We start from the raw sequence: 72,089 nt of genomic DNA, 5'->3' as shown, positions 1-72,089 counted from the left end.
TGAGGCTTCCGAGCCTCGTAAAAGGAGGCTTCTAAAAATCTAGATATAACGCTTCTCTGCCTAATGAAGGAGGCTTTCAAGCCTCCTAAACAGAATTCCGAGCCTGTTAAAAGAAAGAATCTGAGCGTCTCAAAAGCACGCTTTTAGCTTCTTGAAAGGGCGTTCCTCAGCCTTGTAAAAGGAAGCTTCCAAGCCTCCCGAAAGACGGCTTCTGAGGAGGCTTTCTAGCCTCTTGAAAGGAAGCTTCCGAGTCTTTTAAAAGGAGGCTTCTGAGCGTCTTGAAAGGACGCATTTCAGCCTCTTGAAAGGATGTTTCTCAGCATTTGGAAAGGGGGCTCCTAAGCCTTTTGAAACGATCTCCCGAGTCTCTTGAAAGGAAGCTTCCGAGCGTTTTTAAAGGAGGCTTCCGACCCTTTGGAAAGGAGGCTTCCGAGCCTTTTTCAAGGAGGCTCCCGAACCTCCTAAATGTAGGCCTCTTTTTGCCTCTTGAAAGAACGCTTCTCAGCCTCTTGAAAGACGAATTCCAAGCCTTTTGGAGGGAGGCTTTATATCCTCTTAAGAGTAGGCTTCCGAGCATCGTGTAAGAAAGGCTTCTGAGCGTCTTAGAAAGACGCATTTCTGTCTCTTGAATGATGCTTCTCAACCTCTTGAAATACGAATTCCGAGCCTCTTAAAGGGAGGCTTCCGATTCTCTTAGAAGGAGGATTCCAAGCCTCTTAAAAAGGATTCCGAGCGTCTTGAAACAACGCATTTTTGCCTCTTTGAACGAGTTCTCGAGCCTCTCGAAAGGAGGCTTCCGAGCCTCTCAAAAGAAAGCTTTTGAGCCTCTTGGAAGTAAGTCACCGAGCTTCTTAAAAAGAGGCCTCGGAGCGTCTTGAAAAGACGCTTCTCAGCCTTTTGAGCCTACGGGGCCTCATTAAAAGAGGCTTCGGAGTCTTTTGAAAAAAGGCTCTTGGAAGATGGCTTTGGAATCTCTTTTTTTCGGTAGTTCTAATCAATCCCAATAAAATTTTTATTCACTTTTTACGGACACATTACTTAAAACACTATATTTTAAAGTAATATAATCCACAGCGAATTCGAGAGTTCCTCCAGTGGATTTGTTTTTTCCTCTTTTACGATCATGAACGTTCCTTCTTCTCCTTGTACTGGGCCAGCAGCGAAACGTTGGCCACCTACTCTACTTTGAAGCGAACTCCGGGAATGTCACCGACAGACGGCGTGGTACGAAGGCGGCGATTTTCTTGCTGGCCTGCAGTCGGACACACTTACGGATGGCGAATTTCGGCTGCTTGCCTTCAACGCCAACCTTTCCGAGCACAATTCCCTTGGCGTGAAAGGCTCTAGCGAACGAGTTTGACTTTCAGCGGATGCCCATATAAGTCTTCGTGTAGTCCTTTTCGGCCCATCGTTGGCCTCGGCGGTGACGGATATGCTTCCGAGCGGTACGGATTCCACGTGGGGTACTGATACTGTGTCAAGGCTTATGAGACTCTTGTAATTAAGCTACTAAACGTCTCGGAAATAGGCTTTTATATCTCTCCAATGGAGGCTTTCAAATCTTGAGATTCTAGATTGTTGGTTCAAAAGCATATTCTTAACATATCATTCAACATTTTGTCTCAATCAGGTAGATTACATTGAAGATTTTAAAACTCTATTCATAAGACGTTTTCTTTTTTTGATCTTGTGTTACTATGCTGGTCACTAAACTTTGATTTACTGATCGCTATGCATATTGTGTACAATGCAAAGTTTTAGAATATCAAATTATTCAAACTTCATCAGTAAATTTTCTTTGGAATTGTACTCCCTGGGGCCAGTAAAGGTACCCCCAGGTTGAGAGCCGCTATACTTTTCTGAACAAAAAACTGTTTTTGAACAAATTGGCACCAAATCTTTCGATTTATTCGATACAGATCAAATTTTTTGGCAAAACTCAACACTGTGGGACACTTCCAGTGCGAAAACTGTAAGCAGTACTTCATAATTGCTCTTCAAAGTGCGTGCACATATGTAGTTTCTCAAACAAACGAAAAAAAATTCATACATTCCCGAACAAATTTTTTTTTTTTCGTATTTTTTGCCAGGATACATATTTTTGGGCGAGGATTCAGAATATATAAAAATCTCATTTTGGCCAAAAATGTTCAATATGCAGTTTCTCAAACAAACGGTTCATTTAATGGTTTGATGTGATAAAGGATGGATGCATCAGAAACAATAATCACGGTTGTAACTTTTGAAACAGCGCAGTAATTGAAGAAATACAAAATCGTTGATTTATCGACTTCAAAGCCGTTTATGATACAATCGATCGGGACCAGCTATGGCAGCTAATGCACGAAAACGGATTTCCGGATAAACTGATGCGTAGTTAGAGTTTCAGGGGCATTTTTGAGTCCCTTCGCAAAGGGAGCGCAGAGGGTTACGGCAAGGTGATGGTTTTTCGTGTCTGCTATTCAACATCGCTTTGGAGGGCAGGGATTTACACGAGTGGTACGATTTTCGCGAAGTTCGTCCAGTTCTTTTTGGTTTCACCGACGACATTGATATCATGGCACGTAACTTTGAGAGGATGGATGAAGTCTACATCAGACTGAAAAGCGAAGCTTAACAGATTGGACTAGTCATCAACACGTCGAAGACGAAGTACACGATAGGAAGAGGCTCAAGAGAGGACAGCGTAAGCCACCCACTACGAGTTTGTATTGGTGGTATCGAAATCGAGGTGGTTGAAGAATGCATGTACTTGGACTCACTGGCGACCTCCGATAGCGATACCAGCAGATTTGGAGAGTTCTGAGACGCATCATGACAGGAAATCGTACGTTCTTTTGACTCCGCAAAATATCTACGAATATCTACAAAACGCTTATTAGACCAGTAGTTCTCTGCGGATACGAAATCTGGACGACGCTCGTGTAGAAGAGGACCAACGCGCAGTTTTCGAAAGGAAAGTGATACGTATCATCTATGGTGGGGTACAGATAACGAACGGATGGGAGAACCATCATTCGTTAACACCGCGAAAATCGGACGACTGCGGTGGGCCGGGCATGTAGCGAGAATGTCGGACAGTATTCCGGCGAAAATGGTTCTCGAAAACGATCCAACGGGAACAAGAAGACGAGGTGCACAGCAAGCAAGGTGGATCTATCAGGTGGAGCATGATTTTGTGGACCCTCCGCAGACTGCGTGGTTGGCGACGTGCAGCCATGGACCGAGCTGAATGTAGAAGACTTTTATGCACTGCACAGGCCACTCCGGTCTTAGTCTGATAATAAATAAATAAATAAAATAGATGAAGAAATACAGCGATGATAGCTGCATTGCGCTGCACAATCAGGTGCGCTTTTATTGCATCTGACGTCGACTGACAACCATATGATGTCTAGAATTCGTTGCAGTTATCGAACGGCATTCGCTAACTGAAACGTAAAAATTTGGCAATTTTACCAAAAAAGTCGTTTTCTCTAACAGTTCATTTGGCCGAAATGGACATCAGCCCCAAAATGCCGTTTTGCCGAAATGGTCGTTTGACAGAATCGGCCATTAGGTCGAACATGTTGTTTGGCCCAACGGGTCATACGACCAAATGTATATTACTGAACGGATAATATGGTCAAAAATTTCCACCCACTTGGCCAACTTGCGGCGAAATGGTCTTATTGTCAAAAGATCATTGAACGAAATTTCGTAACCTCTCTACCTTGTAAGTTAATTCCAGCGAAAAGTCCTCTTACCAAATCACATTAAGCCGAATTGAACTTTATATCCGAAACTGTTATCAGGTCCAGTGTTGGTAAAATCATTCATAAATTTCACTCATCGAGCTCTCCCGCACGAGCGAACTCGTTTGCGAATTTAAAGATTTGCATCACGTCTGAGTTTTTCATGTCAAAACGCATCATTTCACACATTTGCCAAAAAAATCATTTCGCTCTAAAAAGCGTTTAAAACCAATTTACTGGCAACTTATTGTTTACACAAGCAAAAGTATTCATTGTTCTATGCGACGAACGTCAAATAAATGATTTTAACATAGGTGAATAAAAGAAAACTTTCGATGATTCAAAGGGATGATGCGTTTTAAGTCACGGTTGATTTGAATAATCCATAAGTTTTGAGATTTTGAGTTTTTCCCAACACTGATCAGGTCGAAAATGGTTTGTCCCCAAATGTACTTTGACCGAAAGGGACATATAGCCAAAAGGTCCCGAACTGGAAATTTGGCCGAAAGAATCGTCAGACCGAATAGTTCATTTGACCGAAAATGCCGTTTGGTAGGAATGGTCATTTGGCTATTCGGCCCGAAAATGTCCTTTCTGAGAAACAACCCTTTCGGCCAAACAGCATTTTCAGCCAAATGGCCTATTAAACGACTTCTTAGCAACATGATCAATTTAGCTGAACGACACGTTTTGCAGAAAATGCCATTTGGCCAAAATGATTGTTTTGCAGAAAGAACATTTTTGGGCCAAGTGGCTCTTTTCTACCAAATGATCACTCTTACCAAATTGTATTTTTGGTCAAGTGATCACTCGGTCAAACGACTTTTGCGGCCGAACGGCATTTTCAGTCAAAAAACCAGTTAGGGCAAACAACTTTTTCTGTCTAACTACCAGTTAGTATTCCTTTCGGCTGTATGTCGCTTTTGGCCGAACCTACATTTTCGGTCAAACCATTTTTAACCTGATAACAGTTTCAGCTAAACGTTCGGTCCGGCTCGGCTAAATGGAATTTGACTAGATGATTTTTGACTTGAAGGCCAGTATCGTCTTAAAAAAAGAAAGGTTACGGAATTTTGTTGAATTGTCATTTGATTAAAAGGCCATTTTACCAAATAAGTGGCCATTTTTGACCATATTATCCATTCAGGCCTAACGATCGTTTCAGCCAGACGACTTTTTACGGCTAACTGCTTTTTCGGCCAAATTACCAGTCTGGTGCTTTCGGCCAATCAAATTTTCCAAGAATTTCTTTTGGGCAATACTCATAATTTCCTGTAGAAATCCAAAGGAAATCCTTAAAAATTTCAAGCAATTTTCCGTTGAAGACCAAAAAAAAATTGTTTTTGTCAACATTTTGAACAATCTTCGGCGAAAACTTTAAAGAACTTTCCGCATAAATTCCACTTTGTTACTTTGTTCTGCCTCCGAACCTCTCGAAGGGAGGCTTGAGAGCATCTTTTAGGAAGGCTTCAGAGCTTCTTGAAAGGCACCTGACGAGCCACTTAAAAGGAGGCTCCAGAGCATCTTGAAAGTACGATTCCAAGTTTATTGAAAAAAGAGTTCCGAGCTTCAGAACCTCTTGAAAGAAGGCTTCCAAATTACTTGAAAGCAGCCCTTCCAAGTAACACCGAAAACATATATTTATCAGAAAAATAAAAAAACATGTTGTATTCAAGTTCTAATAGTGACAAGCAATACCTTTTTTGTTATAACAAAGGTTTAAAAATGTTTTAAACAAACATTCCTTTAGGGGGGTCCCGTAGCGTAGTTGGCTACACGTTCGCCTCATAAGCGAATGGTCATGGGTTCGATTCCCAGCCCCTCCACCAAACACTTGCATGTCGCCAGAAGCGCAGTCCGTACGGTGGCGTTTTGGGGAACGCGCCTCACCGACACGGCTGCCTAATGACGACTGCCAAATCTGTTCTTCTCGGAGGCATTCCTCCAACGTACTTTGATTAATGGCAACCGAACAAAGCAACGATCACTGGATTCACCACATGGACAAATTAACACAATGGACTCACGATGATATGGACTGGCAACGACAACAATAACGAATTATGGACATCTAAAAATAGATTCTGTGTGGACTCTGTACAGCAGAGTACCACAGTAGATCACGGCACAGTAGCGGTTAAGAACACATGGTGCCTACCAAATAAATATACGAATAAAAAAAAACATTCCTCAGCACAATTATTCTTTGTTGTATTTTGGTCAATAAGAAATATATAAGCATGAGCATGAGCATGAGCATGAGATGACCGTACAATTCGTAGTTGCTACTCCGTGATTGACCTGAACTAGCGGAATTGCACAGGGAACCAACAGATGGGACTTGGGATTAGAACTCCATCCTCAATGTGCACGTTCCGAAAGCTCAACTTTTAATGGGTCAATAACGGCGCCGGCCACGTCCTTACGATCATCTAGGGAAGGGAAGGAATGTTAGTGTAACAACCGTTGTTTTAGAGACCGACGAATCGTCTGCATCTCTACGGTTGTTACGGGAAGGAGTATTGTAAGTAGGGAAAGGAAGTGTCACTACTTAGATCAGGATTCACCTTGGTAAGTGATGTAATCCAAGTAACTAGCATGTTAATGTTGACGCGAGAACAAAGTATAGATCGGTTACAACGTATTTTGTTGGTTCTTGTTCACCCAACGTAAGGGCAGACAATCAATCGCTCCGGTAGCGCTATTGCTAATTAATCTTAAGTGTTCGCGATAATCAGTTATCGTATATTCATCTAACGCGAGGAAAAAATATCAATATCTTAGCGATAATTAAATCTATACTAGAACAATTATTTCACGAAGCTCGTAATTTTTTTTATTTCGAACGTCAGAAAATTTGCCTTTCGGACCTTGGACGGTTTTTGCATATTAACACGAACCATTTGCATTTCAGTACCGTCATATGGGGGGAAGATGATCATTGGGGCGAAGATGATCATTTGATGTGTCAGTCAAAAGTGGCTAACCTTTTCATGAAATGGTGGTCTAGTAGATCAAAAATTATAATCTGCTTAAATAATGTTAGAGCCAGGTAGAAAATCCGAGTTTTTCGATTATAATCATGAAAGTGTAGTTCGTGAAAGAAAGACAGAGATAGTCATAAATGACGCTATCTTCGCTTCAAATATTGACTTGGTAGACTTCTTTACGTGGAAATATTAGATGCAATTGGAATGTAATAATTGAAAAACATATTAACGAATAAGGATGATTGTGTAGGTAGATACATGAAAGACCTAGTTTATTAGACAAAGGCCATCATGGAACACCGCAAAACACTAGTATTGCATCATGTACAACAAAAATATAAATAAGGCTAAAATGGCTTGACCTCACCAAGTTTGCATAACGACGTCCGTTTCCTGCGAATGCTTGAGGACATCGATTTTTTTTATGTTGTAGAGATCTGCAGTCACTAACAGCCAACTGTGCCAACTCCAAGACCTTTTTTCACAAACATTTTCTTTTTATTTTCACAGAAATAGATTCAAAAAACTTTTTCATTTTACTAGGTCCCCTTCGACCGGCCGAATCATGCCTTTTAGTCGATGGTTAGCGAGATTTTGACACCGGATATCACTATCGCGAGCACATTTTCACACAATTCACAATTCAAAGATTATTTTTCAACTTTACACTAGTACATTTTACAAATTAAATGGATTCTAATTATGTACAATTGAAAGAATGTACAAAAAAAAATTGGAGTCGACATGTCAGAGACACATGTACACGCGTCGATTGCTTCGATCGAACTCTATTTTGGTCAATAAGAAATATATAAGACTATAAAACTCACCGTGACTAACATTGTAAATGTTTTATATAGGTTATATAAATGTGGTGGCACACATGATATGCAAGCATAGACGAATATATAACAAGCTAATCACACTCTTGCAGGAATCAGTGTGCTAATTAACATGCTAACGAAAACTACAAAAAACAACTGATATGAAAGTAAGAAATTGCCATGCCAGCCCCTCCTGAAAGGAGCCTCCCGAGCCTCTAGAAAGAAGTTTCCTAGCCTCTTGATATGACCTTTTCAAGCCTCTTGAAAGTAAGCTACCACACCTTTTGAAAAGAAGCTTCCGAGCCTCTTGAAAGGCGGATTTCGATCCGGACGCCTCTGAACCTGTTGAAAGTGGGCTTCCAAGCCTCTTCAAGGGAGGCTTCCGAATCTCTTGATAGGGGACTGTCGAGCTTCTTGGAAGGAGGCTTCTAAGCTTCTCGAAAGTAGGCTTCCGAGCTTCTGAGAAGATGCTTCCGAACAACTCGAAGGGAAGCTTCCGAGCCTCTTGTAAGGCGGTTTTCGAGCCACTTAGAAGGAGGCTTCTGAGGCTCTTGGAAGAACGCTTACGAGCCTCTTGAAGGATGCTTCCGAACCTCTTGAAAGTAGGCTTCGGAGCTCTTGAAAGGAGGGGCCGAGGATGCTTCCGAGAAGCGTAGAAGGATGCTTCCAATTCTCTTGCAACGAAGCAACTAAGCTATTCGGAAAAAAAACCTGCATGCCTCGTACCTTCAACCTCTAGATTTTAGTTCAGAAGCATGTTGTTAACATATTATTCAATATTTTGTTTCTAATAGGTAGATTGCATTGAAGGTTTTTTTTTTAATTTGTTCATTCAACGTTGTAGAGTAGGTGGTTCTACTTGTTTGAAGAAACTTCGGAGGATTTAAGAAAAGACGTCCAAAGTTAGCGATTGCAAATTAACGAATGAATATTTATTTTCAATCAACAAATTATGTTACTAAGGGGTTTCTAGGATAACGTTGAGTATAACTGATTGGCTACTTGATTACACCCCCTTTCAATCAGTCAGTCCAAGGCTAGTTCGTAGAGTTTTGAATCTTGAGAAATCCAATGCTTTGGTGAACATATCTGCTAGTTGGTCCTGGGTTTTGATAGGTTCTATTTTTAGAGATCCAGAAGCCACATGGTCACGTAAGAAATGATATTTAATATCTATGTGTTTCGTCCGCTTTGTTTCTAAGTTCTTCGCCATACAGATACAGCCTCTGTTGTCCTCATAGATGGTAGTTGGTTTGATAGCTTCTTGCAGATCCTCTAGAATCCTTGAAGCCAAATTGCTTCAGTGACCGCCATGCTTAAAGCAACATATTCAGCTTCACTGGATGACGTTGCTACGGTACGTTGTTTCTTGCTGCTCCAGGAAACCGAACAACCAAACACCTTGAACAGGTAACCGCTCACCGATTTTCGATCGTTTGTGTCCGAAGCCCAATCCGCATCTGCATATCCAATCAATGATGAACTCGATTCGTCCCGTTGGAATAATAGTTTTATGTCTCTTGTTCCCTGTATATACCGAACCACTCGCTTTAGTGCTTGCCAATGTTGAGATTTAGGACTTTGCTGGAAACGACCCAAGTATCCAATCGGAAAACAAATATCTGGTCGCGCGCACAGCATGAGATACATCAGCGATCCCAACATTTCCCGATATGGTTCATCGATGTGTTGTCCCGTCAAGTCCAGTGACAATCCCTTTTCCATCGGAACTCTGACCGAATTGCAGTCACTCATCCCAAAACGTTTCATCAATCGGTCGATACTTGCACCTTGTGAAAGCTGCATCACTCCGTATTCATAGTTGTAATCTACTTTGATTCCTAAAAAATGACGAAGTTCTCCACAGTCCGACATTTCAAAAAGCTTGGCCAAGTCTAGCTTCAGTTTCCGAATCGATGAAAGATTTCGTCCTGCAACCAACAGATCATCCACATACAGAATGATGATTAGTTCATCGTCTGGAATCAGCTTCGTATATAGACAATAATCGTGCTTCGATCTGGAAAATTCCATTTTGAGGAGTTCGTCGTTAAAACGTTCATTCCAGCATCGAGGTGATTGTTTGAGACCACATAGCGATTTGATTAAACGACATGTTTCATCAGGCTTCGCTTTAACACCAGCCGGAGGTTTCATATAGATGATTTCCTTGAGACGACCATGCAGGAAAGCAGTCCTTACGTCCATTTGGTGGAAGTGGAACTTGCGATGAACTCCAACAGCTAACACTACACGGATTGTGGCCAACCTTGCCACTGGTGCGTAAGTTTCTTCAAAATCTCGTCCTGGTTTCTGGAGATAACCTTTCGCAACTAACCTTGCCTTGTATCGGATGGGCCTGCCGTTTTCATCCTCTTTTAGCCGGAATACCCATTTTGATGCCAGGGGTTTTACACCGTCTGGGCACGTCGTTAGCTCCCACACGTTGTTTGCTTTGAGGGATTGAAGTTCGCTGTGCACCGCTTAAAACCATTCTTTGCTATCGTCTCGTCCAGCAATCTCGTCATATGTTTGTGGGACATCTGCATGAAATGAATCGCCAGAAGTTGCTCCGTAGCCAACAAAGTAATCCATAAACTTACCGGGGAGCGTGCGCTCCCTTTCGCTGCGCCTCATTCGCGTTTGTCCGCTGGACTCGCAATGTTCTAAGTGCGAAGGGAGCGCTGACAGTGGTGGATCATCTTGTTGAATTTCATTACGGTACAATTGGTCATCTGCATCTTCAAAAGCATCATCGGTCTCTACATCAATAGGTTGAGAACGTTCAGCACCGATATCGACATTAACAGGTTGAACACGTTCAGCTTCCTCCTCTTGTTCAGCCGGGAATATTACCGCCAATGGAGCTTGTGACGTCTCATCTGGTTTGGTGGTATAAGGAAATCTCGTCTCGTCAAACTTAACATCACGGGCTACGATGATTTTTCGATATTTACGGTCCCAGAGTCTGTAGCCATTGGATGCATATCCCATCATGACCACTTTTACGCTTTTCGGATCGAGCTTCTTCCTTGATTGGCTTGGTATCCACGCAAAAGCTTTACAGCCGAAGATACGTACCTTCTTCAAGTTTGGCTTCATACCAAACCAAAGCTCCGCTGGCGTCGTATTGCACGGGAGACTTGTTGTAGGGCTACGATTCAGAAGATACACACCGGTGTAGGCTGCTTCAGACCACATATCTTTCGGCACTTGGGAGTCCAGTAGCATAGCACGCACCTTCTCAATAAGCGTCCTATTGAAGCGTTCGGCCACACCATTTTGCTGCGGCGTATATGCAATTGTTGGTTCCATTTGAATACCCTTTGATTTGTACCACAATTTCTGCTCGTTGGAACAATATTCTCTTCCTTGATCCACTGTAAGCTTCTGAAATTGCCTTTCCTGTCGCAGCAGTTGCCATAGCTTCAAATTCGCGAAACTTTTCAAAAACCTGGGATTTTTCTTCATAGTGTAAATGACCGAGAAGTGAGTATGGTCATCAATGAATGATACAAAGTATCGCGAACCATCCCACGCCGGTGGGTCAATTGGACCACAGACGTCCGAGTGTATTCGCTCCAATACCCGCGTTGCACGTTGCCTGGTTCCGCTGAAAGGTTCACGGCATTGTTTACCTTGTATGCAGGGATCGCAGAATCCGAGAGGTTTTGGCTTAAAGTTGATTCCTTCCACCATGTTGTGTTGCACCAATTTCGCTATTCCCTGTTCGTTCAGATGGCCAAGTCGACGATGCCACAATCCGGTTGTTTCTACTTGGCATACATTAGCAGAAAATGAGTCGACGCTAACCTCCAGCTCGTATAAACTGCCTTTCAAATGAGCTATAGCAATCACTTGATTTTCCTTTCGCAGCACTGCTTGACGTCCATCGAATAACACCGAAATTCCAGCACTTGCCAACCGTTTGACCGACATCAGATTGTCTCTCAAATCAGGGATGTACAGAACGTCATTGATATTAACCGGAACTCCTTTGTTGCTGTATCCATTTATCACGCCCTTAGTCTTCGCCACCAGACTTTCACCATCCTTTGCTACTTGAATGACGATTTGATTAGGTAATTTTGATGACGACGAAAACACCTTGGCATCATTCACCAAATGGTCACTTGAACCAGAATCGAGCTTGAAAATTAGCTTGCCACTTTCACATGGGTAAGTTTCTTCACGTTTAACCATAAAACTCACTGCCTTGCTTCCTGCTGCAACGTTAGCCTCACCAAAGCTTTTCTGGCGACAGTCCTTCTTCATATGGCCCTTCCGGCCGCATTTATGGCACTTTCCACTGAAAATCTTGAACTTTATTTTGCTTTTCTCACCGGCAAACGCTGTCGACTTCTCCAATACATCTAGCTGCCGGTCTCGCTGCTTCACTTCCTCTGCTAGAAGACGTTGCTTCGCCGTATCCAATGTTAGCTCATCCTCACCTAGATTCTCAAGCGCCGTGATCAACGGATCATATGATTCCGGAAGTGTTCCGAACAGCGTCACGATTAAGTCCGCTTCCGCCAATACCGCACCCGCCAGTTTGAGTTGCCGAATTAAATCCACAGATAAAAATATGTTGTGATTTTAAATGTATTTTCATGCACATATTTGGAGCATGTAAATAAACGTAACATTCAATCGATCTCACTATTCTTTTAAATCGAAATAAATTTAAACGGTGCTTGCTTGTAAAGTTCAATCAAATTTAATTGAATATCGAATGTTAATTCGTTTGATGGGGTAACCTGTAGTTTTACACGTCGTTGAATTTTCAAAATTATTTGCTGTGTCTTCAAACGCCACCAAATGACTGCGCATGGAATCACATTCCTTCATTCTTAACCGTCCCAGCTGCTTCCGCACTAGGTTTTGTGTTACAAGAGACTTCTTAGCAAAGGAATTCTCCAGAGCTCGCCACATTTGCTTCGCCGTGACTTTATCCCGTACCATCTCCAAGCACTCATCACCCAGGAAACTGATCAACAAGGATTTCGCCTTTCGGTCCGCCTCGTCGAATTTGACTTTATCGGCAGCCTCCGCCGGAGAATCTTCTGTTAACGTGTTGACCACTCCACTAGCGTCCAGGAACATCCGCACCCGAAAACTCCAGTTGTGGAATCCAGAACCTCCGCTGAACTGAGGTATTCCGTGCGCCGAATCCTTGCTGGGCCCATAACCTGTAGAGTAGGTGGTTCTACTTGTTTGAAGAAACTTCGGAGGATTTAAGAAAAGACGTCCAAAGTTAGCGATTGCAAATTAACGAATGAATATTTATTTTCAATCAACAAATTATGTTACTAAGGGGTTTCTAGGATAACGTTGAGTATAACTGATTGGCTACTTGATTACAAACGTTTTGTCCTTTTGATCTTTTGTCGCAAAGCCCTTCATACACTGTGCAGGTTTTGGAGGGCAGGATTAAAAAGGCTTTACACAATTATCAAAACTTTATCAATAAGTTTAGATTGGAATTGTATCACATCCGCCATTACGCATTCTTGTCCGAGGTACCCCCTGGGACCAGCAAAAGTACCCCCAGGGGTACATGTACCCCGCTGAGAACCGCTTATGTAGACGAAGAATCAGAAGGAATAAGTTTTGGCTGTTACGCCTTTTCGAATGTTGGTCTAGATTTGTTGTCTTTATCAATATTTACAATTGACAAACTCACCAAACTGACTTAGGTATGATTTTTATATGGCTTGAAACCGTCTATTTTCAAGAATGATCCCTCTCATTCAGAACCTTTCAAGAATTCACGTACAGGTTGCAGACTCTTTTTTTAATACCAAAGAAGGAAAAACTAATAGCATGAGCAAAACCTTGGGTAGTTAGTATTCTAATCAAATTATAGTTCGAGTAATTTTTTTTTTCGTTATTTGAATGTGATAAAAAGTATTTGAGCATTCAAAGTAAAGATCAAACGTGGAGTACGAAAGAAATTGGTGGAAAGAGACCGTCGAAGTAGTGTAGTTTTTGGACCTTCGTCTGACGCCGTAGCAATTGGACGAAGCTTTTCCATGACTTTGTCTGGTATTACCCCGCAAACGTATCATCCAGCTGGTAATGAATCCAAGGATGGCGGTATGGAAAATCTTTTTATTAGCTTCCTTTTACGTCAAAATATCATATCTCGAAATATCATGTTTCAGAATTCTGTAAAGGCACTAGAAGAGATTTTGGCTTACATAACAAAAATGCTTTTTCAAGTTCATTAGAATTTTGACGAGATTTGGCAACGGTTTAGAGCGCCTAAATCATTTCAGATTTACAAAGATCGGTTAAAAAGTGCTGTGGTCGAGTGTAACAGCGATCACATGTTTTAGCTACTACTATCATTCTACGTGAACTATAATCTTACTTCTCTCCAATATGAGCATAAACACTAAATTAAAGTTCGATTTTACCTTTCGTTCAATTAAAGATGCAAAGCGACACATAAACTAAACTCGAATCAGTTAGCCATCAACCGACCCCCACCCCCCTCCAGACACAAAATTTTGAGAAGAAATTTTTTTCGAGCCCGCTCAAATAAAAAAAATGTCCAGATATGCAGAATTAGCACAAGAATCGAGCCCTGTACTTGGTTTTGATGGACATTTTTATTTTATAATAACGGTCTACCGGCGCACCGTGGAGCAGTGTATTCTTCTTCAAGATTGAACAACTTTGGCGTTTTTCTATTTATGTTGTTCTTCTTATTTGCATTATATGCCCAACCCGAAAATTACCGCCTCGCAGCTTAAGCACCTTAAGCACTTCCACATTTGTTAGCTGCGAGATTTCTAAGCCAATTTGCCATTTATGCATTTATTTGTAAACTGTTTAATTATGTTCCACAAATAGGTAAAATCAGTCTCCGTTTTAATTACCTTCACACGGAAGTTCCTCCCTGAAGAAAAAAAAACTCTGTCTATTGCAATTCCCAACAATAACATCTGCTAGCTTCGTTACGGTAGGCATGGATAGCAAATTAGTTACTAGTTACTAGTTCAATGTTCCTCTTAAATTCCAATCCAAAACAATCCTATTGCATAATCTAAAGAAAACGTTAGTTTGGTTTTGTGATAAACAAAAGACGAATTAACAGCTACTTGAACTCGTCAAAACAAAAAGGATGTTTGATTTCAAATGTGGTCGCTGGGGTAGATTCTCGCTGGTGAACCGACACTTAGCTGTGAAAACAACTCGTCCCGCAAGAACGAAATCAACACCCGACTCGACTAAGGCGTGAGTATATTACCATACTTGCTTGCATGCATTGATGCTATGCCATGTTGCCTCTTCTGTAGAAACGGCAGTAGCGAGATCTCGATATAAAAAAAAATCCACACAACAAGAACATAACGAACAAAGCACGCCGACAACGCTAGGCACAAGCAGAAAAACTGAAAAGTTGCTGAGGGATTGCTCGCCCGTGGTAGCATCGAACCCTGCACGTATGTTTGTTCCTCGATGAGACGTGATTTGGTGAAAACCATGCTGAGGAATCGTTGGTCGGGAAAGTGAATAAAACGTAAAAGCATTCATGCAAGTCACAATGCAACGGTCTTCTATACATTCAACGAGTGAATGACTGTGGCGAGGGTGGATTGCTTTCAACAATTGTGCGCTCTTACAAAATTATTTCGGAAATCCATCGCCCGTAAGAGCTGGTGATCCCCAAAGCACTAACTGGAATGTAAACATGTTCCAAGTGGGTCTTAAACCCCACCCCGTCCAAGCAGATCGAACTGCACTATTTCTTTTCATCGAGCAAATAGTCACCTTATCTACTCAACGGTAGCAAATCGTCCCACCCGCCACATAAACAGGGACAACGCACTGGAACAGGATCTTCACAAAGCAACAAAGGAAAGCGATTCCTGTTTAAGTTCCTATCAAGCAAGCAGTATTCTCATTCCAACTTTTAGTAGAAAACAGTAAAGAAAGCGCACGGACCGAGAAAAATCGTAATAATACCGTTGCAGAGAACTCTCTGAAATCCCAAAACGCATAGCAATATTGAGTGGAAGGTGGTATGAATATATTTATGATTCGCTTTATTTATGTTCATTTTTCTTCCAGTCTCCTTACTCTTCGGCGCAGCACTCTCTAGCTCTTTCCGCCGAGATTTCGGGATTCTGCAGAAACACAACAACTTCTAACAAACATATCTATACGATAAGAAGTGGGACGAGCAGAGAGGGGCGAGCTGCTTCTGTTTTGCGAACTTCTGCTCGTCATGTACGACGCATTCACCTTATCTGGCTGCAGGAAAATATATGATATCCATTTTCTGCACATTTTCGAATCTTCTTTTGTTTGGTGAATCTACACAAACTCATGTTCCCCAGCATTCCGTCCCCATCGCACGCTTGTCCGTGTCCAGACGATGATGATCATTGCTAGCAATTGTGTCCAATTTATGTTTTATTTATTCAAATTTAGTCAATTTTGGAGAACGAAACCTTGCTGAAACTTTTCTTATGTGTATTCTTTGAGTCGGTTTTCGGTACATGTGCGAGAGTATATTTCTCTTGTAACTACCTTGTCGGGAAGTTGCGATGAATAACGTGAAGAACAATCCAGATCGAGGTAATGGTATCATCTGGATAAACAGGTCGTTCGTCAGCATATAATTGAGATGAGATTAATGTTTGGTAGCTGATGTATTGAGTTGAATCAATCGATGATGTTTCTATAATAAATATATGCAATTGACAACGTTTACGGTTTATGCTTTGTCAAACAGAGGCGCTGCAATGTTGGAGGACGATAAAGAAATGATTTAACTCGAATTACTATCAATGAAATAATCAATAAATGAAATAATCAATAAATAGTCAAATAATCTACCTTCCATCGGGATCCTATATACATTATGCCACCTGCTATGAAATATTAAAAATTGAAATTGCTAAATATACCCGAGTACGCTGTCGTCCATGGAGTCAGGATTCATGGAGCACTTACACAAAACGAATGAGGATTGGCGAATAAATCGAGGATCAAGCCCACACTCCGCAACACCATGCGATTGAATGCCTTTTGACACTAACAACACGGGCATATAACCCACAAATAGAATTGAAGCTCTTAAAAATCAAACTTTGGACTATCTTCCATTTGGCCGGGGTTCTGGCAAAACGCACCAAGCGCCCTATTTGTATGCCCAAAATTGATTCAATTAATCACAAATCGAATCGGATATCCCCCAAATCTATAACTAAAGATACTCTCAGTCAAAAAGCCGCTTGGTGCAGTTTGTAAAAACTTTTCAGCTGAGTATGTAATAGTTGGATATGTGCTGCTTCGAGCAAGACTGTTTAAATGACGGACGTCAGTACTGACTTCAGAATTCTTTTTTTTTCAACTGTTCACAAATGTTTAATTTGTGGAGAATTTTTATTTGTCTCTTGATAGGAACTTAAACTGGAATCACTTTCCTTTGTTGCTTTGTGAAGTTCCTGTTCCAGTGCGTTGTCCCTGTTTATGTGGCGGGTGGGATGATTTGCTACCGTTGAGTATATAGGGTGACTATTTGCTCGATGAAAAGAAATAGTGCAGTTCGATCTGCTTGGACGAGGTGGGGTATAAGACCCACTCAATATATGTTACAAATAACAATATCTCGCTTAAATTTTGAAAAGGACCTGAGTAACATGTTTTTCATGAATTAATTTGAGTACTGCAATCAAAAGCTTTCCCGGAGGAACTTCCGGAGGAATTCCCGGAGGAACTTCCGGAGGAACTTCCGGAGGAATTCCCGGAGAAACTTCCTGAGGAATTCCGGGAGGAACTTCCTGAGGAATTCCGGGAGGAACTTCTTGAGGAATTCCCGAAGGAACTTCCGGAAAAATTCCCGGAGAAACTTCCGGAGGAATTCCCGGAGGAACTTCCAAAGGAATTCCCGGAGGAACTTCCGGAGGAATTCACAGAGAAACTTCCGGAGAAATTCATGGAGGAACTTCCGGAGGAATTCTCGGAGGAACTTACGGAAGAATTCCCGGAGGAACTTCCGGAGGAATACCCGGAGCAACTTCCAGAGGAATTCCCGTAGGAACTTCCGGAGGAATTCCCGGAGGAACTTCCTGAGGAATTCCCGGAGGAACTTCCGGAGGAATTCCCGGAGGAACTTCCGGAGGAATTCCCGGAGGAACTTCCGGAGGAATTCCCGGAGGAACTTCCGGAGGAATTCCCGGAGGAACTTCCGGAGGAATTCCCGGAGGAACTTCCGGAGGAATTCCGGAGGAACTTCGGAGGAATTCCGGAGGAACTTCGGAGGAATTCGGAGGAACTTCCGGAGGAATTCCGGAGGAACTTCCGGAGGAATTCCCGGAGGAACTTCCGGAGGAATTCCTGAGGAACTTCGGAGGAATTCCCGGAGGAACTTCCGGAGGAATTCGGAGGAACTTCCGGAGGAATTCCGGAGGAACTTCCGGAGGAATTCCCGGAGGAACTTCCGGAGGAATTCCCGGAGGAACTTCCGGAGGAATTCCCGGAGGAACTTCCGGAGGAATTCCGGAGGAACTTCCGGAGGAATTCGGAGGAACTTCGGAGGAATTCCCGGAGGAACTTCCGGAGGAATTCGGAGGAACTTCCGGAGGAATTCGGAGGAACTTCCGGAGGAATTCCGGAGGAACTTCGGAGGAATTCCGGAGGAACTTCGGAGGAATTCCCGGAGGAACTTCCGGAGGAATTCGGAGGAACTTCCGGAGGAATTCCGGGAACTTCCGGAGGAATTCCCGGAGGAACTTCGGAGGAATTCCCGGAGGAACTTCTGGAGGAATTCCCGGAGGAACTTCGGAGGAATTCCCAGAGGAACTTCCGGAGGAATTCAGGAGGAACTTCCGGAGGAATTCGGAGGAACTTCGGAGGAATTCCGGAGGAACTTCCGGAGGAATTCGGAGGAACTTCCGGAGGAATTCCGGAGGAACTTCGGAGGAATTCCCGGAGGAACTTCCGGAGGAATTCGGAGGAACTTCCGAAAGAATTCGGAGGAACTTCCGGAGGAATTCCGGAGGAACTTCCGGAGGAATTCCCGGAGGAACTTCCGGAGGAATTCCGGAGGAACTTCCGGAGGAATTCGGAGGAACTTCCGGAGGAATTCCCGGAGGAACTTCCGGAGGAATTCCCGGAGGAACTTCCGGAGGAATTCGGAGGAACTTCGGAGGAATTCCGGAGGAACTTCCGGAGGAACTTCGGAGGAATTCCGGAGGAACTTCGGAGGAATTCCCGGAGGAACTTCCGGAGGAATTCCCGGAGGAACTTCCGGAGGAATTCGGAGGAACTTCCGGAGGAATTCCCGGAGGAACTTCCGGAGGAATTCCGGAGGAACTTCGGAGGAATTCCCGGAGGAACTTCCGGAGGAATTCCCGGAGGAACTTCCGGAGGAATTCCGGAGGAACTTCCGGAGGAATTCCCGGAGGAACTTCCGGAGGAATTCCCGGAGGAACTTCCGGAGGAATTCCGGAGGAACTTCCGGAGGAATTCCGGAGGAACTTCCGGAGGAATTCCCGGAGGAACTTCCGGAGGAATTCCCGGAGGAACTTCCGGAGGAATTCCCGGAGGAACTTCCGGAGGAATTCCCGGAGGAACTTCCGGAGGAATTCCCGGAGGAACTTCCGGAGGAATTCCCGGAGGAACTGCCGGAGGAATTCCCGGAGGAACTTCCGGAGGAATTCCCGGAGGAATTCCCGGAGGAACTTCCGGAGGAATTCCCGGAGGAACTTCCGGAGGAATTCCCGGAGGAACTTCCGGAGGAATTCCCGGAGGAACTTCCGGAGGAATTCCCGGAGGAACTTCCGGAGGAATTCCCGGAGGAACTTCCGGAGGAATTCCCGGAGGAACTTCCCGGAGGAATTCCCGGAGGAACTTCCGGAGGAATTCCCGGAGGAACTTCCGGAGGAATTCCCGGAGGAACTTCCGGAGGAATTCCCGGAGGAACTTCCTGAGGCACTTCCGGAGGAGTTCCCGGAGGAACTTCCGGAGGAGTTCCCGGAGGAACTTCCGGAGGAATACCTTGAGGAACTTCCGGAGGAATTCCCGGAGGAACTTCCGGAGGAACTTCCGGAGGAATTCCCGGAGGAACTTCCGGAGGAATTCCCGGAGGAACTTCCGGAGGAATTTCCGGAGGAATTCCCGGAGGAACTTCCGGAGGAACTTCCGGAGGAATTCCCGGAGGAACTTCCCGGAGGAACTTCCGGAGGAACTTCCGGAGGAATTCCCGGAGGAACTTCCGGAGGAATTCCCGAAGGAACTTCCGGAGGAATTCGGAGGAACTTCGGAGGAATTCCCGGAGGAACTTCCCGGAGGAATTCGGAGGAACTTCCGGAGGAATTCCGGAGGAACTTCCGGAGGAATTCCCGGAGGAACTTCCGGAGGAATTCCGGAGGAACTTCGGAGGAATTCCCGGAGGAACTTCCGGAGGAATTCGGAGGAACTTCCGGAGGAATTCCCGGAGGAACTGCCGGGAGGAACTTCCGGAGGAACTTCCGGAGGAATTCCGGAGGAACTTCCGGAGGAACTTCCGGAGGAACTTCCGGAGGAACTTCCGGAGGAACTTCGGAGGAACTTCCGGAGGAACTTCCGGAGGAACTTCGGAGGAACTTCCGGAGGAATTCCGGAGGAACTGTCGGAGGAACTTCCGGAGGAACTTCCGGAGGAATTCCGAGAGGAACTTCCGGAGGAATTCCCGGAGGAACTTCCGGAGGAATTCCCGGAGGAACTTCCGGAGGAATTCCGGAGGAACTTCCGGAGGAATTCGGAGGAACTTCCGGAGGAATTCCGGAGGAACTTCCGGAGGAATTCCCGGAGGAACTTCGGAGGAATTCCCGGAGGAACTTCCGGAGGAATTCCGGAGGAACTTCGGAGGAATTCCGGAGGAACTTCGGAGGAATTCCCGGAGGAACTTCGGAGGAATTCTGGAGGAACTTCCGGAGGAATTCGGAGGAACTTCCGGAGGAATTCCCGGAGGAACTTCCGAGGAATTCCCGGAGGAACTTCTGGAGGAATTCCTGGAGGAACTTCGGAGGAATTCCTGGAGGAACTTCCGGAGGAATTCCGGAGGAACTTCCGGAGGAATTCGCGGAGGAACTTCCGGAGGAATTCCCGGAGGAACTTCCGGAGGAATTCCCGGAGGAACTTCCGGAGGAATTCCCGGAGGAACTTCCGGAGGAATTCCCGGAGGAACTTCCGGAGGAATTCCCGGAGGAATTCCCGGAGGAATTCCCGGAGGAACTTCCGGAGGAATTCTCGGAGGAACTTCCGGAGGAACTATCGGAGGAATTCCCGGAGGAACTTTCGGAGGAATTCTCGGAGGAACTTCCGAAAGAACTTCCGGAGGAATTCCCGGAGGAACTTCCAGAGGAATTCCCGGAGGAACTTCCGGAGGAATTCCCGGAGGAACTTCCGGAGGAATTCCCGGAGGAACTTCCGGAGGAATTCCCGGAGGAACTTCCGGAGGAATTCCCGGAGGAACTTCCGGAGGAATTCCCGGAGGAACTTCCGGAGGAATTCCCGGAGGAACTTCCGGAGGAATACCTTGAGGAACTTCCGGAGGAATACCTTGAGGAACTTCCGGAGGAATTCCTGGAGGAATTTTCGGAGGAATTCCCGGAGGAACTTCCGGAGGAATTCCCGGAGGAACTTCCGGAGGAATTCCCGGATTAACTTCCCCGGAGGAACTTCCCCGGAGGAATTCCCGGATGAACTTCCCCGGAGGAATTCCCGGATGAATTCCCGGATAAACTTCCCCGGAGGAATTCCCGGAGGAACTTCCCCGGAGGAACTTCCACGGAGGAATTCCCGGAGGAACTTCCCCGGAGGAATTCCCGGAGGAATTCCCAGAGGAAATTCCCCGGAGGGATTCCCGGAGGAACTTCCCCGGAGGAATTCCCGGAGGAACTTCCGGAGGAATTCCCGGAGAAACTTCCGGAGGAATTGCCGGAGGAATTGCCGGAGGAATTCCCGGAGGAACTTCCGGAGGAACTTCCGGAGGAATTCCCGGAGGAACTTCCGGAGGAATTCCCAGAGGAACTTCCAGAGGAATTCCCGGAGGAACTTCCGGAGGAACTTCCGGAGGAACTTCCGGAGGAACTTCCGGAGGAACTTCCGTAGGAACTTCCGGAGGAACTTCCGGAGGAACTTCCGGAGGAACTTCCGGAGGAACTTCCGGAGGAACTTCCGGAGGAACTTCCGGAGGAACTTCCGGAGGAACTTCCGCAGGAACTTCCGGAGGAACTTCCGGAGGAACTTCCCGAGGAATTCCTGGAGGAACTTCCGGAGGAATTCCTGGAGGAACTTCCGGAGGAATTCTTGGAGGAACTTCCGGAGGAATTCCGGAGGAACTTCCGGAGGAACTTCCGGAGGAACTTCCGGAGGAATTCCGGAGGAACTTCCGGAGGAATTCCCGGAGGAACTTCCGGAGGAATTCCGGAGGAACTTCCGGAGGAATTCCCGGAGGAACTTCCGGAGGAATTCCCGGAGGAACTTCCGGAGGAATTCCGGAGGAACTTCCGGAGGAATTCCCGGAGGAACTTCCGGAGGAATTCGGAGGAACTTCCGGAGGAATTCCCGGAGGAACTTCCGGAGGAATTCGGAGGAACTTCCGGAGGAATTCCTGGAGGAACTTCCGGAGGAATTCCTGGAGGAACTTCCGGAGGAATTCCCGGAGGAACTTCCGGAGGAATTCCCGGAGGAACTTCCGGAGGAACTTCCGGAGGAACTTCCGGAGGAATTCCCGGAGGAACTTCCGGAGGAATTTTCGGAGGAACTTCCGGAGGAACTTCCGGAGGAATTCCCGGAGGAACTTCCGGAGGAATTCCCGGAGGAACTTCCGGAGGAATTCCCGGAGGAACTTCGGAGGAATTCCGGAGGAACTTCCGGAGGAATTCGGAGGAACTTCCGGAGGAATCCCGGAGGAACTTCCGGAGGAATTCCGGAGGAATTCCCGGAGGAACTTCCGGAGGAATTCCCGGAGGAACTTCCAGAGGAATTCCCGGAGGAACTTCCGGAGGAATTCCCGGAGGAACTTCCGGAGGAATTCCCGGTGGAACTTCCGGAGGAATTCCCGGAGGAACTTCCGGAGGAATTCCCGGAGGAACTTCCGGAAGAATACCTTGAGGAACTTCCGGAGGAATTCCTGGAGGAACTTTCGGAGGAATTCCCGGAGGAATTCCCGGAGGAACTTCCGGAGGAATTCCCGGATTAACTTCCCCGGAGGAACTTCCCCGGAGGAATTCCCGGATGAACTTCCCCGGAGGAATTCCCGGATGAATTCCCGGATAAACTTCCCCGGAGGAATTCCCGGAGGAACTTCCCCGGAGGAACTTCCCCGGAGGAACTTCCACGGAGGAATTCCCGGAGGAACTACCCCGGAGGAATTCCCGGAGGAAATTCCCCGGAGGGATTCCCGGAGGAACTTCCCCGGAGGAATTCCCGGAGGAACTTCCGGAGGAATTCCCGGAGGAACTTCCGGAGGAATTGCCGGAGGAATTCCCCGGAGGAACTTCCCCGGAGGAATTCCCGGAGGAACTTCCCCGGAGGAATTCCCGGAGGAACTTCCCCGGAGGAATTCCCGGATGAATTCACGGATGAACTTCCCCGGAGGAATTCCCGGAGGAACTTCCCCGGAGGAACTTCCCCGGAGGAACTCCCGGAGGAACTTCCCCGGAGGAATTCCCGGAGGAACTTCCCCGGAGGAACTTCCCCGAGGAATTCCCGGAGGAACTTCCCCGGAGGGATTCCCGGAGGAACTTCCCCGAAGGAATTCCCGGAGGAACTTCCGGAGGAATTCCCGGAGGAACTTCCGGAGGAATTTCCGGAGGAACTTCCGGAGGAATTTCCGGAGGAACTTCCGGAGGAACTTCCCCGGAGGAACTTCCCCGGAGGAATTCCCGGAGGAATTCCCGAAGGAACTTCCCCGGAGGGATTCCCGGAGGAACTTCCCCGGAGGAATTCCCGGAGGAACTTCCCCGGAGGAATTCCCGGAGGAACTTCCGGAGGAACTTCCGGAGGAACTTCCGGAGGAACTTCCGGAGGAACTTCCGGAGGAACTTCCGGAGGAACTTCCGGAGGAACTTCCGGAGGAACTTCCGGAGGAACTTCCGGAGGAACTTCCGGAGGAACTCGAGGAACTTCCGGAGGAACTTCCGGAGGAACTTCCGGAGGAACTTCGGAGGAACTTCCGGAGGAACTTCCGGAGGAATTTCGGAGGAACTTCGGAGGAACTTCCGGAGGAATTCCCGGAGGAATTCCGGAGGAACTTCCGGAGGAATTCCTGGAGGAACTTCGGAGGAATTCCGGAGGAACTTCCGGAGGAATTCCCGGAGGAACTTCCGAGGAATTTCGAGGAACTTCGGAGGAATTCCGGAGGAACTTCCGGAGGAATTCCGGAGGAACTTCCGGAGGAATTCCGGAGGAACTTCCGGAGGAATTCTGGAGGAACTTCCGGAGGAATTCCCGGAGGAACTTCCGGAGGAATTCCGGAGGAACTTCCGGAGGAATTCCTGGAGGAACTTCCGGAGGAATTCCGGAGGAACTTCCGGAGGAATTCCGGAGGAACTTCCGGAGGAATTCCCGGAGGAACTTCCGGAGGAATTCCCGGAGGAACTTCCGGAGGAATTCCCGGAGGAACTTCCGGAGGAATTCCCGGAGGAACTTCCGGAGGAATTCCGGAGGAACTTCCGGAGGAATTCCGGAGGAACTTCCGAGGAATTCCCGGAGGAACTTCGGAGGAATTCCGGAGGAACTTCCGAAGGAATTCCGAAGGAACTTCCGAAGGAATTCCCGAAGGAATTTCCGAAGGAATTCCCGAAGGAACTTCTGAAGGAATTCCCGAAAGAACTTCCGGAGGAATTCCCGAAGGAACTTCCGGAGGAATTCCCGAAAGAACTTCCGAAGGAACTTCCGAAGGAATTCCCGAAACAACTTCCGGAGGAATTCCCAAAGGAACTTCCAGAGGAATTCCCGGAGGAACTTCCGGAGGAATTCCCGGAGGAACTTCCGGAGGAATTCCCGGAGGAACTTCCGGAGGAATTCCCGGAGGAACTTCCGGAGGAATTCCCGGAGGAACTTCCGGAGGAATTCCTGGAGGAACTTCCGGAGGAATTCCCGGGGGAACTTCCGGAGGAATTCCCGGAGGAACTTCCGGAGGAATTCCCGGAGGAACTTCCGGAGGAATTCCCGGAGGAACTTCCGGAGGAATTCCCGGAGAAACTTCCAGAGGAATTATATTGTTTGTGCTAATCACCGCGCGTTTATTAATTAATTAATCCGCTAGATTGGCCTTTACCGGTGATATCCTCCGTATTTTTGTGAAATTTCGTTTCCGGAGGAACTTCTGGAGGAATTCCCGGAGGAACTTCCGGAGGAATTCCCGAAGGAACTTCCGAAAGAATTCCCGGAGGAACTTCCGGAGGAATTCCCGAAGGAACTTCCGGAGGAATTCCCGAAGGAACTTCCGGAGGAATTCCCGGAGGAACTTCCGGAGGAATTCCCGGAGGAACTTCCGGAGGAATTCCCGGAGGAATTTCCGGAGGAATTCCCGGAGGAACTTCCGGAGGAATTCCCGGAGGAACTTCCGGAGGAATTCCCGGAGGAACTTCCGGAGGAATTCCCGGAGGAACTTCCGGAGGAACTTCCCCGGAGGAATTCCCGGAGGAACTTCCCCGGAGGAATTCCCGGAGGAACTTCCCCGGAGGAATTCCCAGAGGAACTTCCCCGGAGGAATTCCCGGATGAATTCACGGATGAACTTCCCCGGAGGAATTCCCGGAGGAACTTCCCCGGAGGAACTCCCGGAGGAACTTCCCCGGAGGAATTCCCGGAGGAACTTCCCCGGAGGAATTCCCGGAGGAACTTCCCCGGAGGGATTCCCGGAGGAACTTCCCCGAAGGAATTCCCGGAGGAACTTCCGGAGGAATTCCCGGAGGAACTTCCGGAGGAATTCCCGGAGGAACTTCCGGAGGAATTCCCGGAGGAACTTCCGGAGGAATTCCCGGAGGAACTTCCGGAGGAATTCCCGGAGGAACTTCGGAGGAATTCTGGAGGAACTTCCGGAGGAATTCCCGGAGGAACTTCCGGAGGAATTCTGGAGGAACTTCCGGAGGAATTCCGGAGGAACTTCCGGAGGAATTTCGGAGGAATTCCTGGAGGAACTTTCGGAGGAATTCCGGAGGAACTTCCGGAGGAATTCCCGGAGGAACTTCCGGAGGAATTCGGAGGAACTTCCGGAGGAATTCCGGAGGAACTTCCGGAGGAATTCCGGAGGAACTTCGGAGGAATTCCCGGAGGAACTTCCGGAGGAACTTCCGGAGGAATTCCCGGAGGAACTTCCGGAGGAATTCCCGGAGGAACTTCCGGAGGAATTCCCGTAGGAACTTCCTGAGGAATACCTGGAGGAACTTCCGGAGGAATTCCTGGAGGAACTTCCGGAGGAATTCCTGGAGGAACTTCCGGAGGAATTCCCGGAGGAACTTCCGGAGGAATTCCCGGAGGAACTTCCGGAGGAATTCCCGGAGGAACTTCCGGAGGAATTCCCGGAGGAACTTCCGGAGGAATTCCCGGAGGAACTTCGGAGGAATTCGGAGGAATTCCCGGAGGAACTTCCGGAGGAATTCCGGAGGAACTTCCGGAGGAATTCCCGAGGAACTTCCGGAGGAATTCGGAGGAACTTCGGAGGAATTCCCGGAGGAACTTCCGGAGGAATTCGGAGGAACTTCGGAGGAATTCCCGGAGGAACTTCCGGAGGAATTCCGGAGGAACTTCCGGAGGAATTCCCGGAGGAACTTCCGGAGGAATTCCGGAGGAACTTCCGAGGAATTCCGGAGGAACTTCCGGAGGAATTCCGGAGGAACTTCCGGAGGAATTCCCGGAGGAACTTCCGAGGAATTCCGGAGGAACTTCCGGAGGAATTCAGGAGGAACTTCCGAGGAATTCCCGGAGGAACTTCCGGAGGAATTCCCGGAGGAACTTCCGGAGGAATTCCGGAGGAACTTCCGGAGGAATTCCCGGAGGAACTTCCGGAGGAATTCCCGGAGGAACTTCGGAGGAATTCAGGAGGAACTTCCGGAGGAATTCCCGGAGGAACTTCCGGAGGAATTCCGGAGGAACTTCGGAGGAATTCGGAGGAACTTCCGGAGGAATTCCCGGAGGAACTTCTGGAGGAATTCCGGAGGAACTTCCGGAGGAATTCCCGGAGGAACTTCGGAGGAATTCCGGAGGAACTTCCGGAGGAATTCCCGGAGGAACTTCCGGAGGAATTCCCGGAGGAACTTCCGGAGGAATTCCCGGAGGAACTTCCGGAGGAACTTCCGGAGGAATTCCCGGAGGAACTTCCGGAGGAATTCCTGGAGGAACTTCCGGAGGAATTCCCGGAGAAACTTCCGGAGGAATTCCCGGAGGAACTTCCGGAGGAATTCCCGGAGGAACTTCCGGAGGAATTCCCGGAGGAACTTTCGGAGAAATTCCCGAAGGACCTTCCGAAGGAGTTCCCGGAGGAGCTTCCGGAGGAATTCGGAGGAACTTCCGGAGGAATTCCGGAGGAACTTCCGGAGGAATTCCCGGAGGAACTTCCGGAGGAATTCCGGAGGAACTTCCGAGGAATTCCCGGAGGAACTTCCGGAGGAATTCCCGAAGGAACTTCCGGAGGAATTCCGGAGGAACTTCGGAGGAATTCCCGGAGGAACTTCCGGAGGAATTCCCGGAGGAACTTCCGGAGGAATTCGAGGAACTTCGGAGGAACTTCGGAGGAATTCCGGAGGAACTTCCGGAGGAATTCCCGGAGGAACTTCCGAAGGAATTCCCGGAGGAACTTCCGGAGGAATTCCCGGAGGAACTTCCGGAGGAATTCCGGAGGAACTTCCGGAGGAATTCCGGAGGAACTTCCGGAGGAATTCCGGAGGAACTTCCGGAGGAATTCCGGAGGAACTTCCGGAGGAACTTCCGGAGGAATTCCCGGAGGAACTTCCGGAGGAATTCCCGGAGGAACTTCCGGAGGAACTTCCGGAGGAATTCCCGGAGGAACTTCCGGAGGAATTCCCGAGGAGGAATTCCCGGAGGAACTTCCGGAGGAATTCGGAGGAACTTCCGAGGAATTCCCGGAGGAACATCCGGAGGAATTCCCGGAGGAACTTCCGGAGGAATTCCCGGAGGAACTTCCGGAGGAATTCCCGGAGGAACTTCCGGAGGAATTCCCGGAGGAACTTCCGGAGGAATTCCCGGAGGAACTTCGGGAGGAATTCCCGGAGGAACTTCCGGAGGAACTTCCGGAGGAATCCCCGGAGGAACTTCCGGAGGAATTTCCGGAGGAGTTCCCAGAGGAATTTCCGGAGGAGCTCCCGGAGGAACTTCTGGAGGAACATTCGAAGGGGTTTAAGGAGGAACATACGAAGAGATTCAAGGAGGAACTCCTGGAAGTTTCCGAAGAAATCTCCAGATTTTTTTCATGTAAAATTTCAGATCATGCTGTCGCTGTCACGCCGCCGCCGATCAAATTTCAATTGACGCACAGGTCTTATTATACCTACACTGCAGCACATTTGACCTACAAAATATCCCAATTTTCTTCACTGAAATTGTTAAAATCTTCAGCACAAGATTAGTATAAGTCCTATTTCTCACGTTGGTTGATTTTGCAGTCTGATGTTGATAAGTAGGGATTTTTAAACATATAAAAACAAAATAAAAGAACGCTGAAATTGCATCAGAAAGAGCATAAAACATTTCATTTATATTATTTTAGACATATTTTGACCGAGTTCTTCTTTGTGGGGGCTAACAAATATGTATTGACTTCAGCATTGTCCAACAAAATATAGGTTCACAACTAAAAAAATGAGGTGCCGGACCCTGCTGCTACGAGATATCAAAAGTAACGACAGAGTTACATCAACGAGTCCCTGTAGACTGGTGAAATCGTTAAACTTTGCTTGCAATTAAAAGTAAAATGCAAAACCAAGAAACCTGCGCCCACGCTTTCCGCTTCGATTGCGATGAAATGTTTTTTATCCTTTTGTTTAAAAAATGTAGTCGTGTCATGGAAACTATTACAGACAATCATCTAGTCGGGGTTCTGTAAAACCGCACCAAGCGCCTTTTTACTGACATGGAATATTTTGTTTGTAGAAGGAAAACGAAAATTAATTCATATCATATTCATTGTTGAAGGATATCCTCAGTTATGGGGTTGGGGTGCGATTTGTGATCAATTGGATCTGCTACAAGAAAAAAATTGGATAAATTTTAACTGGCACTTGTTGTGTTTTGGCAGAGCCCCGACATTTGTGAGTCTGACGCTGAAAAGATGAAGTATAAGCGTTCCTATAAAGTAATTATTGACTGACGGTTATATTTTACAGGATATAATTCCACCGTTGACGGTCGACAGACAAATTGAATATAGAATCAATACATATTGCCAATGATAGTGAAACCATAGTAAAAGATCTCGTTGCAATTATATAGGACTAATATGAGAACAAAAACTAGCTATCACAGCCTTTATTTCAAGAACGTAGGTTGATGGGCATCATCCAAAAGATAGGGTAGATTATTGCTATTTAAAGTATCAAGCCATGTCCTGGACGATACATTGAAGTGGAAGTGGTCGAATTGCGTATCTGTGGAGTTACAATCAAGAAGTGGAATTGACTGAAATAATAACTCCACATGCTTTTTTATATAATTTTGCTTATTGTTTTATTTGATTGAAACGCCTAAAATGATTGAACAGATAGATATACAAAATTTCTTTAAATTCTTTTGCTTACCTTAAACTGCATGTTACCTTACCCTCATGGGTAACGAAGTTTATGTTCCCCTCGTGCTATTTATAATGAATTGCTATAAGGTCTTATTTCACCCAACAGTAATCTACCTTACAATGCGAGCTATTAAATCCACCATGCTTGACTCACTTTATCGTTCACTGCTGACTCATCATTATTCGTCATCGTCATTCGATATATATGAATTGATTCGTTCCACTAGGAACGAGTGCTAGGACATCGTTCTCGTTCATCGTCTGCATCGTTGCACTTTGCACAGTCGATAAATTGCAAACGACAACCACCATATCCATGTTGTACCTTTGTTTACAAGTCACTATGTCTTGTTTTTCTGTCTGTTTTGTGAACGATGGGAACTTGAACCTATGTGTCCCTATAGCCACAATCGTTCGAGGAAAGCGGCTGATGAAGCATGGTTGCTCGATGACAGGGTATAGAGTAACTAAATATGACGGATACATGTTTAGTAAACTCTGTAAAAGTGATTCACCGGACTAAGCAGCCAGCATAAGATCAATTATTAGTTACAGTTACGTACATCTAATTTGGAAGTCAGTTGTTTTATTCCTCAGTGCTTCAATCATTCGTTATGAAATATTTCGTTTGGGAAGGTCAGGTTTTTTCTTTTAGTGAAATGAGAAGAAATTTTTATAATGAAATCGAAAGTATTACAGTTTTCCGAACTGATTTGAAAATATTAGAAAAAATAAGAATACGCTGGAGTGATATTCATTATACATGAATAATGTAATATCAATCTAGTTTCTCTATAAAATAAATACATAATAAGTGCATAGGATGGCACCAGTCGTGCAATAGATTTTGATTTCGAACAACGTGCAATACAATTGAGGGACCGCTTCTCGGAGGGATTTAAACAAATATATTTGTGACTACAGCGAAGCCCACCCAGGGATCATTTTACCTCAGCGATTTTGGATTCCTTCCAGCTCGAAAGACAAATCGTTCCTAAGAAAGCAGTCAGAAGCGAACGATGCACAAAGCTCAGACGAAGGGGAAGCATATTTTGCCCGAGGTGTCGTCTGATAGCAGCAGCTGCATCGTTGCCTTATAACTGTTGTATGTTTACCTAGATATGGAGCATTGAACATTAGATAAACAACTTATGAAACTTAAACAAGCTGGAATGGAAGGGAAAATACCGTTTGATCATTACACATATCCACACATAATCTCAGGTGGGTGGATGGGTATGGAAGCTGCTCGGTGCCTTCCTTGAAAGGCCTCGCCCTCGACGTCATTTGACGTGTATCGTCTCGGGAAGAGCCACATACGACGGAGATGTTATTCAATCGGATGTATACCGGAAAACTGATGAAAATTGAATTTGAAATTCTCCGGATAAAAGTTTTGAGGCGGTTTGAATAGCCAATAAGTTTGGTTTTATGAAATTATAATCAACGATACGGAAACTCGTCAAGCGCCACATTATGGGAAAATTGAATCGAACTGAAATATGATCAAGAACGGGAAAAAGCCCTTTTTGATACTCTCAAAATGTTGGTTAAACTTTCATAGCAATTAATCACATACTCCTATCTTATAATTGCTTTTAGTGATTATTTAAATTAGAACGGGTGCATTTCGATTGGGATTTGCTTCAAATGAAAAGATCTCGGGGCGCATAGCCTCGACTCTCAATATGAGTTCTTCCCCCCCTCCCACAACAGTCTAGCTGATACGTCACCTGGATCGCCGTTACATCCCACTGGAATAGAACTTCCAGCGGCTTTCTCGGCCTCCACACTTCCCCTGGAGGTTGAACTTTACATCCAGTTGGAATAACCTTCTGAACCTAGAGTTGTTGATCAACGATAGTTCCCCCTGGATTATCGGTCTCCAAAATGTGAATGTTTCCCCTCAGCTGCTGAGGGACGTTCCCGTGGAGTGTCGCATGAAGAGGTTAATGGGAATTTCGAAATGCTAAGTTAGAATAAAAACATTATATGTGATTCAATCAAATTCAAAAAGACTTTGTATATAAGTATCGATTAATATGCAAACCAATCCTTTAACATATGCATAAGACTGAAAAAGTTCTGACTTTTTGGCTTCCACATATTTAAAGGATGACATTTGTAATTATAAAAGTTATCCTGAATTATGATCTTTTTTGGTTGTAATTTGATGTCTTGGCTGTAACAATTTTCACGGGTATTTTTGCCTCATACAACAGTTAAACATTATAGCTAGCTGATGCCATTCAAAAATTGTCAAAAATCTAAATCATATTGATAATATTTATATTTCAAAAAAGTGGTGATATTCTGTTGCCGGAAAACTCATGAGGCAAAACGCCTTTTAGCTGGCAGCTCCCAGGGAACAAAGCACCACGCGTCGGCGAATCAGCATTCTGGTATGGATAGTGCGTGGAGACGCAAGTGCATTGTAGGTTAGTGACACTAGGGCGTTTTGCCTCGCCAAAATGATAGATGTTTCTTCAAAATGTGGAAATTTACGGTTTTTCCGACCTTCCCATGCACTATTTTGAAACTTTCTTCGGCTATCCTACATAATTTTAGATCTAGTTTAGTTACGGACATCTTAATGACGCTAAATATGAGGGAAACCACAAAGGGCGTTGTTGCGGGAAGATAGGGTGCTTTTGAGCGTATTTAAATATGTTTGCCCTTTGCACCTCCCATCATGATTCTATGTGTTGTGATAATAATCCCTGTGATAATAATGATAAGTAATTTTAAGTAGCAATTCTATCTTCCTCTCACTGCGTAACTTTTGAAAACTATGACACCTAAAACTACTCCATCTCTTCATCATTTAATCAAACTCCTACCTTCATAAAGCGATCTGTCGCGACGTCACTCTCTGGCAGTGCTGGCAGCTACAGGCGTTTTGCCTCGGGGGGCGTTTTGGGGCCTCTTCCCCTATGGAAAGTGAGTGGAGACGCGTAGTACATTGTAGGTTAGTCCCAGTAGGGCGTTTTGCCTCGCCAAAATGTTAGATGTTTCATCAAATGTGGAAAATTTCGGTTTTTCCTGCCTTCCTATCGATTATTTTGACACTTTTTTCGCTAAACCTGCATAATTTTATGTCTAGTTTTGTTGCAAACATTTCAAACACGGTACATATTAAAATAATACTCAAAAGGCGCTATGCATCAGGGGGCATATTTTAAATCGCCAGTAGAAAAACGTTGTAATTAAGACCACCGGCTACTTCTACTCCAATAATGTCGTGACCCGGTGGAGCAGCTGATCGCCAAAGCAAGGAAAGAGCTGTAGAGCATGCCGACATCTTTTTATCGGCCAAGGCAAGATTACGGCCAACTAATCTAGTGTATAGCCACCACTGGCGGCGCCTGAGTTCTGATAATGGTGGGGCACCGGCATTTTGGCGTAATTGGTTAATTTAAACTTTGGCGTCAATAGTAAGAATTATAGTTCTATATAAGTTGGAGGCGTTAATCAGTCAAGCGATAAATTACAAAAAATTCAGGCAGTTTCAAATATTACGAAATGTTTTTGCATTTTATCGTCTGTAATTGAAAAGGTCACTTAGAATTTTTTGGGATTACTTTCCAATAATTTCCAATTCCTGTTTGATAATGGATAGACTGTTAATTGTGACAGTTTAGGGGGTTTTCCAGCAAAATTGGGTTTTACCAGACAAGAATTCTTCGGATGTTCTCAAAAATTCTTTAGGAACCAACTTCTGACCTTTCTGTAAATATCTTAAATAATTCTTTCGGAAATATGCCCAGGATTTTTCGAAAACAATTCAAGAGTAGTTCCAGAACTCTTTCAAAAATTATTTCAGGAATTATTACGGATACCATCGTAAATTCCATTCCCTCGGATTTTTTCCAGTAGCTCCTCCGGATTTGCCAGTTTCAAAGGAACTTCTCAAGGTATTTCCGATATTCTTAAATTCCCCCCAGATTTTCATTGTACTTTCCTCCAAGAACTCTATCGGAATTTCATCTATGGATTTCCCCAGAAAATCCTTCGGAGATATGTCCAAAAATTCCTTTGGAAATTCAACCAAGGAATTCCAAGAAAATTTCGAAAATTTCTTCGGAAAACCCTCTACGAAATCTTTTAGGACTTTTAAACTTTTTTTTTAATTCCTTTATAAATTCCTTTGAAAATTACTTCGGAAATACCTGAGGAAAATCTTCGTATATTCCTCAAGAAATATCTACAGAAATTGATTTAGGAATACCTTCGAAAATTCCTTTAAGAGAAAACCTTCGGATATTTCTTTAGCAATTTCTTTGGAAATTCCTTTAAAAATTTGTTCGGAATTTTATTTAGAAAGTTCTGTGGGATATGTTTTAGGAAATCCTTCAAAAATTCTTTTGAGAACTCCACCAGGAATAATTAAGAAAATTACGCCAGGAATTCTTTTTGACATTCGTCCAGGAATTCGTTCATAAAATTCTCAGGAAATGCCTTTGAAAATTTCTTCGTAAATTCCTTAGAAACTTCCTCCAGGAATTCCTTCGGAAATCCTTTTAGTAAAACCACACCGAATTTCTTCCGAAATTCCTGCAGAAGTTATTCCGAAGAGTTCCTAATGGAAATTTCAAAGAAATTTCTAGATGAAATTTCATATTAACTCTTATAGTAATTTACGAATTATTCTTAAAAGAATTTCTGAATGAATTTCTGAAGTGATTTCCGGAATTTTTTCAAAAGAATATCCGAAGATTTTTTCCGGAGAAAGGTCCGAAGCAATTCCTAAAAAAAATTGAAAAAAATTCTGGGTGATGTGGGTGACTCTAAAAAATGTTCCAAAGGGATTTCTTAAAGAATTACTGGAAGAAATTCTTTGAGAAATTCCTGAAACAATTGCTGAAGTAAATTATTAAAAAAGTCAAAAGAATTCCTAAACCAATTTCCGCAGGAATTTCCCGAGCATTTTTCTAAAGAAATTTCGGAAGAAATTCTCCTTAAGAAATTTCTCAAGGTTTTCCTGATGCAACAGGTATATATCCATAGGTATTGCAGAAGAATTTCCAGACGGAATTCCAAATTCTTTAAATAATTCGTTGAAGAAGTTGTCAAGACGCAAGTTTTCTTTAAGGATTTTTTAAGGTTTCCCTAAAGGGAATTTTGAAGGACTATCCTGATGCATTTCCAAAAGAATTTCTGGATCTATCTTCTAAATAATTTCCTGAGAATTTGTCGGGCCAATCCCTGGAGGAAACTCAGAAGGAAATTTTTGAGGAATGAAGAGAGAAATTCAAGAACTTCGGAAATTCCTTAAGAAACTCGTTTGCTAAAAAAAATTCCTGAAGGAAATTCCGGGGGAGGTTCCAGAAGAATTTTTAGACAATTTTTCCGGGACTTGCACCGTTGTAAAAAGTGCAACATCTTCGAAAAATGTCCACTTTTCGCTCTGAAGAGGGACGAGAACGGGACTACATGATCGATACAGGCCATCCCGGAAGGTTAAAGAAATTATCAAAAGAATTCTTAATGAAATTTCTGGAGGTATTTCTAGATTTATTTGCGGAGGACTTATGAAGATATTTCTTGAATAATTTAGTACTGAATAACTGGATTTTCGATAAAACTCCTAGAGAAGTTTTTGAAGGTATGTATTCATTAAAGAACTTCTGGATGACTAACCGAATTAATTCCTAAGGATATTTTTTACCGAATTAACTCCTAGGGATTTTTTTTACAAAAAAAATGTGTGGAAGACTTTCTGAACGAACTTTTGGATGAATTCATGAAATATCACCTGGATGAATACTGGAAAAAATTCCGAAGCAACTCCTGAAGTAAATTCCTAAGGAATTCTTGAGAATATACGAAGAAGCATGACGATGGATCGAATGCAATCCCGATATTTTTGGGGTTTTTCTTTTTGATGTAAAGTCTTTATTCCAGATTCAAAACAATATTTTGTTTTACTACTGTCAGGATTTTCGACGGAGTTTCACGGAAAAAAATCCTAGAAGAAATCCGAAAAGATTCCTTCAGATATTCCTGAATGGAATTCTTGTAGGAGTTTCTGAAGTAATTTCCGTATGAATTCCTGTAGAAATCTAAAATTTATATGGAAATTTCGAATCTGTGGCAAAAGGTCAAAAGAACAAAACGTCGAAAGACAAAAAGTCGACAGGACAAAAGGTCGATCAAGATTTTTTTTGTTGTTTTTATTAAGGAGACTTTCAGCCCAAGGCTGGCTCGTCTCCGGAGAACAAGTTGGGTACATTCCAAAGGAATTTGTGGAATGCATTCAACTTCAAGTACAACTTGTCATAAGACTAGTTTGTTCAATCCCATTTAATTCCATCACTTAATTGTACCTTGACAGATACGTATTTTGACCTCAACAGTAAGGTCGTCTTCAGTGTCTCGTACTTGATTCGACTTACTCGAAGTCGAAGTGGTGGAATTAAATGGGATTGTACAAACTCGTCTTATGACAAGTGAAGACATTTCACTAAAAAGCTCAAAATAATTTTCTAAATTCAAGTACAAGTCATCTTATCAGTCAAAGTTGGCGAATGAGCAATCACCTAAAGGAGTGATCACCTAAAGGCAGATCTGTGTGTTTTTTATTCCAATAAAATATTTACTCATATAAGGGAAGATCCATAGAGTACGTCACGCAAAAATTGGCGATTTTCGAACCCCCTCCCTTCCCCCTTCGTCTCACTTTTTGTATTGAACCTCTAACATTTTTGTAATTCCCCCCCCCCCCAGGAGCGTGACGTACTTTGTGGATGGCCCCTGAGAAAACTAGTTTTTTCATTAACCTTGAAATTCAAATAGGAATTAATCTTTAGGAAGGCTCAAATTTAAATTAAATTAAAATAAATTAAAACATTTGAATTATATTCGGTTTTGCTATTGGCATATAAAAAAAGATTTGTTCAAACACACACACACACACACACACATTAACCTACTAACTAATTGAATTAAAAAAAAACGTAAAACGCGCTTGTATAGTTTTTAGGGGTCATTGCAAAATATATACTAAACCTATTCTACTAACAAGTTACTAATTCTGTTGCTGAGTGTATGGGAGCACCACTAGCATCCCCAACGGATTGGAATGGGAACGTTTACCCATTTCCGAAATCATCGGGAGTCGACGGTCAGAGGAATGAGAGAGATAGAGAGATAACGACAGAGAGATGAGAGCTAATGGGCAGAAAGGTTGGCCGATAACCGATGAACGGGGAGTTGGAGAAGAACCACGAAGCAAGACGGTTTGGTGTTAAACGCCGCAAATTTTGAAGAAGGATAACGATTAGTTTTTGGAATCTAGTGGGTTCATACGGATGAATGTATGACAAAAAGTCGAACGACAAAATGTCGGAAGGACAAAAGGTCGAAAAACAAAAGGTCGAAAAGACAAATCTCGCGCTTAGTTTCATAGGGGCGTAACTGTATTGATCGATTTCTCTTAATCGATTTTATATTTTGTTAATAACTCAATTGTTTCAAAAGCTACAACCGTGATTATTGATTCTGGTGCAAGATACAATCATCCTTTATCACACCAAACCATTAAATCAACGACAAACTAGCGCGATTCGGTACAATAATAAAAAGAAAACATCGACGAAGAGAAATCGATCAATACAGTTACGCCCCTATGAAACTAAGTGCTAGAAATGTCGAGTTTTTGTTTTTCGATCTTTTTCGACCTTTTGTCCTTTCGACCTTTTGTCCCTTTCGACCTTTTGTCCTTTTCGACCATTTGTCTCTTCGACCTTTTGTCTTTCGACCTTTTGTCCTTTCGACCTTTTGTCTTTTCGACCTTTTGTCCCTAATCCCATATGGATAGTTCGGGAGAAGTGATATTCCCTCTCGACCCCATAGAAGGCTTCTGGTTTGGCCAGAGAATCGGTGAGCCGGGTTCCCCGGTTTCCCGCGCTTATTAGAAGCCAGTTGTGTTGCTCCGAAAAATTCGAGCGAAGAAAGCAGCAAGTTAGCTGAAAACGTCGTTGGAGCTTTACCCAACCCCGGAAGTAATCGGAAGAGAGCGTGTGCAGATAGTTACCCGAGTCCCCCACATCATTTCGGGTGGCTATACACGGCTAGGTGTGGGGAATCGGTCGACAAGGAAGTTGCATCGTGGCGAGGCCCGGCAGGGTTCGCCCCCGCTCATCAGTGTCTGTAAACGATGTGATTTCCCCCTATCGTGAGCACATTTTCGATCGGTACATTGTCCGAAGATCCAGGTATGTCGCAAGCTCTCAATCTCGTTCCCTGTCGCATGTTAAAGGGCCCCTACAGTAGCTGATCGACCGCATCGTTCCTTTTATTCCCCCCTTCCCACCTACCCTTCCTATGCACGTTTCAATAAAAAAAGAGATAAAATGAAAATTTAGATTTCTTCTTATTTATCAGACCTAAGGCTCATATTAGGTATGCATGCAAGTCCGTCTCTATGCGATTGTTCTTTGATGTGTCGATGTCCACTTTGCATATCTAGAGCCCTCCAAGTACATGAAAGCCGGCCCTGAACCAAAGAGTAGCCCTGAGCTAGCCGATACTTACAAACAATATTATGAATATTTATGTATATAGTTCTCTTAGAGATGAAAAGATTGAAAAATGATTTGAGAAACGAATAAAACTTGATTCTCTCCGTTTCAATTTCTTGCCTATTTCGACATTTTGTCCCGTTCGAAGTTTTGTCCTTTCGACCATTTGTTCCTTCGACCTTTTGTCCTTTCAACTTTTGTCGTCAACCCGAAAATTCCAATAAGTATTTGCTTGAAAATTTCATTTTTTTTGTTTAGGGTCTGTTCAAATATTACGTAACGCAATAGGGGGTGGGGGGTAGTTTAATTTTTGTTACGATTTGTTATGCAAAATATAGGGGGTGGGGGTCTTTCGAAATATTGTTACGCGTAACAAGTTAATTGCATAGAAAAAAAACTATTTTTTTCAAAAAATATTTATTATCTTTAAAAAGCATGAAATATTCAATACATAATAATTTATTGCACCGTTCTTCATATTCTACCAAAATTAAGATCTCTTTCAAAAAACAGCATTTGTTACGCGTTACGCATAGGGGTGGGGTAGTTCTAGAAATTGTTACGGATTGTTACGAGGGGTTGGGGGGGGGGTGGTTTCTAAAAACAACGTTTTTCGCGTTACGTAATATTTGAACATGCCTTTTTAATTAAAATAATTATTCAGGAAATTTATTCATCAATAGGACGGGGCCAAAGATGCTAATTGAAAGAGATGGCGCCACAACATTTATAGTAATATGGACAATATATGGACAAATCACCCGTTCTCACTAACTACGCATCACAGCTATATGTGACCTATGTATAAAAGCTACAAATTAGATGTTTTATACCTTTGTTGCATTTTGCAGCTCTAAGGAATAAATGAGATAAGATAACAGCTGCATACTAAACTCGAGCGGTTAACTACAAATTTATTTATGATTGCTCTCCACCTAGAGTGTACAAAAGTAACATTCATAACTTAGGCCATTCAACAGTTGTATACAGTTGCAGCATCGCCACCTCTCGTCTGATAGTGTCAATAGCGCAAATTTGAAAAGGCCTCAAGTGGAATTATAGCTAGAATGCCACTGTTCTCGTCCTATTCCTTCAAAAATTCGTAAAGAAATTCTTTTAGAAAACCTATTCAGGTTGTACTGGAAATACCTTTGAGAATTCATTCGGAAATACCTCTTAAGAGACATTTTCGCAAGCTATCATGGTAAAGAACTGATTCGGGAGGCTTTATCTCTTGATAAATTTCTTTTAAAAAGCTCCAACGCGGGGAGCACTGGTTCTAATGGTGTATTTCAACTTGTTCTACACAACTGTGCGGCCCCCAACACAAAATGAGCGAGAACAAAACGAGAATCATCACTTCTCCGTAAGGGCTGCCTATCCGATTCCAATTACAGCGGCACACTAGGAGTTAACTTTCGGAAAACAGTATGGCGAAAGGCATCTAAAGTTTAATATCTCGAAAATAAGCACCTTAATCGAAAAAATATTTGGTGGGCGTAGTGGCAGACACCTTTCTACATAACTGATATCAAATAGTTTTTCATGAAAAGTTCCTACTGTTGAGAAAACCCGCGTAAGATGTCTTTCGCCATACAAACTTTGGGTGGTTACCTCATGCTGGCTATTATTACATATACGTTAGCGCCTGGAGCTGGCAGCGGCGAGTAGGAAACCAGCCACTGTATGTGATTCATTGCATACAAGCTTCGTAAATTTATTACCATGGCTTGTTATGATTCGGAACAGTTTTTGCCTTTCTTTTATCGTTGTTCGTTATCTATTAATTATTGGCAGTGGCTGATTTTCTACTCGCCGCTACCACATCCAGGCGCTATAGTATATGCGTAAAATAGCCAGCAGGAGTTATCCGCCAGAAATTTGAATGGCGAAAGACATCTAATGCGGGTTTTCTCAAAATTAGGAACTTTTCATGAAAAACTATTTGGTACCGGTTATGTAGAAAGGTGTCCGCTACTACGCCTACCAAATATTTTTTCGATGAAGGTGCTTAATTTTGAGAAATCGAACCTTAGATGCCTTTCGCCATACTGATTTCAGAAAGTTAACTCCTAGTGTGCCGCTGTAAGCACGCTCAAAGCAGGCGATTCATTGAGAGCGATTTCTGCAAACCCTGCTCCAGATATTCTTTCGAGAGCTCCTCCAAGATTTTTTTATGTATTGTAACTGCTTGTGACGTCCCTACGTCTGGGCAGTGGACGTCCTTACGCCCCTAACTAGCTCACCTCTATTGCTCAGGGTCGACGATTAACCGGCTCGAAGGGACACACAACCACGAAGCGGACAGAGGAAGACCTTAATGGACCAACGGACAGTCATGCACTTTATGAACGAATAAGAAAAGCTTGTGGATACATTTTACTTGTCTTTTTTATTGAAAGCTTATGTTAGTGTAAGAAGGTTAGTTTTAGTTCATTTGAATAGGGTTAGTAACGGTTAGTATAGCTGATTCGGCCGATTGGTGGGCTGGGGCCCAGGGTGGCATGCTTGATTTACGCCACATGACGGAGGTACGAAATCTGGTCCGTACATACCTTCGATGGCCCGAGAATAATTGGGACTTGGCGAATGCACCCAACACTGACGTCACTTTGGCCGCTGCAAGTGCTCTTCAGGTGAGCCTGGGATACGTAACCGACGAAGGGAACTGGTCGGCTTCTCGGCCCAGCGGGGCAGGCTCGGGTCGACACCGGGTCTGAGCTATTAAGGGTTCGGACGTGTAGCTTCGTGGATCCACCTTTCGGGGCTTTCGAACGAGGAGGGGACACTTGTCGCTGAAATCCACGTGGGTGTGGGTTCGGTGGTTTCAGGCACTTTGCTTCCAGGATCCACTGTTCCGGGCCTTCGAGCGAGGATGGATTTGGCACTTGCTGCAAGACTTCCTTCGGCGGTGCTTGATAGGTTGGACACGATGATATTTCCTCTTCAAATGGATAGGATTGTTCGATGGCTTTGCTTCTCGGCGACGGTGCCGGGAGGAAGAATAAATCTTCTTACGTTCGGTCGGCGGGATTGGTATCTCCGGGCCTCCTGGAGGTGGATTCGGCAGGCCTGAAGCCGGACTGGATTCGGCAGGCCAGAAGCTGGGTAGGGTTTGGTTTTAAAACTGGGCCGGCACGTGGTTTTCCACTTCGCCAGAGATGGCCGTCCAAAAACACCGAATTTCACCGTCTTCCAGGTGCAGGAAACACTAGGTCAACCTTTCCGGGAACTTCGTCGATCTTCCTATCGTATTGAACACTCGCACTTCACCGAAATTGTCACGGCCAAGGAAAACGATGATCAAAAATCACCAACCAAGTTTTTTGTTCCGTCGTTGAAGCACGTCTGACGTCGTTCACGTTCTGAATCGTTCTCCTCTTGAATCTCCTCCGCCCGTCTAGATGGAGATTTCGCCCTTGATAGAGCCCAGAGCCGATTTGGTTTTTTTAGTAGGTTTAGCTTTTTTTTTTTTGACAATTCTGAAGGGGTTTCTATTTTGGGTTAATTTAACTTATTGTTCATAGAAGCGAGTGGCTGAATAAATGGTCCATTGTTATCGTGGACGGTAACAGTATACAGGTTATCCGACTTGTCAATATCCCCAACTCAGCCATCTTGGATTTTTGTATGGAACTAGTCGACCCGGCAGACCTTGTCCTGCATAGTAGGCGAAAATGCGCGTTGTGAACTGCTCATGCGAAATTTCCATATGAATCTAAATTTTAGTTTTTCACCATTTACTCAACCAATGATTTTCACATCAGGAAATATCATATAAACCGTTCGGAAACTCTAACGAACATATTCGCTGAAGAAGTGAAGAAAATCCATCCAGCCGTTTTCGAGTTATGCGGATACGAACACAGACTGCAGGAACTATTCCTAAAATTTCGTTAAAAGATTTTTTTCGACTAAAAAATGAAATTTAAAAGGATTTCATGGAGGAATTTCGATACAAATTTCTACAGATTTCTAGAAGGAATTCTGGAAAGGGTTTCTAAATGAATATTCCGAAAGATTCCTGAAAGAGTTTTTGGAGAGAATCTCCGAAGTTCTAAAGGTATTCCTGGAAGAGTTTGTAAAACAATCCGGATGAATGAGTGAAGGAGTTTCCATAAGCATTTTCGAAATAATTCCTGGGGATCTGAAAAAATTTTTGAGGGTTTTTTCGAATGAAAACCAAGTAATTCTTATTAGAGTCTCCGAAAGGATTTCTTGAGGAAGTACTGGCAGAATTCTTAATACATGCTCCGAAAAAAAAATCGTAAAGGAATTTCGGATTGATTTTCGAAATTTTCTTAAAATTTTAATGGAATCCTCCAATTTATTACCGGAAATCCATTTTTTTTCAATTCTTCTTCGGGAATGCCTTTCGAAATATCCTTGAACCTTCAGAAATTCCTTCGGAAATTCTTCTATAATGGATTTCTTCTAGAATTCGATTACAAATTCCTTTAGAAATCAATTCGGCAATTCTTTTGCAAATTACATTGGAAAACTTTCAGGAGGAATCCTTTTCCTGCGGAAATTGAATGAAGATTTCTTTCAAATATTTTTATAGAATTGCTTCAGCAATTATTTCAGGTTTTTGTCAAATAAATTCTTCCAGTTATACCTCAAGAAATCCCTTCCGCAATTCTAGTAAGAAATTCTTAGAATTCCGTTGAAAATTCACTTAGAAATTCATTCGGAACATCATCCAGGAATTCTTTCAAAATTTCATTTAGGAATTTAGGAATTAATTAGAAACTCTTCAAAACCTTCGGATATTTATTTAGAAATTCTCTTGGTAATCCTCCCAGAAATTCATTAAAATTAATACTAATCATTTAGAAATTACTTCCTCGAAAAATTCATTTGGAAATACCTTCAACATTTCCGTTAGAAATCCTTCCGAAAATTCTTTTAGGATTGCCTATTCCAGGAAAAAAATCTACCAACAAAATTTCCGGAATAATTCCTATATGAATTTTGTATGGTTACACTTGAAAGAAGAAAGTACCGAAAGAATTTCGGGATGAACTAACGAAGGCCTTTCCAAAGGATTTTCTTAAGGAGTCTCTGGAGGAAATTCAAAAGCAAATAATGGAGAAATTTTCTAAATTATACCTGATGGGAATACTTGGAGTGGAAAACATTTCTGGATATTTAGGAGAAATTTTCGAATAAACTATTGGAGAAATTTCAGAATGAATTGTCGAAGAAATTCTCAGAGGAAAGCCTGAAAGATTTTCGGATAGGTTTGGATTGGATTGGATTTTACAAAGAAATTCCTAGAATTTCTTTAGAAACGCACGGGAAAATATCTTCAAAAATTATTTTGAAAGTTTCTCCAGGATTAATCAAAATTCTAAGAAAATCAGAGAAATATTCGATTTGGTGGGTCACGTGCCTCAGCATCGTGTCCCAGCCTAACTCCACCAGTGCTTATTGTATACAGGTTTCTGTAACTCATTTTATTTATTCATTTATTTAGCTTTCGTTTACAAATACAATCAATACAAAAGTAAGCTGTATTGTCCTCTGCCTTGAAATTCGTGACAATTCACCGTGCTTTTTTTATCATAATCAACCAATTGAAAGTCGTGACTTCCCCAATCAGACTTGAATGCACGATTTCACTATAGATGCAGATTCAACATTCGTGAATCGTGGGTCATTGTAATTGTTGCAAATAATATTGAATAAAATGTGCATACCCTTCACGTGAAGAGATAAGGACGCTATTGCTATTGATCTTAGATTCTGCAGCCAATTCTATTTCATGGAAAATCAATAACCTTTTTCTCATAAAAAAATAATGTCTGCGTCTAAAAATACAATAAAACAGCAAAAGAGTATTTACTGTTATAATTTTCCTCCACTGCTTCTCTCGAGCTAAGCAACAGAGAAAAGCAATATCAGAGTATCCAAATCCAATGACAAAGTATCCAAATAAAGTCATCGGCAAGTAGGTAACCTTGGCATGACGTACTCGAAGCTCTTCGGCGTCTTTTGATATTAGGGAAGAATGGCCTAAATATGCACCCGCGGAAAAAGATGAGACTCAACACGTACGATCACTCGTGAAATCGTGTGCCCTACATTTTTGGTTCATTTACATATTTCAATTGCCATTGAACGATTTGGGAAAAATAATTTACTGAAATTCATCAAGATGACTCGAGTGATTTTCATTCAATTCGCATAGATAAAACAAGAAAAAAACAATATGAATGCAGTCGTTTATTTCTCATGCAAGCGTATGTCGTTTTGCATATGATCCAATTTTCATACAATTTTAGTTTGTTAGAAAGTTTCAGAAACAAGTGTTTTGAGTAGATGATCAATAAAATATATAGCTGGACTACTTGAAGCTTTGGTGTCCAGCCATAGAAAATCTTACTGGGTGCATATTGCACCATCCTCCCCTACCTGGATAGCGCTCGTCGACCGTTCAACCGATAGAGGTAAATAAATTTCCTCGCAAACAAAATACGATCGCAAATCCCCTGGTCAAATTTGTCGGAAAGCTACGAGAAAGTTAACCGGGCACGTAGAACGACACTGCCCCGAACCAACTCTCGCCAGACCAGACCACACCGGCCCGAGACTGTGGGAGATGTAAACCAATTTTCATAATCATAAATACAAATAAACCCAAATCCCGAAATTACAATATAGTAACGTAGAAGATATCACAATTTTATTCGACTTCCAATTCTCTGGCTGTTTGAATCGGGCCCAAGCCAAGAAGTTTCAGTTTCATCACCGGCGCGACTACGCACAGTGGAAGAACTCTGTAGAAAGTGAACTGAAAGTTGGAACGTCATACAGAATAATTATAAAAATAGAATAACTCTATAAAGACGTAATAAATCTGGGATTGAATATTAGTTATGCTGTCTTTAAATTCAAACGAAAATTATCATTTTCAATGATGGAGAATTTCTGAACAGGAGATAAAAATGTAGTTTTTTGCAGAATTTGTTTATTGTTATAGAGGGTTTGTTGACCAATCTTGCTAATGCTCGAACATACCATAGAAACAAAAGTTGAGGATGAATTAGTGGATATGATAATAGATTTCAGCAAATAGGATGCTCCGGAAATTGATCAGGAATTCGAAAGTTATAACAATATTATTTAATATGAAAATAAGAGTAAGGTTTTAAATTCCGACCATCTGGTTATCTAAGAAATTGTGCTCACTCCTCAATAAATGTGTTACATCTTTCATTCGTTTTCAGTTATGTTTTTAACAGGATGAATATGGAAGCTATAAAACGAAGAAACAGAAGAGAAACACAAGATTGTTTTAAACTTAGTTTTTCGGCCATTTTCATCAGGATTGATTCCCCTGTGCGACCGTGGTTACACGGCCCTGCCCTTGATAGGAGCTTTCGATTTTTTTTATGCGCAGCAACAAACATAACAGCAGCTCAATAATCCGGCGAACCAATTTGCGACGGTTTTTATGCTCATCGATGAGAATCAGATGAACATAAAATGTAAACTAGATAGTTTGGTACGCAATCTACCTGGGTGAAAATTGGATTGCAAAACAAGCGACAGCACGGCAAGACGCAGGGCTTCCAATTTAGGATTAGGATAGAGTCAATATAAAACACAGTAAACATTTCAGAAGGGTTGGCGTTCGGTAGTGGATTTGAAATTGATTCCGGTGAGAATAGTAACGGGGGAAGGTTATAATCAGCACGATTGGAGTCGATTCACTGAATACAGGAATGAAGCCTCATAAGCTTCGCAGCAATCGTGATTCGAAAAAGCTGCTGTGTTTGATGCGAACCACAAGATTAACGCCATGAAGTTGATCACTTTGATAAAAAGTATAATTTGGATTGCGAGTCTAAATAGTTCTACAGCTTTAAATGTTAAACAGAATTCAATAATCATTTTAAATATGTATAATGAAAAAAAACAGCGCCGGTTCTCCTATATTTGCCCAAAGGACTAAAATGCAAATCAATGTAAAGCAAATGAGACTAATTGAAATGCAATGCAGTTTCTGTTTCAAAACGGTGTATTTCAAAACTCCAAATCAAATCCGAATCCAAGTATAATCCAAATCCAATCCAAATCCAATCGAAATTCAATCCAAATCCAATCCAAGTCCAACCCAAATCCAATCCAAATTCAATCCAAATCCAATCCAAATTCAATCCAAATCCAATCCAAATCCAATCCCAATCCAATCCAAATTCAATCTAAATCCAATCCAAATCCAATCCAAATCCAATCCAAATCCAATCCAAATCCAATCAAAATTCAATCCATATCCAATCCAAATCCAATCCAAATCCAAAACCAATCCAATCCAAATCCAATCCAAATCCAATCCTAATCCAATCCAAATCAAACCCAAATCCAATCCAAATCCAATCCAAATCCAATCCAAATCCAATCCAAATCCAATCCAAATCCAATCCAAATCCAATCCAAATCCAATCCAAATCCAATCCAAATCCAATCCAAGTCCAATCCAAATCCAATGAAAATCCAATCCAAATCCAATCCAATCGATATCAAATCCAAATCCAATCCAAATCCAATCCAAATCCAATCCCAATCCAATCCCAATCCAATCCCAATCCAATCCAAATCCAATCCAAATCCAAACCAAATCCAATCCAAATCCAAATCCAAATCCAAATCCAATCCAAATCCAATCCAAATCCAATCCAAACCAATCCAAACCAATCCAAACCAATCTAAACCAATCCAAATCACATCCAAACCAATCAAAACCAAACCCAAACCAATCCAAACCAATCCAAACCAATCCAAACCAATCCAAACCAATCCAAACCAATCCAAACCAATCCAAACCAATCCAAACCAATCCAAACCAATCCAAACCAATCCAAACCAATCCAAACCAATCCAAACCAATCCAAACCAATCCAAACCAATCCAAACCAATCCAAACCAACCAAACCAATCCAAACCAACCAAACCAATCCAAACCAATCCAAACCAATCCAAACCAATCCAAACCAATCCAAACCAATCCAAACCAATCCAAACCAAACCAATCCAAACCAATCCAAATTTAATCCAAACCAATCCAAATCACATCCAAACCAATCAAAATCCAACCCAAATGCAATCTAAAACCAATCCAAACCAATCCAAACCAATGCAAACCAATGCAAACCAATCCAAACCAATCCAAACCAATCCACATCCAATCCAAACCAATCCAAACCAATCCAAACCAATCCAAACCAATCACAACCAATCCAAACCAATCCAAACCAATCCAAACCAATCCAAACCAATCCAAACCAATCCAAACCAATCCAAACCAATCCAAACCAATCCAAACCAATCCAAACCAATCCAAACCAATCCAAACCAATCCAAACCAATCCAAACCAATCCAAACCAATCCAAACCAATCCAAACCAATCCAAACCAATCCAAACCAATCCAAACCAATCCAAACCAATCCAAACCAATCCAAACCAATCCAAACCAATCCAAACCAACCAAACCAATCCAAACCAATCCAAACCAATCCAAACCAATCCAAACCAATCCAAACCAATCCAAACCAATCCAAACCAATCCAAACCAATCCAAACCAATCCAAACCAATCCAAACCAATCCAAACCAATCCAAACCAATCCAAACCAAACCAATCCAAACCAAACCAAACCAATCCAAACCAATCCAAACCAATCCAAACCAATCCAAACCAATCCAAACCAATCCAAACCAATCCAAACCAATCCAAACCAATCCAAACCAATCCAAACCAACCAAACCAATCCAAACCAATCCAAACCAATCCAAACCAATCCAAACCAATCCAAACCAATCCAAACCAATCCAAACCAATCCAAACCAATCCAAACCAATCCGAACCAATCCAAACCAATCCGAACCAACCAAACCAATCCAAACCAATCCGAACCAATCCAAACCAATCCGAACCAATCCAAACCAATCCAAACCAATCCAAACCAATCCAAACCAATCCAAACCAACCCAAACCAATCCAAACCAATCCAAACCAATCCAAACCAATCCAAACCAATCCAAACCAATCCAAACCAATCCAAATCTAATCCAAACCAATCCAAACCAATCCAAACCAATCCAAACCAATCCAAACCAATCCAAACCAATCCAAACCAATCCAAACCAATCCAAACCAATCCAAACCAACCAATCAAACCAATCCAAACCAATCCAAACCAATCCAAACCAATCCAAACCAATCCATATCCAATCCAAACCAATCCAAACCAATCCAATCCAAACCAATCCAAACCAATCCAACCAACCCGAATCCAATCCAAACCAATCCGAATCCAATCCAAACCAATCCAAACCAATCCAAACCAATCCAAACCAATCCAAACCAATCCAAACCAATCCAAACCAATCCAAACCAATCCAAACCAATCCAAACCAATCCAAACCAATCCAAACCAATCCAAACCAATCAAACCAAACCAATCCAAACCAACCAAACCAATCCAAACCAATCCGAACCAATCCAAACCAATCCGAACCAATCCAAACCAACCAAACCAACCAAACCAATCCAAACCAATCCAAACCAATCCAAACCAATCCAAACCAATCCAAACCAATCCAAACCAATCCAAACCAATCCAAACCAATCCAAACCAATCCAAACCAATCGACATCCAATCCAAACCAATCCAGATCCAAACCAAATTCAATACAAATACAATCCAAACCAATCCAAACCAATCCAAACCAATCCAGATCCAAACCAAACCAATCCAAACCAATCCAAACCAATCCAAACCAATCCAAACCAATCCAAACCAATCCAAACCAATCCAAACCAATCCCAATCCAATCCAAACCAACCAACCAAACCAATCCAAATCCAATCCAAACCAATCCAAACCAATCCAAACCAATCCAAACCAATCCAAACCAATCCAAACCAATCCAAACCAATCCAAACCAATCCAAACCAATCCAAACCAATCCAAACCAATCCAAACCAATCCAAACCAATCCAAACCAATCCAAACCAATCCAAACCAATCCAAACCAATCCAAACCAATCCAAACCAATCCAAACCAATCCAAACCAATCCAAACCAATCCAAACCAACCAAACCAATCCAAACCAATCCAAACCAATCCAAACCAATCCAAACCAATCCAAACCAATCCAAACCAATCCAAACCAACCAAACCAATCCAAACCAATCCAAACCAATCCAAACCAATCCAACCAATCCAAACCAATCCAAACCAATCCAAACCAATCAAAACCAATCCAAACCAATCCAAACCAATCCAAACCAATCCAAACCAATCCAAACCAATCCAAACCAATCCAAACCAATCCAAACCAATCCAAATCCAATCCAAACCAATCCAAACCAATCCAAATCCAATCCAAATCCAATCCAAATCCAATCCAAATCCAATCCAAATCCAATCCAAATCCAATCCAAATCCAATCCAAATCCAATCCAAATCCAATCCAAATCCAGTCCAAATCCAATCCAAACCCATCCAGACCCAGTTCAAATCCAATCCAAATCCAATCCAAATCCAATCCAAATCCAATCCAATTCCAATCTAAACCCATCCAGAACCAGTTCAAATCCCGTCCAAATCCAATCCAATTCCAATCTAAACCCATCCAGAACCAGTTCAAATCCAATCCAAATCTTATTAGAATCCTCTTAAAATAAATCCAAATTCAGTCTAAATCCAATTTAAATCCGATTCAAAAACAATCCAAATCTTATCAAAATCCAATCCAAATCCAGTCAAAATCCAATTCAAATCAAAATAGAATTCAAATCCAATTCGAATTCGATCCAAAACCAATCTGAATCCAACTCAAACGCAATTCAAACCCTATACAAATCTTATCCAAATCCAATCCAATTGCTATCTAAATCCAATTCAAATTCAATCAAAATCTCATCCAGACCCAGTTCAAATACAATCCAAATCTTATCAAAATCCACTCCAAATTAAATCCAAATCCAGTCTAAGTCCAATTTAAATTCATTTCAAATCGGATCTAAATCTTATCCAAACCTTATTCACATCCAATTCCATAATAATCGCATTATAGTGCATTTTGTACAGGGCTTGGATGCAAGTAATGGAAGTAATGCAATTCTATTTAACGCAAACAAAAATTTTGAAGCAAAAATATTTCGTTCAGCAAATTTCATTATTACATATACAAATCAAAGACTAACTCACCATTTGTTACTGGCAAATGCTTTTCAAACATCTGAAGACAGCTTCGACAAAAGTAGTCCAATCAGCTACGTAAAAACATCAAGCACAAACATCTTGGAATTCAACCAAACACATCAGTAGTAGCAACAACTAACAAGCACATGACAGTTCCTACGATAGAGTTTGCCTCTTCTTGTTGATAAACCAAATCAATTTGTGCTTGATCACGCTGCTTCTGCTTGGTCCCAGTTCCTGCACATGCTACAATATTCATATTTTTCTGGAAAACAACAAATTCATCCCCAACGAGAAAAATCGACAAACGAGCATGGCACTGCCGCGGCTGGCCGGGTAGCTGCTAGTAACAAGCACATGTTTTCATCATTTTTCAAAACTTGTATGTTGTGTAACTGCCGTATCATGGGCTGTGGATTGTGCTCCATAGGTGACGAAGCGAACAGAGATCGAAGTGGGGAAGGGCGACTAGTAGAGCAATCGAGCGCATCGTGCTGTCATCATCCTCCTCCGGTGTCGCCGAGTCGCTAGGGTCCCTTGTCGCCTTGTGCGATGAAATATTCACACACACAAAACTACTCCGTGCGGACCCCAACATTGACGGCGGTTGCCGGTGTTGCGCGAGCGAATTGTGAAGAGAGCTGATTGAATTTCAAATCGTTATAAAAAATTCAAAAAAGTGCATTCCAAAACCAAACAGATATGTACTGATGGAGCGAGCAGTTGCTTACGATCGGAAAGTTGGCGGACAGTCACAATCAACTCGGCTCGGGATGGAGTGGGAGTGCCCGGGGAGAGATAGTGGTGGTGTTGGTGGTTATTCCCGTCAGAGATTGATTTCTTATAAAAGGCTTGAACTTTACTGCCCATGCTCCTTAAACTTGGGAAATGTTATAAAAAATTGACCTTTATTGACTGCGAAGAGAAAATGGCTTCTGAAAGGAATACACGCCATCACCCTAGTCATGCGCTGGAAATATGAAATAGCAACGGGACCGAAACAAATCCAAAAACTCCCAAAGCGAACTGTACGTGAAATGCAAGCACAGGACAAAGGGAGCACTTTATCATTACGACAACTAAATTGAAATGTCTTCTACAAAGGGAATCCTTCATGTTTTGGAGCGAGCACTTGATAAAATTGATAGATTGCAACAGATACAGCTGATTAAATAATGCTAACGATCTTGGCGAGATCGTGACACGCAGAGATTATATATTTTTTAACGGCAATCAGCTTGCTATTCAGATTACTCAAAGCATTTAACCATGCTTAGTGTTTATAGGTGTAGTGTTTTTTTTAATGTTCTAATATTATGTTTTTTAAGGGTCTGTCAAAAATACAATCGAAAAGAAAGCGTGTTAGTTTGATATTGATCCCTTCTCTGCTCAATAGTCAATATTAATGCAACAAGACTAATTTTCCCATAGTATTAATACCTTATCGACGGTTTATTTATTGCGCTAAATAAAAACAAAACCCGCCGCAAAGATAGAAACAAACCCCAAATCACTAGATTCGTCCTGACTAAGCACCAGACGGTCGACTGAACTCCTCATCATCCGATTCAATACCAATGAAGACATCCTCCCATAACGATGGAGGTTTTTCCCCGGAAGGCTTAAACCAAAGAAACAGCAACATCACAGAATATGTATCAACATAGGCCACCAATGATGTCAGCTTTCCTTCCCTCGACCCCAATCGCTCGATCTTTGTTTCACGAACCGACCCGCAACTCATCCCAAGGGGCAGCTTTCAATAATGACTGTTTGAAAAATTTATTCACGGAAACCCTTTTTTTCTAAATCATTCGCTTTATCTGTTTACACGTTCCCGAATTGAAAACGGAAATGAACGACCCCGGCCGATAGATGTTTCAGATGAAAACAGACAACATCAAATCGTTTTGGCCGCATGAAGGTAGCTTTCTCGTTCTCCATATTATGGAATAAAATAAAGGTAATTTGGTTGGCCACAAGGAACAACCCATCGCATCCGTCCTGTACCCAAATGGGAAAGAGACCGAAAGTCAGCAACCTGTGTGTGAATAAATCTTTCATTTCCTGTCCTCGGGGAACCAGGACTAAAACAATCAGACCATTAAAGAAAACCGTCTTTATTACAACATGATTCTCAAGTGTGTGCTTCATAGAACCTTTTTTGTAGGCATGTTATCGCCAAATATTTGTTTCGCCATCACAGAATTTCTCAATGTTTGCGCAATGATTGCAAAATCTATCTATGTCTCATATAATATGACTTTTGTGTGAGATTACTTTAAATGTATGTTTCTAATTAACTAGATGCAATGAATCGCTGTTTGCTCCATAACCAAAGGAAAGTTACAATAGGAGCTTCGAAAAAGCTGCAAGTTTAATTAACATTCATTCGTTTATTTCAAAATAAATACGTCGAAATAAAAAAAATAAACGCCGTATTCTTCAGACAGCCCATATTACCCACGAAGCCCCCATTTTCTCTAAAATCAACATTTGCGAGCGGTCCCTCGAACCCACAATTGGCACCGAATGCAGAATTCGAAATCAATTTCAGACCTAATTCAATATTTACATTTTGGAAGTCATATTTCTTAGGTTTTTAGCATCTTTTTTATGGGCCGGCTCCCAAAGGGAGATGCGAATGTCAGCAGCAGCGGTTGGCTCGGTCAGTCCGTGGTTGATAGTCGGAATGTCGACAGACAAGAAGGATGGACAAAGGGTTGCCACAAATGTGGATGAAAAAAATGGTAAAATCGGATCGTCCTTTGTTTTTATTTTCACCCAGAACCATGTGGTTCTTGGCCTTCACCAGATGCCGGAGGTAAATGGAATTGTGGTTTTTCCCAGTGTCGGTCGGTATGTCGGGCGAGCAGCCCCAGTCTGAACCTGAGACCTGAACAGGTATGGCGGCGTACAGGTGGATGGGAAAAGAAAACTGTTAAAATAATTTACGAGTGTCATGTAAAGTTGGCTTAAAGTGAAATGTGATGAAGTGTTGTTTACTTTTTTTGCGTTGATGCTGGTTGGTTTCTATTTCGACTTAGACAGTATCCAGTATTAAAGCTGATATCTACATACATTTAAATAAGAGACATTATTGCCTGATTTTCTCAAAATTGCACGCGGCGAACCCTTCTTGATAGGTACCGCCGCGCTTTCTGCACCCCGTTTACTTGATTCTTATGGGTGAATAGCATTGCGGTGTATCGTTTGGCGCGGCCGTACCTTTCGACAGTCATTCGCCGCGTGAAGTTTTGTGCAAGTACCCATTTGGGAACATTACAAACGCCGCGCAGTGTATCATATCCAGAAAATCTGACAATATTATTAGCCTCATAGCCTATTCAGATTCGTTCATTTATCATATTAATTATCGTGTAAAATATTGAATGTATGGAAATTGGCATCAAGTTACTCTTTATCGTGATATTTATTATCATAAATGGCGTAAGGGATCGTTCAAAACATACGTCCAAGGTTTGGGGGGAGGGAGTTCTAGAATTTGTGACAGTTTGCGACAGGGGAGAGGGGGGTGTGTTAAGTCCAACAAGAAAAAATACCTTATCACAATTTGATTAGCTAAAAAATATTTTAATTCGCTGTTAAGGGAGTTCTTCTTCTTCTAATGCTGTACATTCCAACTGGAACTTGGCCTGGTCTTCAACTTAGTGTTCTATTAGTATTCCCACAGTTATTAATTGAAAGCAGATTTATTTTTGAAATAAGTAAAAATTCTATATTAACTTTATAGTTTTACAGAACTATCTACATTTTAGTTATGTCGTGCATGAACCCAGCTGAACCGTGATTTTGCATGGAAAATAGTCATTTAAGTCTACATTATCATCTGAGTGTAGACTAAAAGAAATCCAATATAAATGGAAAACGTATCCACACGTATCCATGCTAACTCAAAAGTGCTTATGCGGCCTTTACACCGTTTTTATGCTCGAATACAGTAAATAGAACAAACATGCTTCCATTGAAGATTACTTACGAATCACATTTTGAAGAGAACCAAATATCACAAATTATTATCATCTCTCGATAGAACCATCGACCGCTATAAAGTATTTTGACCACCTAAACACCTAACGACACAGCCAAATGTAACGACCGGTATTTTGACCCATTTATTACTCTCTTTACTTCCATTTATTACCATCTGCCGCGTGTCGAGTACTCGACGATATTGAACACTTGAAAGTTTATTAACATTCAAGTGCTCTCGCGTGCACTCATCATAAAATCTAAACATAATTTTGCGAAACTTTGTTATTGATATCACCGCAAGCAGCAGCAGGGGCGGCGGCGGCGGCAGAGGAGGTTCGATCCAGTATACGGTCGATTGGAACTCAAACGTTGCCATATCGATACGATGCAACTAATACACCGATCGAAGACCTGACCCCCTTAAAAAAAAGGACAGCAAGTAGCGCAAATTGATATCAACAAGTTTCATTATTTATGTCTCATTTTCATAGTCTTTGGATTTACTCGCGTTGCCACTCATCCTCGTCCCTCCCATGCGGATGCGAAGGATCCTCTGTGCGGACAGATGAGAGTAGATGAAGACGCTTTTATAAGGTTGCGAAGGTGCTTCGGCGGATTAAATTATTCAGAACGGTGCTCGGTTTTGATGGTGGCCACGAGACTGAAGCCAGGCACGACGTGAGAAGATGTCTGTTCTGACGGAGGGACTCTATTTAGAAGCGATTTGATGGCGTAGGTATCACCGCACCGAGGGCAGCCACCACGTGGCATTTATTATGCATCAAGGAAAACTTGCACGTTTCGCCAGGATTATTTGCAAATTGGAAATCCTGACTCCTGTGTTTTGCTTGACAGAATGGGGCTGGCAAGGGATCGGCTGTAGATTGTTTAATAGCGGAGGTCTAGTTTTTTTTTTTGTAAATTGAATTCCATGCTAAAATTAAAATTTATGGGTTTCAATTATTTTGAACGCTCGATGTTGTTTTGAGGACATCATCATGAAAAAGTATAATAGATTTTAAGAACAACAATTTTCGGATCAAGTTCATTCCCAAATTACATAACGCTTTAGGGACGGTCTCTGTCAGCTGTCAGAGCATTTTGACAGATGATTACTGCTCAGAAAAGAATAGATCAACGTAATTTCACAAGACTTCAACAACAAGTAACAGTCTGTTTTTAAATTGTTTAACTTTACATTTAGTAACTTTACATTTAGGAAGAGGGATATTTCAGTGTTGTGATGAGGCATTCTCAGACAGTCAGACAATAATTAATGCAATTTTCATTTGAGAGTTTTTCAAGTGAAAACCCGCGAGTAGACGTAGGACTTGTATAAACGTAACGTATTTACATATAACTTTTTACTTTTGGATCTTTGGAATTTGATCATAGGTATAGGTATGCTGTATAGAATTATTAATTTGTTTATTCAAAACTTCTGGAAATAAAACTAATTAAATACATAATTCGAATTGCTAATGCTATGCTAATTATAATTGCTTTGTTTCTAACTATTAAGCCCCTATTTACTCAAACAACTGTAGGGCATTTAAAGATTTCTTATTGATGATAGTATTTAAAGTTTAAAAATTCTATTAATAACATTTTCAGACTTGGGCAAAATGTGCTATTTTGGGGAAACTGTTCCGTTTTCCAAACAAAGAAACATACCCGATTCTTTTTTTTACACGGGGGATGCGTTCCGTGTAAAAAAAGTTATCAGTTCAAAATTTGAAAATCCGTGTAAAAAAAGTTTTATGTTTGCTCGACGAATCATACAAAATGGAGCAACTTTGCAAACACTTTAAATGCACAGAGAAAAAAAAAGTTGGGATTCTAACATTTTTCTAATCTCATTTCAAAAGCCTGGAAAATTTGGTATTTTTAATAGCTAAAAGATTTCAATCAAATGGTAAATTGATAAATTTGAAAGTTTTTTCAGTCTAAAACTTTGATTTTAACAGTGCAATATCTCAGAAAAAAAATTTAAAAAAAATCAAACAAACTTCATACTTCCACACTTTTGGCAACACTGGCCGTATAAATAAGCCAGCATCGACTGTCTGTCAGTGAAAGCGGAAGAAAAAACGTTTTGCTTTTCAGGTTTTCTTTTCGCAACAGGTAAAAACGAGGGCATAGATATATTCTTGGATATATTTATCTATATAGAGGTAATTTGTTTTGACTCTACGACACTACCCATAATTCCATTACCATTATATCTTGTTTAGATCTTGTTTGTCTTCGGGAAGTTGCGTTAACTTAAAGAAGGCATCATCTCGTGTCGCCTTCTAACGAGCAGACGTTACTTTCAAAAAGGCAGTAGATCCTCTGTGTGCCTTATCGAGGTATAAGCACGTTCATTAAAAGGAGGTATCATCTCCTCTGTCTGCCTTATACCGGGCAAACCCGTCCATTTAAAGAAGGCATCATCTCCTCTGTCTGCCTTATACCGGGCAAACGCGTCCATTTAAAGAAGGCATCATCTCCCCTGTCTGCCTTATATCGGGCAAACGCGTTAATTAAAAAATGTCATATTTACCCTGTATGCCTTATACCGGGCAAACTCGTTCATTTAAACAAGGCATCATCTCCTCTATTGGCCTTATACCGGGAATACGCGTTCTGTTGGACAAAAAAAAGATCTCTTACTCCATTTCGTAGAATAGTACTATTACAGGTCATAATGACAGGAATGACAGTTAAAGCTAATTAGAAGAAAAATCAAAACTGTTGGTTAAACTGGTTGGTTAAAAACTGTTGCAATTCATCGATATCTGTTGGTGTTAAACATAGTAATAGAATACTATAGATTCTAAATGTTTTCGGGGTAATTGCCTTTCGGTGTAATGGATTTCGAGGTAGTGTCCCATTCGGGGTGATGGTTTTCGAGGTACTGTCCCATTCGGGGTAGTGGCCTTCAAGGTAATGGCATTCGGGGTACTGGCATCCGGGGTAGTGGGGTGGAGCCATTTGTTTTACAATTAGTTAATAAAAGTGCAAAACTGCAAAAGTGTACATTTAAAAAAGTGTATTTGTATCGTATTTGCAGGTTTTTTACAAGAAGTGGACGAAAACGTTATGCATCGGGGCATCAATTGCAACAGCCACTGACGCAGGATTATGAACCATATCACCAGCACCGCCGCCTCTATTGGCATCGTCTCCGTCCGCACCTGGAAGAACATCTCCAGTCCCTTGAAGGCAAGTTCTACGTTGACGTACGGAGCCACGCTGAAGTGTCAGACAAAGTACCAGACAATACCATAAAAAATCAATGGACGTTCCTACAGCAGTGCTCCGTCATCGTCGGATTCGACGATATGGCCTACGTCACTGAACGACACTCGGATTGATCCAGAAAACACCATTCAAGAGTTTAGGATAGTTATACGATATAGTATAGTAAGATTCCCACAACTATAATGATGATGTTCTCACATGACTATGGAACCGGCGGTGGAGGCAACTTCCAGAATGGTCTTACCTAATAGTAATGTGGAAGTTCGGACATAATTCTGGTGCCACTAATAGCGTATAGCGACGAAAACTAAATGAGATGGAGTGAGGCGGACAGTAATCGTGGAAACGTTTGTGGTAGGAAAGATCGGCGATTCATGGTGGCTGAATGTCAACAGGATTCAAATTGAAGGCGGGAAATATGAGCATAAATAAAATTTGTTTCAAATTAAGGATAAATAAGCTTGATCTAAAGTATGTACGCTGTATTTTAAAATAAATAAAAATAAAATGTTAATTACAAAATAATTCAATTCAAGTGTAGAAAATTGTATTTTTTTCAACAATAATAACTGAAAATTGATTTAATTTGATTTAAATTCGTCGATGTGATTAAATTCGAATCAGCGCAGTACCTATTATACATGTTGATAACCAGAAACTGTATCATGTCGTGCCCAAAGTGCTTGCTTTCCGTTAACTGCAAGACGGATTTATTTGTTGTTTGCGAAGGAAAGTGCTATGGAACCTTCCACGCTGCATGTGTACATCTTTCCGAAACAAGTGTGTGTTGCCTCAACAAAAACGTTATTTGGCTATGTGACGATTGTCTATTCAGCTTCCACAAGCACCAGCGCGAGCAAATGCTAATCACCAATGAAGAACCTACGGAGAGCGCACCCCGACTTATCGCTGCAGAATTGAACAACATTACAGCGAAAGTGTCCGAGCTGATGAAAATGGTATCTGAACTAAGTAAGCGAGATACACTTTCCGAAGAGCGCATCGCAGAGCCAACACCATGCCATTCCACACCGATTCAATCCATAAGAGCGCGAACAGATTGTAGCTATGGCTTAGAACCGTCATCTCGACAGCATTCATCGGTAACAAATTCTATCCGTAGCTGCGAGGGAAAGTTCTCTTTGTTTTTATCGAACATCGACAGAAGAGTATCTGAGGCAGATATCAATGAATTGGTATCGCAAAAACTAGGGTTAGAAAGCAATGGTTCTATTTGTGTCAAAAAGCTAGTGTCGAAAATGAAAGCAAATGAATCTTATGAATATGCCTCGTTTAAAGTAATATTAGACGACAAGTATAAGGAAAAAGCATTGATGGACAAAACGTGGCCTTCAAGAATATATTATCGTGAGTTTTTTGAACGAGCTAGGATTACATGGAAACCCGTATGAAATAAAAGTATAATTTGATTACGAGCCGCATAAGTAATATAATTAGTCTAATTTCGGATTCATGTGTTGTTTATGAATACATTCCTAGCTGTTTTATGTTTTGTTTATTTTTATAGAATTGATTTTAAGAATTGTATTCTTCTTGTTTTTGGTACTTTGAGCTGTGGTTATTTATGGTTTGTTATGTATTACAGTCTGTGCAGCATTAGTTGAAATTGGATTTTTTTAAGTGTGACATTTGTTCAAAAGGTAAATTTGCTCTTACTAAATAGTTATAAGTAGTTCAATAAGACCAAAGTTGGTCAGTTGAATGTATGGAATAAATAAATAAATAAATAAATAAATAAATAAATAAAAATGAAAGTAAATACAACTTGTTGCATTGAAAGGTTTTTGTTGATTCAACAGTAAAAAACACATTTATTTCGACAAGAAAACTTTTATTTTGACAAACAGTGGGCTCTGGCCGATGTACAGTTGTTGCGTTAGTAAATTTGACAGTCATATACTTTCTACTGAAAATCCCTAACTCATTTTCTCAATTTTAACAACGATTCTTTTAGTTTTACCAACGATTTTTTTTTTGTTCGTGGGATTTTTTTTACACGGCCTTGTAAAAAAGAATATGCGTGAAAACAGAATCGGGTGTACAGCACCAATTTCGTTGCTTCTTTTTGCCAGAGTCTATTATATAGAGTTACGCAAAGAGGATCTTCTTACTTTTATTCTGAATGATGCTCTTGTTATTCTGTTGCCAACTTTCACTTTTGTTCAACCCTTCAAGTGACTTCACGGGAGCGTTCACATCCAAAGCTTTTTAATTCGATAACCTAGTCACCCACAGAGTGCAAACACGCGAGTTTCTTGTTGCTACTTTATTGGGGAATGTATCGATGTTTTTTAAGCTATTTCTAAATCAAATCTAATACATTTCAATTCATGCGTTTTAATTCGCCATAATAATCATTAGGCGATAACAATACTTCCGCCTCACCAACAGTGTTGTCCTACACTCAAGGCAAAAAATTCTGCTCTTTGATTTTACTCCATCTAAACGATTTTATGGTCTCAACCAAGTAAGTTCAACTAATAGAAGGATATTTGGATTTTCTGAATGTCATGGCAAACTGTCAAAAAAATGCACTCCAGAGCCACAGGAGCGCGCGCGCTGAAAATACACTCCAGTGAAAACACTCCAGTGTATTTTTAGTGCGCTCGTCCTGTGGCTCTGGAGTGCATTTTTTTACAGTTTGCCATGACATTTAGAAAATTCAAATATCCATCTATTAGTTGAACTTACTAAGTTGAGACTATAAAATCGTTTAGATGGAGTAAAATCAAAGAGCAGAATTTTTTGCCCTGAGTGTAGGACAACACTGCTCACCAACAAGCATTTGTTTACTTTGCTCGAATGACACTGACACTGGAATTCCAATTGGAACATTTCCCGTCTTTGTTTATAGTGTCTTTAGACCGCACTACTCGGATGCGAACTAAATTTTATCTTTCTGATTAACTTACTCACCCGCAAAAAGCAGAACAAAATTTAGGTGACCGGACGATCGTTTTGCTTTCCGCACAAAGCAAAACTAAATTTCGACGACCGGCCGATCGCACTGAATTGATTAACTTTTTGACCGGCTGCGCAATGCGGAACACAATATTTCGGCAGATCGCACGATCGTTCTGCTGTCCGAAACAAGAGAAAACACGCACTGAATTGATTAACTTTATTACCAGCCGCGCAATGCAGCACAGAATTTTGACCATAACTTTTGATTTTTTTTTATCTTTATTAGAGTGATTTTTTATATGGAATATAAGTTCATCATACATAACTTTTGAGCCTATAGTTAGATCCTGTCAATTTTCAATAGAGAACAATGAGACAGGAATAGCAAATCAATTAAGGGTTAATACCTGAAAACTCAGGCTTGACAAAACTCCTCACCCTCGCTAGAGTCAAATAAAATCATCATCAGCAAAATCCTGCCTTCGCATCCTCACAATTGAGTGGAAGCGTAAAAAAGCAGAGGTACAAAAACGCAGAGTGAGGAAAAGCAAAATAAAAACACATGTGAGTGAGGCGTCGGGCGAAAGAGCATTCATTGAGCCTCCGGAGCGACGCTTTGTATGTGAAAAAATCTTGGAGGCTGTTTTGAGTGTGAGTGTAAGTGAGTGAAGCACCACAAGAAAAAGATGAACAGATAGACTCGCTCTTGTTTTGCGACGCACAAGCTCGGGTTTAATGATGCACAATGTTGTGAGTTTTGATGCTTATTTCTGCTCCTCAAAAAAACTCTTGCTCTTGCTCATTTTCTACTCACCGAGGAGTTTTTGGCAAGCCTGAAAGTGAGAGAGACTTGCATTTTTAGCTTTAAAAAAAATATATTTTGACCATAATTTCTGATCCAATAGTTCAATATGGCCAATTTTCAGTAAGAAACAATGGTCTCTCCATCGAATGATGAAGGTAGCTGGACAGATTGGCCAACCTCATGAGGCACTATAACAACACCATTATGAAATAAAAAGAAACTTAACTATCGTATCTGAAGCATCTACAGGCAGGGAACCCTAGCAGGGAACTAGGTGGGAAACCAGTGGAAGATCTGGGGATGTTGGGGCAATTGTGACAGTGTCTAAGAAACCCGGATTTCTAATCGGCAAAGAAAAGCAAGCTTAAAAGGACGCAACATTAAAAGGACGCTAAGGTCGCGTCGCACATAGGGGTATTTTTGCAATCTAGCCGGAATAAATTATTTTATCTCTCAAACTGCTATATTTCACCTTATTTTATGATACTGTGATGATAATTTAGCTGAAATAACAGTTTTCTTAATTTTCACTTTTTGACCCATGTGCTTTACCCTTTAAAACCCTGAAAAACATTGATATTTTCAATTAATTCGTTCTCGTCATCGCTTCTACTGAAATAAGTTCAACTCTATGTGTTTACAAGAGGAAACATATAGCTAAAAGATGGTGTCATGGAAATTGCTCTATGAATCTTCCTCTTTTCATAGGGATGTTGATAGCCTTAAATAGAGTACCAAATTAAAAACATCCGCTTTCAAAATGGCGCAAATTTACGCAAGATTTTTCTCCGGGATCCTAAAATATAGACATAAATGCGTCCTCTCTATACTGAAATATTACCGAATATCATCGAATAAGTATTTTATGCTTATCCACAATAAAACGTACCGAACGTAATCAAATTCAACAGAGATAACCGGTAATTTCCTCAATGAAAAACCTCTAACTTTCTAGAAGTGTAGTTGTAAAACCTTAAATCTAAATAGAAAACCTAGTACTAGGAGTGGCTCGTCTACTATTCAGAGAAGTTTGAGACATATTTAGACTGCTCCAGGACAATTTTGAAAATTTAACTTTATTCCGGCTAGAATGGCGAAATACCCCTATGTGCGTCGGTGCAGTGACCTCGGTTGACCTGCGTTAACCCCAGGTGTTTAGTGCTAGAGAGGTGACCGTCATACTCACGGTCCTCAATGGATGAGTTAGTGAAGAGACTAAGGCCCAAAGAAAAGCAACAACGAGCGAACTGTGTGAAAGTGGACGATAAAAGAAGAGGAAGGAACCCCGGCGTTATTGCCGCCGGACTGTGATAAGGCTCAGTGATATTATGATTTAGTCGGACGATAGCGAATCCCGGTCCTTCAACTATTAACAGTAATCCATCCACTGCAAAAAAATGGAAAGCTACATCTACTTCGTTTGAGCGGCAAAAATGAGCTCCCTATACCAAACGTCCCGTTCCTTACCCGGAAGCCCATTGAAGCATATGCTGGAAAGATAGAAGGAGCGTTTAAGGAGTGGCACGGTCTGAAAATAAGAAGTCAATCATTGATGTCTCGCCTCCTGACGATGGACAAACTCGCCGATGGTACCTCAGTAGTGGTTGTTGAGCACACAACCCTCAACACTACATGTGCGTAATTACTAGTCGAGACGTAATTCATTTGTCGGAGGAGGAATTAAAGAACGAGCTCAGCTCTCAAGGGGTGAAGACAAAACGGAGACACACGCGTAAATACTCCCTCGATTATTCTTTCCTGTCGAGGGACCCAAGCCCCAGAATCGATTGATTTCAGATATATCAGGTGTAGGACCAAGCCATACTATCCCAGCCGCTGTAATGTTTCAATTGTTGGGCGCTCCCCGATCAGCAATGCATAACAAAATTATAACAAGGGAAGTTATTTGTTTCAGAAAAATATAGTTACAAAATGTGTTATAAATTGGGCTGGTTAGTGGTTAAAATAACAGAAAATATATCAAAAATCCCTCTAGCCGTAACACAATTAAATCAGAGGTTGATACCTTCATATCAACATTATAACAAACGTTGATATAATTATCCTGTAAAAAAAATCTACTTTCAAGGTAATTGCCTACATCACGTATAAAAATCTGGTACGCTACAACGACGGATTTCCATCCATAATGTAGGCAATTAACTTTATACTAGCTATTACTATCGAACATAGATCCAAGTTATACTGAAGGTGATTACCTCCGCTTTTTTCCAATATCTACTAAAAATGTAGGCAATTATTTTGTGTAAATATACTAATAACTAATGTTGTTATAATTCTGATATGAAATAAAACTGGCCGAAGACACATTATTATCAAATTACCTAATTATAACACACGTTGATTTAAATAACAACCATTGATAGAATTGAATTATAATTTTGATATGCATTGCTGATCAGGTCGGGCATACCAAAACCCGATGCCAACAAAAAGAGACTACATGCGGCAAGTGTTCATGCGCCCTGAACAGTTTCTGTAAGCTTTGCAACACCTACGAGCATAGTCTGTCCAGCTGAAAGTGTCCATAATAACAGAGGGAAAAGATCAAAGTGGATTAAAATCTCGCCTACCCAGCGGCGAGAGAATTTATTTATGACTCCAACAACGGACCAAGCTTCTTCACCAGAGTGCATGGCGACGAAAATAGCGCCGCCATCGTCGACCTCAATAGGAAAATGAACGATCTCTCGCGAATCGTCGCCCAAAAAGACGAGTAAATTGCCAGCTCAAAAGCCGCCCTACTGTCCGTCCCGTTCACAGTCGGCTGGCCTTAGCGACCAAACCGAAATTGCCGACTTAAAAATTATCATCGCTAAGCAATTCCTTCAAATTGACGCGCTTACCACGCAGTTGAAGCAGAAATGAAACCGATAATCCAACATCTTAAAGATCATCTCACCATTCAAAAATCGAATCTTCATCGGCAGTGAATGGTATCGTACCAAACACCCTACCGACCGCCGAGAAACCTCATTACTCGCTACCCTTAGTGAAGCCTTCGGCCCCAACCTCAAAATTGGAGTCTAATCCACATCTACAATCCACCTTTTGCCTGCCGTCGGGGCGGCCCTGCCCGTGGTTGGTCAACCAGCGGTACCGATCACGGGTGGTAAACCGCCTTGTTCGTGCCCCTCCAGCTCGTTTGCTTGCCAAGCCATTTCGTCCACGCCGTACACGAAGTGATCTGTTCTTCCTCCCAGCGTAGGAGCTTGGGTAGCCCAAGTTCCGCAGCCCGGTCTTGGGTCTCCTTGCAATCGTCGCAATCATGAAGAAAAAGCGCCGACACCCTACGTTTTACCGGTATCTGCGCTGACAAGTCAGACGGTCTAGACCAATTCCTTGGTCCTTGGCATACCAGGATTAGGAGTCGCCTAAAAAAAATGCGAATTAAACATCCAAATGCTTAATTCCCGTCAATGAAACCATGTGATATCCGATAGAAATACGCCCTGATTGCTGGCCCTGAACCACCAAGTATAGCCAAGGGATCAAACGAACTCATTGTATTCATGTAAATTGCATTTTATTTTATTTGTATAATATTGCAGCTAAAAAAATCAACGATGCGTCGCTTGTACTTTTGGAAGAATAGCACCTACAGGGGTTAGACAAAAAGGTTGAGATAGGTAAAAATAAGTCGAAATTAAAATCAGCATAACTTTGCGTATAATAATCCGATTTTGATAAAACCAGGACCATCAGAAGCGAACACTCTTCTAGTATACTGTCCTTTTGCAAAACCTGAGATTGGTCCTTGGCCACCGGAAATGTTCCGGGTTTTCCGAGGGTATGTTCAAAATTTATTTTTTCCACTGCTTATAATTTTATGTGACGTTAACTTTCATCATGTTTTATACTTTCTCCGAAAACTAGAACTAATATGCCGGCCAATGGTGGCTGTAGATCGAGAATCCATCTAAACCACACAGAGATACGGCCATTTCCGTAAAAACGGTACCGAGAACATGATGAAATGATAACAGATCGGAATAATGCAAATATGAGTATCTGACTTCATGGCTTTGCGAGACGATGGTTACAGAAACATTTCCAGAATGATAGTGTCCACTGCCACCCTTATAGCAGGTTCCATGGCACCATCTGGAACCATGCATATATGGGTGTCAAAATTCATGTTTTCCCAAGACGATGAATATAGAATCTTTATTAGAGATACATTTTGAGGACTGTAAGACACTTTGGCCAATTTGTAACAGGTTCCGGAAGATCTGCGAAAGTGACATTTGTTCAAGGAGTATGGCCAATCCCGTACCGTTTTCACGAAAATGGCCATATATCTGCATATATCTAACGGATTTTCGATCTGCAGCCAGCATTGGTCAGCATATTAGTTCTAGTTTCTGGGGAAAGCATGATACATGATGGCAGTAAACGTCATATAAAATGACAAGCAGCACAAAAAATGCATTTTTAACATACCCTCGGAAAACCCGGAACACCACCGGTGGCCAAGGACCAATCAAAGGTTTCGGATAGGGTCAGTATACTACAAGAGTTTCCGCGTCCGATGGTCCTAGTTTGATAAAAATCGGATCATTCTACGCAAAGTTATGCTGATTTGAACTTCGACAATTTTTTGCCTATCTCAACCTTTTTGTCTAACCCCTGTAGTTGCTTTAGGGATTGAGAAAGTCCAAGGCTACTGATACTACAAATCGCAGAAAAGTTTAAGTCCGTCTAAGCAGGTTTGTTTTATGCCTTTGAACTGTTTCAACGGTCAACCCTAACAGTAAGTTTTATTCATTTTTTTATCTTATAGGGTTCACGTCTGATGTTTGAGGCTGACGAAAAGTTTCGTCATGATATTTTGCTGCCAATACTTGACCAAGGCACTGTTCCCAATAAAAGTGACCTGAAATTGGTAACCAAAATTGCATGCCAAGCAATAGTTAAGCGAATCTGGAAAGGTCATAGGTACCTTTAAAAACAAGTCATTACAATATAATATATTCGTGCTAAACATCCTAATCAAATTTGCAGTTACCCATCAGCAGAGACAAACATACCCTTACTAAAGATATTGTTGCACTTTTCCCACAGCTAAAGTAGAACGAGATGAAACCGGATGAGGTATTGTTTTAAATACACATAGGAATTTTAAAGATAACGATCATCGTTCTTGCAGTGCATTTTTTTCTGGCCTCATGGAGGATCTGAACGAGGACCTTATGGCGGGCAGATTTATCATCACATGCCATGATAAATGCCATCAAACGATTGCCTGACGGAATGCGAAAATTCAAACGTGCTAGAATACAGTCACTCACGGCTGTCGATTCAGTAATTGTGACTCGCGCTAATTCTTTGCGCTCAATGGAAGCACCGGAAAAAGCATTCATTCTCAAGGAAATGGTAGCATGCTTTCTCCTCCATCAAATGTCTTTGTTCGAGAAAAAAAGCTATTGATGACTTTGTGGACATGTTTCCTTATTTGATCAAATTTCAAGGCATACTGGTAATTATGCGAGATGTATATCGCTTATTATCATTTAGTATAGTGATACTAGCGTTTCACGCTGTAAATATCAGACATAAAGCAATGTACTCTTAGGGCCGATTTCTTCACCTCCGCTTAGTACTTAAACCAGGTTTAAACGTATGGGTAAGCATCGCTTAAGAGTTAAGCGGAGGTGAAGAAAACGGCCCTTAGACAAACTTGTAGAGGGAAAATAGCGCTAGAAGTCCGCCATACAACACTTTTCGGAATTTCGCCTCTGGAATGAGTTATTGGCTGAATACTAAAGGATAATGAAATGACAGGAGGGGTTTCCAGTGAAGATCCTAAAGAGTTTTCAGTTGAATTTTTGAAAGGATTCCCATTGAAGATGCTGGAGGATTGTTCAGTGATGTTCCTGAAACCTAGTAGAATTTTGAAAGGAATTCCTGGGAGATATTGTTGAAGTAATTTCAGCAGGAATTCGTTGATGAATACCTGAAGGAATTTTAGGAAAAATATGTGAATTCCTGCAGAAATTCCAAAAGTAGTTCCAGGAGGATTTCCATGAGAAGTTTCTTCAGGAATTCCAGTAGGAATATTTGGAGAAAGTTCAAGAATAATTCCTAGAGCAGGCGGAACTCTTAGAGAATTTTTTAAGAAGAACAGAAAGAAAGAAATTAAGGATGAATTTCCTAATATTTTATTTGGTGCTCCTCCAGAAATTACTTCTGTAGATGTCATCCAAGAATTCGTCCTGAATTCCTCCGAAAATTCATCCAGAAATCCTCCAGAAATTTATTCTGAGTTATCCAGGAATTCTTTCTGAATTCCATCAGGAATTCATTCCAAATTCCTCTAATTTCCCCCATTAATTCTGAATTCCAACAGGTTTGAGTTATTCCAAGAATTCCTGGAGTAACTCCAAGATAAGTTTCTGAAGAGACTCAAAGATGAACTTTTGAAGAAACTACATGAGAAGCTCCACGAGGAATTACTGGATCAAATCTGGGACTAATTGTTAGATAAACTCCAAAAAGGAACATTAGGAAGAGTTCCTGAAAGAACCTGAAAGCAATTCCCGAAAGAGCTGCTGAAATTCGAAGGAGACATATTTGGAAGAAATTCCAGAAGGAAATCATATAGGGAACTCCAGGAGTAATTTCTGGAGGAGCCACAAGAAGGATTCCCGTAATAACTCCAAAAATATATCCTGGATAAACGCCAGGTAGAATTCCTGGAGGAACTTCAAGAATAATTCCCGAAGAGACGCTTGGAGGAATCCTTGGAAAACAAAGAAGAATTTCCGAAGAGACGCTTGGAGGAATTCTGAAGGATCTCCAGGAGGAATCTCTGCAGGAACACTAGGAGCAATTTCCGGAAGAACTCCAAAAGTAATTTCTGGAGGAGCTCAAAGAAGAATTTTTGAAGAAATTCCAGGAAGGATTCCTGTAGGATTTTCAAAAAGATATCCTGGATGAACCCCATATAGAATCCCTGCACGAGCCCCAGGAGGCATTCCTTGGTGAACTCAGGAGGAAATCCTGGTGGAGCTTCAAGAAGAACTTTGGAGAAATTCCTGTGCGTTTTTCTGAAAGAACTCCAACAAGGCATTCTTGAAGCGATTCCAGGAGAAATTCCTTGGGGAATTCAGAATGAATTTTTGGAGGAATTCAGAATGAATTCCGGGGCGAGTTCTGAATGAATTCCTGGGCGAATTCAGAATGAATTTCTGGAGGAATTCAGAATGAATTTCTGGATGAATTCAGAATGAATTCCTGGGCGAATTCTGAATGAATTACTGGGCCAATTCTGAATGCATTCCTGTGCGAATTCTGAATGTATTCATAGATGGAGAAATTCAGAATGAACTTCTGGATGAATTCAGAATGAATTCCTGGGTGAATTCATAATGAATTCCTGATAGAATTCAGAATGAATTCTTGGGCGAATTCAGAATGTGTTCCTGGGCGTATTCAGAATAAATTCCTAGGCGCAGAATGAATTCTTGGGGGAATTCAGAATGAATTCCTGGGGGAATTCAGAATGAATTCCTGGGAGAGTTCAGAATGAATTCTTGAAGGAATTCGGAATGAATTCCTGAGGGAATTCAGAATGAATTCCTGAGGGAACTCAGAATGAATTCCTGCGGGAATTCAGAAAGTATTCTAAGGAGAATTCAGAATGAATTCCTGGGGGAATTCAGAATTAATTCCTGGACCAATTCGGAATGAATTCCTGGAGGAATTCGGAATAAATTCCAGAATGAATTCCTGGGGAAATTCGGAATGAATGCCTGAGGGAATTCAGAATGAATTTCTTTGCGAATTCTAAATGAATTCCTGAACGAATTCCGAATGAATTCCGGGGCAAACTCCGAATGAATTCCTGGGTGAATTTTGAATGAATTTCTGGTCGAATTCTTAATGAATTTCTTGATGAATTCAGAATGAATTCTTGGGCAAATACAGAATGTATTCCTGGATGAATTCCTGAGCGAATTCAGATTGAATTCCCGGGCGAATTCAAACTGAATTCCTTTGCGAATTCATAATGAACTCCTGGACGAATTCTGAATGAATTCCTGGGCGAATTCTGAACGAATTCCTGGGCGAATTCAGAATGAATTTCTGGGCGAATTCAGAATGAATTTCTGGGGGAATTCAGAATGAGTTCCTGGGCGAATTCAGAATGAATTCTTGGACGAATTCAGAATGAATTCTTGGGCGAATTCAAAATGAATGCTTGGGCGAATTCAGAATGTATTCCTAGGCAAATTCAGAATGGATTCTTAGGGGAATTCAGAATGAATTCCTGGGCAAATTCCGAATGAATTCCTGGACAAATTCGGAATGAATTCCTGGGCGAGTTTTGAATTAATTCCTGGGCGAATTCTGAATGAGTTCCTTGGCGAATTCAGAATAAATTCCTGAGCTAGTTCAGAATGAATTCTTGGGGGAATCCAGCATGAATTCCTGGGGAAATTCAGAATGAATTCCTGGGAAAATTCAGGATGAATTTTAGTAATTCTTCTTGGAGCTTCTCCAGGATTCCTTTCCAGAGTCCAGAGTGAATTCTTGGGCGAATTCAGAATAAGTTCCTTGGCGAATTCATAATGAATTCCTGGGCGAATTCAGAATGAATTTCTGGAGGAATTCAGAATGAATTCCTGGGCGAATTGTGAATGAATTCCTGGGCGAATTCTGAATGCATTCCTGGGCGAATTCTGAATGAATTCCTGGGTGAATTGAGAATGAATTCTTGGGCGAATTCAGATTAATTCCTGGGCGAATTAAGTTTGAATTCCTGGGCGAATTCGGAATGAATTCCTGGGCGAATTCAGAATGAACGCCTGGGCTAATTCGGAATGAATTCCTTAGCGAATTCTGAACGAATTCCTGGCCGAATTCAGAATGAATTCTTGGGCGAATTCAGAATGTGAGTTCCTGGGAGAATTTAGAATGAATTCTGAGGGAACTCAGAATGAATTCCTGAGGGAATTCAGAAAGTATTCCTGGGAGAATTCAGAATGAATTCCTGAGGGAATTCAGAATTCATTCATGGACCAATCCGGAATGAATTCATGGAGGAATTCGGAATAAATTCCAGAATGAATTCCTGGGGAAATTCAAAATGAATGCCTGGTAGAATTCAGAATGAATTCCTTTGCGAATTCTGAATGAATTCTTGAGCGAATTCCGAATGAGTTCCTGGGCAAATTCCGAATGAATTCCTGGGCGAATTCTGAATGAATTTCTGGGTGAATTCAGAATGAATTCTTGGGCGAATTCAGAATGTATTCCTGGATGAATTCCTGGGCGAATTCAGGATGAATTCCCGGGCGAATTCAAACTGAATTCCTGGGCGAATTCAGAATGAACTCCTGGGTGAATTCTGAATGAATTCCTGGGCGAATTCTGAACGAATTCCTGGGCGCATTCAGAATGTATTCCTGGATGAATTCCTGGGCGAATTCAGGATGAATTCCAGAGTGAATTCAGGATGAGTTCCTGGGCGAATTCAGATTGAATTCCCGGGCGAATTCAAACTGAATTTCTGTGGGAGTTCAGAATGAGTTCCTAGGCGAATTCAGAATGAATGCTTGGGCAAATTCAGAATGTATTCCTAAGCGAATTCAGAATGTATTCCTAGGCGAATTCAGAATGAATTCTTGGGGGAATTCAGAATGAATTTCTGGGAAAATTCGGAATGAATTCCTGGGCGAATTCTGAATGAATTCCTGGGCGAATTCTGAATGAATTCCTGGGCGAATTGTGAATGAATTCCTTGGCGGATTCAGAATAAATTTCTGAGCTAGTTCAGAATGATTTCCGGGGGGAATTCAGGATGAATTCCTGGGGGAGTGCAGAATGACATCCTGGGGAAATTCAGAATGAATTCCTGGGGAAATTCAGGATGTATTTTGGTAATTCTTCTTGGAGCTTCTCCAGGATTCCTTTCTGGAATTTCTTCAAAAATCTTCTTTGAGCTCCTCTAGAAATTACTCCTGTAGATCCTCTTGTAGTTCTTCCAAATATTTCTCCTTTAATTTTTCGGGAGCTTGTCGAGGGTTTCATTGTGAAGTTCTTTCAGGATTTTTTCTTGGAATTCCTTCAGGAATTCCACCTGAGGTTCCTCCAGAAATTCTTCTTCCCGGAATTCTTGGAATAACTCACGTCGGTTACAACTTTCATTGACAAAGGTGAGAAAAAAATCATTCGGCAGCGATATTTTAAATTCGGGAAATTCCCGGAGGAAATTAAAAAGGATATGCTTTTTCAGGAGACAATCCTGCAGGGTCTCTAGGAGAAATTTCTAATCGAACCAAAAAAGGAATCACTGGAGAAGTTCCAGGATGATTTTCTGAAGGAACTCTCTAAAATATCTGGGTGGAGTTATCGTAGGAACTCCAGGAGAAATTTCTGTTGGAATTCGAGAAGGAATTCTTGGAAGGATTTCATGACACATTTGTGGAAGAACTTCAGAGTGGAATTGTGCAGGAACTGCAGGAGAAATTGCTATGGGCTCCTCAGGTGAAATTTCTAAATGAACTTCAGGAGATACTGATTATGGATCGACTGTACGTTTTAATTTAATTTATTGAACGGCTACTCAGTCTTGCACTTATTACAACGAGTTTTTTATTTACCCGACGTTTCGACACGGGGATTGTGTCTTTTTCAAGGGGAAAATATTTTTGTTGTTTGTCGTCGTATGTTTAGTCTAACTTGCACCGGCATTAGACAAAAATATTTTCCCCTTGAAAAAGACATAATCCCCGTGTCGAAACGTCGGGTAAATAAAAAACTCGTTGTAATAAGTGCAAGACTGAGTAGCCGTTCAATAAGTTATACTTCAGGAGATATTCGTGGAGGAACTGCAGAAGGAATTTATGTAGGAACTCTCTAAGATCTCTTTGTATAGCTCCTTCAGGAAATCCAGGAGGAATTCCTGGTTGAACTCTAGGAAGAATTCATATAAGAACTGCAGGAGTAATATCTGAATGTTATCCTGGAGGATCTCCACGATGGGTTTCTGGAAGAACTTTAGAAGATATTCAACGAGGATTCCTGAATTCCATTCCTAAACATT

Source organism: Armigeres subalbatus, chromosome 2, assembly GCF_024139115.2.
Source record: "Armigeres subalbatus isolate Guangzhou_Male chromosome 2, GZ_Asu_2, whole genome shotgun sequence".
NCBI classification, from domain to species: domain Eukaryota; kingdom Metazoa; phylum Arthropoda; class Insecta; order Diptera; family Culicidae; genus Armigeres; species Armigeres subalbatus.
The sequence above is the reverse complement of the archived record's forward strand: the minus strand, read 5'-3'. Positions refer to the sequence as shown.